General features: G+C 39.7%; 1 protein-coding gene, 1 non-coding gene and 1 pseudogene across 2 annotated transcripts; 2 read left to right on the top strand and 1 right to left on the bottom strand.

Moving 5' to 3' along the window:
* Positions 1–541: 541 nt before the first annotated feature.
* On the top strand, positions 542–624 carry trnal-uag (transfer RNA leucine (anticodon UAG)). Its single transcript has one exon. It is a non-coding gene; the product is annotated as a tRNA-Leu (tRNA).
* Positions 625–28,315: 27,691 nt separating this feature from the next.
* Positions 28,316–64,988, top strand: LOC148811299 (uncharacterized). The gene is made up of 5 exons (XM_088908784.1): positions 28,316–28,932; positions 58,961–59,459; positions 62,295–62,379; positions 63,150–63,182; positions 64,836–64,988. The coding sequence occupies exons 1-5, from the start codon at positions 28,443–28,445 to the stop codon at positions 64,986–64,988; spliced, it is 1,260 nt and encodes a 419-aa protein (XP_088764910.1). The 5' UTR covers positions 28,316–28,442.
* Positions 56,647–57,490, bottom strand: LOC148811300 (general transcription factor II-I repeat domain-containing protein 2B-like; annotated as a pseudogene).
* Positions 64,989–72,089: the final 7,101 nt, after the last annotated feature.

Genomic DNA, 72,089 nt, shown 5'->3' with positions numbered 1-72,089 from the left:
TTACTCAACTCCGATAAAACTGAGGAGCTGTTGATTGGAGGCAACAATACTGATAGGACTACTATAACTTCAGCACTTAACTCAGAGGATTTAAACATTTGCCTCAAAGAGTCAGCACGTAACCTAGGCGTCATATTAGACACAAGGCTCTTAACAACTTGCATTGTTAAGTGCCTTTAGACAACCTTGTTGTGAAAGGCGCTATATAGAAATACATTGAATTGAATTGACAATGTAAAATGTTGTGTGTGTTGTTTGTTAAATAAGACTGTCTTTATTTATCATTATGCCTCAGATGAAGACCAGATCATATTTTAAGAGCCATTCATGTAGAAATCCAGATCATTCCAAAGGGTTCACAAACTTTTTCTCGCAAGCTTGCAACATTCACTCCACAAAGAAAACGGGTCATGAAAGCCGACAGATTTTTCAAAGATTTCAGTACTGATGTCACTCCATGTAACTTTAATGACAGTGCGATGATCAAGGAATGCAGTGGTATCGCGGTGGCTCAGGGGACCGGTTGGGGCTGGCAGCACACGTCAGCATGGCCGAGTGGTCTAAGGCACTGCATTTAGGTCGCAGTCTCCCCTAGAGGCGTGGGTTCAAATCCCACTCCTGACAAAGGGCTCAATTGGTCTTCCTTTCTTTGAGCTTTTTCGAAACAAATCAACACTAATCAAACAGACTGGCAGGTTTTCGACAAGCATCGAGGAGTGGACAGGATGCCCCTTTGGAATAGGGCTCAGAAAATGACGGAGAAGGGAAATTCCGTAAGATCCCACACATTGGAATCTGATTGGACAAAAGCTACGTCGTCTCCCGCGTGACAGGCGGGGATACTCACCACTATACTAACATGGAGCACTGGTGTGCCGCGTGGATGTATTTCCTCTTACGGCCACTACTGTTTTCGGGTTTCGGCTTTTATTTGCATTCCTTCCAGAGGAGCGCGTAAAAATGAGTGTTTATCTGTGCCATCCTCACTCCTCCTCTGCTCCTCCTCGTGCACTAGGAAGACCTATGGAGTCGGTTCTTTCAGCTTTATGAATTGGGTTTTCAAAGGCTGGGAGTAGGGCACAAGAGATGCGAACGCGTAGAGTCATTATCTGCTTCCAGGTGCGAAATTTTAATGTCAAGATCTTTTACCGCTTGGGATAGCTCTCTAATGGCTTTCCCTTGCTCTGCTACCATTTTCAGGACATCCTCCAGCATGACTGACTTTGTTTCCTCAGCGTTAACCAAAGTACATTGTGCCCCCTCTGCAAACTTATCAAGCCGCTTGCTTGTAGTTTTAGAGGCCTTTACATTCACCGAGCTCTCCTCCATACTCCACATATATGCTTCCTCACGCACTTCTATCAGGGTACATTCTGGTTTGTCCCTCACATATTTCCGGAGCTCCCTCCTACAGATGCAGCCATTCAAAATGCGCGGGCGATACCGCATTATTTTGCGGTACGCTGTACGCAGTCTACCGCAAGCTACCGGTAAATACCGCGAGTTACTGTAAATTCTCCTATAATACGACAAGCAAAATAATAGTATCCGGAATTTCCGCAAGGTGGAGCTAATAAAGCTCAACCTCTCATGTTTGAGCTGTGGCCATCAAAGTCTTTAACGAAGATATTACTAATAGTATTAATAATGAATGACCTTGGACAAGCTGTAAGTGTAAACTCAAAGTATTGCCCTGGTCAACATTCTTTTTTTCATTGACCGTCTTTGTAAAAGTAACACCACAGCATTTCGCAATCACGCATTTGTTTCCAATCATGCAAAGTACAGTCATTTTTGAGAATCGATTCACCATGCCTTTCACATGCTCATAAAAGAGATTGATTTAGGAACATAAACATATTACCGTATGAAAACTGTACTGTATACAGTATGTATATGTATATTTAATGTCTTAACTGTGCCCGTTTAAGTATTGAATATTCATATCTAATTTTACCACTGAAGGGAAATCTTAGTAGCTGAGCATAAAAAGAATAGGAGCATACTGCAACGCGTGTGAAGGCCATAAACGATATTAATTTTGGAACATAAACATAGAGTATATGGCTGGTCTCGGTACTTTAAAGAAAACATACACGAAACATGGTTTCATTATGACCAGAATCGGTCTTGAGATATTTTTAACTTGATTTACAGTATTTGAGAGGTATGTCTTAACACCGATACTACAGTGCTTAAGTACTGCTCACGTATATGTTTCTAGGTTTATATTGTAACGCTTACGGCCGACAGGCACTGTGTAAGAGCCGGCGTACCAGAGCAGGTGACGTCACCGCCCTTCCCTGTGATAGCAGGACCACAGCTACTGGGCTGTAGAGAGATTTCTCTTTAGCTCACGGGGCTAGGTCGCTGCAGAAAGACGCGGAAGTCCCGGGTTCGAGCCCGGGACAGTGTGGGGCCGACCTGATGCGGCAAGGGCGCCCGCCTGAGCCCCCGTTGCGTTACATTGGTGTCAGAAGCTGGGTGGGATAGCCCTTCGCCGGGGATGGCGATTTAAGCGGGGGAGAGTGTAACGCTTACGGCCGACAGGCACTGTGTTAGAGCTGGCGTACCAGAGCAGGTGATGTCACCGCCCTTCCCTGTGATCGCAAGACCACAGCTACTGGGCTGTAGAGAGATCTCTCTTTAGCTCACGGGGCTAGGTCGCTGCAGAGAGACGCGGACAGTGTGGGGCCGACCTGATGCGGCAAGGGCGCCCCCCTGAGCCCCCGTTGCGTTACAATATTATGCATTTCATACGGTCAAATTACTTTTGAGCAACTAATAAGAAGCGCGAAACGGTATGTGTTTTAGTTTCGTTTTGTGCTGGGACCCGTGGATTGATTAGAGATATCAAGTACATACAAGTCATTTTTTAAATGTTGTAGTTCGTCTTGAAAAAATGTTACGAGTACATCATCTATCAACAATTACACAGGTTCTGTTTCCATATTGCGGATTTTGGTTACGTAATATTATTTTCTAGATTTCACGTTGTGAATATATGATTTGGGCAAACAGAGCCGCAAAGAAGTACATTATGGGTTGTTGTTGTTTTTTTTGCAGTTTTATCTAGAACAAGCGATGCTTAAACCTTTGTCTGATTCTTGTGAAACTATCCACACGACAGTTACAGTACCTAGGAGTTGACTTCAGTGATGTTACTGATGGGATGTTTCTAAAAATCCATCCTCTGTAAAACGTCTTCTCTAGTTGTCCTGCATATGTATTCGCTAATGAAGCTGTGTGTTCTGAGCCTGGATCTCTACATTTCTGTATGAACCAGCTTAGAGGGCTAAAGACAGCTTGTGTTTAAATTGAGTGTAAGGCAATTTATGCTTCTAAAGTCATGGTCAGCATTTATTATTATACTGTGCTGTAAACTTGTTCTGTGCCAAGTCACATTATTTTATAGCGTTTTTATAGCGTTATCAAATCCGGTGGCGCTGTGTGTTAGTTTCCTGACTCCTGTAGTGTTTCATAGCCGTTCAGGGATGCCAAATATGTAATCATAGTGGCTCTCTGAAGGCACCAGTTCTGTAGGGTTTGGGCATTTACTGAGACAATTATCAATTGTAGCAGTAAATCACAAAGTTGATTCTTTTGATGGCTTTAGAATCCAACCATGCGACATAACTCAAACAACGCACACACACAGGTACTAATACACGAGGATACATTTATTAATACATAGAATATGCATGTAAACCTAACAGATCTTATCGAGAGGGTTATCAGAATACAAAGGTATATATTCAATCAGTTACAAAGAGTTACATATATCAAGAGGACATACGTTCAGTATATCATTCATTAAGACCGTTTCATAAATGAACTTGGTTATAACTTCTACATTAGATACTCAAAACAAGTACATAACTCTTTGCGATGTCCTGCACTGGCAGGCGGGTGACTTGACCATCCAGCTCCAGTCTGGCTGAACCACTGTTGGTCAGAGACTGACAGACTGAGCTGGTGGCTGTAAGAAAACCGGCTCGGCTTTCATTCCCTGTCCCTTCTGGGGGACTGGGTGTGTTGGCAACCCTGCCGCTGAGGCAGGAACAATCAGGTCAGTCTCACTCACTACCTGGTAGTTGTGAGAAATAATGTTACCTGACTGCAGGTTCCCTGGGTCACAGCAGAGGGAATCGGCATCTGGGATCAGGTGTGTCCACAGCGCAGTAGTCTCAGCGTCCAGCTGGACCTCCTGTCTAACCTGTGAATGTTGCACCAGGGGCACCTGGCGGTGGCCCTGCGACAGCTGCTCAAGCAGATCCTCACTGATAGAGGACCTCTCAGGGCTAAGGGCGAGGGCTACATCACCAACCTGCTCTCCTGCCTTCTGGATCCCTTCCACCACTGCGGGGTGGTGGTCCTGACCCCTCTTGGGTGCCAGGGTGCACAGGGAAAGCTCTTTTTCATCGCCAGGTGGGGAGATCTGCTCCTCTTTAGGGATGTAAAAGGGGTGTGCTTTACCTGGTGGATCAGGCGGCTGCTTGGAGCACCGCTCCTGTGGCATGGAGGCTGTTGTGACCTCAGCCGGGACACGACTTCCCTGTATATCCGGGGAACAAGAAAATATTTTTATTTCTTGTCCAGAGGGAACAGAAGGAATCTCCACATAGGCTTCTGTGTTCGGTGGGCACTGTGTGAGCACAGTCTGCCTCTTGGCCCCCCTTTCCTTCTGTACAGAAGGCTTAGGAGCCTTGACCTGTTTCCACACTTTGCCTTTCTGGTGATCCACCAAAGGTTCCACTCTGAGTCGCATACCCTTTTCTTTTTCTACCCGTTTGAGCTTGCCGTGTGACATCAAACACCTTTCAACCTCAGTGTCAATCAGTGTCTCACTGGGTAAGACATCTCCCATGGCAGCCTTGAGGTAAAAGCTTCCTGCTTTTCCTCTGTGTTTTACTGCCTGCTCTGTGACTTCAGGGGTGGAGTCAGCACTCGCTTGGGAGTGGCTGACCTCATCCAGGCAGGAACCCTTCCGCTCAATCAGATAGACTGAGGGAGGGAGAGGGGGCGGGTCTCCGCCTCCTCCAGTGGAGAGTATCAGCTCATTCACGCTTCCGGCAGCCTTGGGGAGCGGTTGTCCCTGTCCTAATAAAACTTGTTCAAGCCTGGCCAGGCGGGCGGCTACTGAATCCTTTTGTTCAGCTTTATCTAGCCCTTTCCCTCCCCCGGTGTTCTCATGGCACTTAGGACGCTGGGTGCGGTCCTGTGTGCCTGCTTTGGAACGGGGCTTAGCCAGCTCAGGAGCCTGTGCTCCTTCGAGCAGGAGGGAGTTAACCCTGCTGGCTCTGACGGCGAACACAGTCGCTTTAACAGCTTTTTGCTCAGAGCGACTTTGGACATCATACTCCCAGGCTTTCTGCACGAATCTCTTAATATCACTCATTTTCATGGTCTGTGCATCTGTATGCATTAAGATCATCTTTCTGACTGATGGGTGGAGATTCGCAATGAATAAACCCTTGAAATGTATGTTCTCTTCGCAACCCTCATCATTTCGCCCTGCAAAATAAGTTCGTCTAAGTCTCTCGTAATATTCGCGAGGGGACTCTGCTCTCTCGTGCTTAATGTTAAGGGCGGCGGCTATCGCGGCAGTCGGGTCAATAAACGCACTGTATTCTTCGATAAGTGCTTGACACAGCTCCTCAAAATCATTACAGACTTCTTTCATCTGCCTAGCCATCCACTCATGTACAGCTCTGCTGGTAGTTTTCCTAACCAGAAACACTTTCTCCTGTTCTGTGGCGTTTGGCAGGTACTGCAGGTTATACCTGAGGTCTTGAATATAACTCTCGATATTATTCTCTGACACTGCGGGGTCAAATCTCTCTATGTCCTTCGCTAGCTCTCTCAGAGAATGGAGATTTATTCTTCTAGCTTCTCCGCTGACGGAGATATGGAAGAGATCGTGGTCAGACTTGTCGCTGCTAGAGAGAGTGCTTAATAGCGACTCGAATTCAGACCTTTTAGCAACCATCGTTAAACTTAAAGAGTATTACTTTTAAGCACGAAATCACAGTTTTACCACAGAAAACCACAAGATCAAGTATGCAATCAACCCTGTAGATCGCAAAAGATCACAAAACACTCAAGCACTGCTTAAAGAGCAAGGGGAACTTTTTTTTTCTTTCGGCTTTCAGCACACTGTATTATCGTGTATGAAACCCGCGGCGTTTTATATGAATTATTCCGCTTGGTTGATTCATTTCAGTCTTGCCACGCCGGTCCAGGGACGCCATAAATGTAGTGTTTCATAGCCGTTCAGGGACGCCAAATATGTAATCATAGTGGCTCTCTGAAGGCACCAGTTCTGTAGGGTTTGGGCATTTACTGAGACAATTATCAATTGTAGCAGTAAATCACAAAGTTGATTCTTTTGATGGCTTTAGAATCCAACCATGCGACATAACTCAAACAACGCACACACACAGGTACTAATACACGAGGATACATTTATTAATACATAGAATATGCATGTAAACCTAACAGATCTTATCGAGAGGGTTATCAGAATACAAAGGTATATATTCAATCAGTTACAAAGAGTTACATATATCAAGAGGACATACGTTCAGTATATCATTCATTAAGACCGTTTCATAAATGAACTTGGTTATAACTTCTACATTAGATACTCAAAACAAGTACATAACTCTTAGGAATTAAATTGATATCAACTGGTTGGGATAACAATTGAATTCTCGAGCTGTAATGCAAGTTGAATACTCATCCAATTTCTGGGGATTCAGATCTCCTGCGGGCACAAAGAAACAGTTGCAGGCTGTTGCTGTCCAATCCGCGCTCTCTGGCTGTGTGCCAGGCTGTGCTGTGCGGCTTGCGACGGTGCGCTGCTGATGCTCACTGTCCGGCTAGTTAGTGTTGGCTTTAACTAGCAAAGTTTGTGCACAGGAGAAAAGATGACTGTGGATCCCAGCAAGTCAGGAAGAGGACCGGTTCGTTCCTGATGAAGAGCTAGTTCTGAATAGTGATTCAGCTGTCCACAGTTCTGACCTGTTCACGAGGCCTGCTGCTGGTTACTCTCTGGCAACCTCCACTCTAGACTCTTAGAACAAAGGAAAGTTCTGGCACTCGGACACACTGGCTGTTCCGTGGTTGTCCGGGCTGAGTCTTGGGATGGTCAGGAGGCGCGCTGCGAGAATGTCCTGCCCTTGGGAGCCTTCTGCTCCTGGGCCGTCCTGCCCTGGAATTCTCCTTTGAATTCCCTTTAGAACAGTCCACAGAATCCTCTCCAGAATCTTACTGAATCTCTCAGGCTCTCTGTGTTGCCTGTTTTTACCTGGAGGAACTTCAGCTCATTCATTGGCTGAAAGTTCCATGGGCATCAGAGTCCCACGTGGGTTACTCGGCCCTACCAGTCCCTGATTGGTTGACCACGGTGAGATATGAGTCACTTACTCCTGACACTTAGGAATGCAGTCCAGATGTCCAACTGGCACTCCCTAGACAGATAGGCGCCAATGGATGACCATTGATCATGATAGCCAGACTTAGCTAAGTGCATCCCCCTTTGGGAGCTGTCCTAGGACCTTACAGATGCAGCCATTCAAAGTGCGCGGCACAGACACCGCGGTACAGATACCGCAGGTATGATGACACGGGATACCGCGGTGCGTGATTGGTTGACCGACCGGGGCACTCGTGGTCCGTTGGTCTGTCGTAGAAAGACTTACTGTAAACGTCTTTACTGTACCCGTTGTAGATATTGAATTTTACCACTGAAGGGAAATCTGAGTAGCTGAGCATAAAAAGAATAGGAGCATACTGTAACGCGTGTGAAGGCCATAAACGATATTAATTTTGGAACGTAAACATACAGTATATAGCTGGTCTTGGTACTTTAAAGAAAAAAATACACACCGGTATTCCATTTCTCCCTAAACATTGTAAGCTTCGAAGTCTTTAACTAACGTGATACCGGAGTCAACAAGCATACTTTTAGAATTTGATTAAAAGGGAATATAATATGGAATCGCGTATCTAAAGAATTTAATAACGGTATGATTATATCCGTGTACTGCGGCAGGGCTGTGTAGGGCTGTTTCGCCTGCCTGATCATGTGAGCTCTCTTGTAGCCTATTGGTCTAGGTGCGTGACTACCAACTGGCAGGTTGTGTGTTTGAATCCAGCTGGTGCTAGACTTTTCTTATAACAAACATTTCTTCGAAAAAATAGGTAAGCGATATTATGGACAATCAGTTGACTTTTATATTTCAAAATATCGCAACATGATCGATATTTGCGATATTTTGAACATATCTTCCCTTCTGACAGCGGTTCCAGCTTCTATTGTGTGTGTGTGTGCAACAGTAAATTTTTATAGAGAAATGGAGGCTGGACAGTATGCGTTACAATATAAACATTTATATTGATTTAAATCGTGTTCTGATTTAAATCGCAAACGCGTGTTTAATTATGTGTTTTTAATCATAATCAGGCTAATGCATTTCTACATTTTCTGTATGAACCAGCTTAGAGGTTCATACAGAAAGAGAGCTTGTGTTTAAATTGAGTGTAAGGTAATTTATGCTTCTAAAGTCATGGTCAGTATTATTGTACTGTGCTGTACTGTGTCACATTATTTTATAGCGTTTTTATTGCGTTATTAAATCCGGTGGCGCTGTGTTAGTTTCCTGACTCACATTATTTAAACTACCACATTGATCATTCATCTCTAAATAAACTTTATTTTATATAGCGTTTTAAGCGATTAGGTAATTAGATTGCTCATAAACCTAATCGCTTTTTCTACATAAATTGCTTTCAGATTGCTCTCTGAAAATGCTTTTCCTTTATTTTTAAAGTAGGCTCAGATTTCAACTATAGATCGTATTATTATAAACTTTCTTGGAAAAATGTATTTTATGTAAACCATGTTTGCTATTAATTCATTTAGGGCTAAAATACGTTCATTGTCTTCCAATCGAGTCGACATTGGAAGCCTGCCACACCCGGACTGTTAAACCAACGCATTAGCACGTCAAAGCCCATTGAGCCAGTATTGGCTTTAGTATCCCCCCCTTCTCCCCTCAATTCAATTCAATTCAAGGTGTTTTATTTGCATGACAGATGGGTACAAGCAGTGTTGGGTATGTATATTGTAACGCTTACGGCAGACAGGCACTGTGTAAGAGCCGGCGCACCAGAGCAGCGCACCGAGGGAGCGTCTGCATTTCTAACTTAGTTTTTAAAATTAGTCAAGCAATATGAAGCATCTCCTTTTACTTAGTGCCTGAGCATAAAAAGAATAGGAGCATACTGCAACGCGTGTGAAGGCCATAAACGATATTAATTTTGGAACATAAACATACAGTATATGGCTGGTCTTGGTACTTTAAAGAAAAAAATACACACCAGTATTCCATTTCTCCCTAAACATTTTAAGCATCGAAGTCTTTAACTAACACGATACCGGAGTCAACAAGCATACTTTTAGAATTTGATTAAAAGGGAATATAATATGGAATCGCGTATCTCAAGAAATTAATAACGATATAATTATATTCATGTTGCAAAAGAACTGCAACGGACATAAAAACTCCCTTGCTTTTAACAGAGCGTTCCATAATTTCTAACTACGAAAATGCCAGGTGAAAGGATTTGTAAACATATTTTGTTAAAGCAAGTCAGTTTTTTCCACAACACATAAAAGACATTTTTCCAAGAAAGTTTAGCCTTTGTCACTAATGAAACCACTAAATAAAGACATAAATATAGAAATCTTAAGATTTGTTCTATTTAATGTTGGTAGCAGGATGAACTGTCAGAGTGTATATTTTGTCGCAGAGTTGCTGCAAGATGTTAACAGTGAAAAAGGTATTTAGAAATGAGTTATTTCAAGATGAAAATTTTCAGAATAATTGCAAATCTAGCAGGATAGAGAAAGCACAGAAAACTGGCAGTTAGATTGATCAGATTAGTATGAAAAGTCATTTAGCAAAGGGAATGAGAAGAGTGACAAACTAGTATACTTTAGATCTTTTTTTCTAAACCAGGAACAATCTGATCATGTTTCCCTATAACAATAATAAAAAACTTTATTTGATATATCACCATTAAAGGTGGCATCTCAAAGCAATACAGTAGATGTAAAAACAGATAAAAGGACCACAGATTACAAAGTAAATGCATATAAGAAAGACAAGCAGTTAGAGGTGCTACCAAAATTAGAAAATGAAGCAGATACAGACACTAAGTCTTCTGAAAAGAAAGGTTCTGAGGTTAGATTTAAACTGGCCTTGGTGTGTGTGTGTTTGTGTCTGTCTGTCCTGTGATGGACTGGCGCTATGTCCAGGGAGTTACATTTTCTCTGTTCTGACCTGGAGTTACAGAGAAATTTAAATTCTAATAAGAGATATGTAATGAGGAAAGTCATACTAATCACTCATACAGTACCAGGATTTGCAATTACAATACAAATACTTTCTTTCTGTATGTGTTTATTTTGCAGTTTGAGTCTATGGCATTCCTTTGGGGGTCTATACTCCAAGGCATGACTTTTTTATGTATAAACATCAGTATTTACTGCTATTAATTACTGTACGATTTATAGTTGAAATCTGAGCCTAGATATAAAGTTAGATATAAAGTTAAAATCTCGACAAAGCAATGTAGGAAATACAGAGAAAATAAATCCTTTCTGACGTCTAAAATCAGTTTCGATCAAGGTCTCTAAAACGAACAAGAAAAAGAAGATTTTCGGAGGGCAATTACGCTGTGTTTATATAGAATAAGTGATTTATGAGCAATCTAATTTCTTGTTCGTTTAAAACAGTGAAATGTCAGCTGTAAAAGATCGCACCAGAAACAGCACTCTCTCTGCCTGTCATAGACGTTCAGGAAAGGCTGAATGAAGTCATGTCAAGTACAATAATTCGGAGATCAATAATAACAGTTGTAGGACAGTATATAAGGAGGATAAGGATTTTGAAGTTGACTCGAAATCTGATAGGTAACCAGTGCAAGGACTTGAAAACAGGTGTAATGCATCCCTGATAGGATTCTTGCTGTCATATTCTGAACATATTGAAGATTGCTCAGTGTGGATTTAATTTCCTCAGTGAACAGGATGTGCATTTATTAATTCTAGAAAAAAACTAGATTTCTCTAGTTCTTAGTTTCTCTAGTTCCCTTTAAAATAAACTATTATTCCACAATGCAGAGTATTACATGGCCAGTATTTACACATGATATTTGTGATTTAAAGAAATTAACACAAGCAGCTTTTGGAGATTTAAGTGTTGGCTGAGTTATTGCAGGATAAAAGACTAGAGATGTTGGCAAGAAGAAGATAGTTTGGGGAAAGCTGAGGAATACACTTATAACAAGAACACTTCCTAATGGGGTTAGGCATACTTTTGATGAAGATGATGAAGTTAACAGACTATATGTTTACATAGATACTGAAATAAGGATTGTATTTTAGATTATGTGTAGTTGCTGGCATTGAACTGTGTGTTGGATGCACATGAATTGAAGGAATGGGCAAACATAGCTGATGCGGATCCACAGAGCCAGCATATTAAGATGTTTATAATTAGAGGCAAGTTGTTTAAATAACTAGGTATGGATACTGATGTGCAAGAGAGGTGGAAAGGCTGTTTCCTTAAGCCAGCAGTATAAAATATTTTATTCTCAGTGAGATGCTGCCATTTCATAGTGGGTTTCTAACACTGTGTATAGTTCCATCCACACAGTGCCTTTACTTCCATTTCTAATCTCTTTATCCAGTACAGAGGATTTGGAGCCTATCCCAGTAAGCAACGGACACAAGGCAGAATACACCCTGGACATAGCGCCAGTCCATCACAGGACAGACAGACACAAACACACACACACCAGGGCCAGTTTTCCCATAAACCAATTAACTTACCAGTATGTTTTGGAGTGCGAGAGGGAGTCATATCACACATATGCAGAAAAACCATGTAACCCAGAGAGAACATGTAAACCCCACACACACAGGATGGCAGGAATTGAACCTAGGACCCCAGTGCTGCAAGATAGCAATGCTAACCACTTTGCCACCATTATAAATGGATGGATAGCTTAGTTATCTTTCTAGTTCACAGGTTTGCATGCATAATTTAATTTTGAAAGCCACTGAGACATCAGGTACTACTGTTGTATTTATGAAAAAGAAACAAAACAAAAAACATACTAACAACTGTGCCATCCTACTCCTTAGCTAATACATTTTATTATTCATAAACAGTTAACATTGTTAGCAAAATATTTTGAATTATATTTAACCCTATTTTTTCTTTAGTTTTGTATTTAACTTATTATATGATAGTCAGACTTAATGTATATTTGAACAATGAAAATATATTTTTACAAGATTTTACATTAAGCACTTAAAATTAATATGGTTAATAATAGTAAACTGTAACATGCTGTAACAAGATCGGTTAAACTGCGAAGAAAATGCTTTCAGAGAAAATGTTTCAGGTGTGAAGAACATAGATCTCCAATGCAATTTCAACCAAACCTGTTCCCACACACCCTGCCCCCACTACCATTAGAATATACACAAAGCACTCAAATCTTTCGAGCTAATGATCAGGTGACCCGAGAGAGAGCGAGAGAAACACCAAGGGGTGCGGAACCAGGGAACTATTTACATGGAAAACGGGCGATCTCCCCAGACTGTCCGCCCGTTTCACTGTTACCTGGATACCTCTTTATTTAGAACTCACAAACACTGATTTTTAGTTTAGAGGGATTCAAGTAGGGTTTTAGATGAAAGGCAGCGACCTTAATCAAGCCCAAATCACAATTGAACCCATTCAGAGCCTACATTACATTTTAGCGTTTCATTCTGAGCAGAAGACCCTCACACCTGAAGAAGGGGGAGGTGTTTTTCGCTGGAAATCTCGCCTGCTTCTACTTTACAACCGGAGTGCTGGCTGTGACGAGTTAAACCGGTTTTACAAGTTTCAATCACAGACCATGTGACATGGGAGTCAGGAAACTCCACCGGATTTGATAACGCTATAAAAACGCTATAAAATAATGTGACTTGGCACAGAACAAGTTTACAGCACAGTACAATAATAAATGCTGACCATGACTTTAGAAGCATAAATTGCCTTACACTCAATTTAAACACAAGCTGTCTTTAGCCCTCTAAGCTGGTTCATACAGAAATGTAGAGATCCAGGCTCAGAACACACAGCTTCATTAGCGAATACATATGCAGGACAACTAGAGAAGACGTTTTACAGAGGATGGATTTTTAGAAACATCCCATCAGTGACATCACTGAAGTCAACTCCTAGGTACTGTAACTGTCGTGTGGATAGTTTTACAAGAATCAGACAAAGGTTTAAGCATCGCTTGTTCTAGATAAAACTGCAAAAAAAAAAACAACAACCCATAATGTACTTCTTTGCGGCTCTGTTTGCCCAAATCATATATTCACAACGTGAAATCTAGAAAATAATATTACGTAACCAAAATCCGCAATATGGAAACAGAACCTGTGTAATTGTTGATAGATGATGTACTCGTAACATTTTTTCAAGACGAACTACAACCTTTAAAAAATGACTTGTATGTACTTGATATCTCTAATCAATCCACGGGTCCCAGCACAAAACGAAAGTAAAACGCATACCGTTTCGCGCTTCTTATTAGTTGCTCAAAAGTAATTTGACCGTATGAAATGCATAATATAAACCTAGAAACATATACGTGAGCAGTACTTAAGCACTGTAGTATCGGTGTTAAGACATACCTCTCAAATACTGTAAATCAAGTTAAAAATATCTCAAGACCGATTCTGGTCATAATGAAACCATGTTTCGTGTATGTTTTCTTTAAAGTACCGAGACCAGCCATATACTGTATGTTTATGTTCCAAAATTGATATCGTTTATGGCCTTCACACGCGTTGCAGTATGCTCCTTTTCTTTTTATGCTCAGCTACTAAGATTTCCCTTCAGTGGTAAAATTAGATATGAATATTCAATACTTAAACGGGCACACTTAAGACATTAAATATACATATACATACTGTATACAGTACAGTTTGCATACGGTAATATGTTTATGTTCCTAAATCAATCTCTTTTATGAGCATGTGAAAGGCATGGTGAATCACTGTACTTTGCATGATTGGAAACAAATGCGTGATTGCGAAATGCTGTGGTGTTACTTTTACAAAGACGGTCAATGAAAAAAAGAATGTTGACCAGGACAATACTTTGAGTTTACACTTACAGCTTGTCCAAGGTCATTCATTATTAATACTATTAGTAATATCTTCGTTAAAGACTTTGATGGCCACAGCTCAAACATGAGAGGTTGAGCTTTATTAGCTCCACCTTGCGGAAATTCCGGATACTATTATTTTGCTTGTCTTATTATAGGAGAATTTACGGTAACTCGCGGTATTTACCGGTAGCTTGCGGTAGACTGCGTACAGCGTACCGCAAAATAATGCGGTATCGCCCGCGCATTTTGAATGGCTGCATCTGTAAATCACCCTGCACTAATGGTCTCTCTGTGGCTGCATCACAGAGATGAACAGAGAAATGGGGCCTCATTTGGGAAGCTCAGAAACACTTAATTCTGCCTTATTTTTAAGCCTCGCCGCTACACTCCCATGTCACATGGTCTGTGATTGAAACCTGTAATACTGGTTTAATTCGTCACAGCCAGCACTCTGGTTGTAAAGTAGAAGCAGGCGAGATTTCCAGCGAAAAACACCTCCCCCTTCTTCAGGTGTGAGGGTCTTCTGCTCAGAATGAAACGCTAAAATGTAATGTAGGCTCTGAATGGGTTCAATTATGATTTGGGCTTGATTAAGGTCGCTGCCTTTCATCTAAAACCCTACTTGAATCCTTCTAAACTAAAAATCAGTGTTAGTGAGTTCTAAATAAAGAGGTATCCAGGTACCTCTGACTATCATATAATAAGTTAAATACAAAACTAAAGAAAAAATAGGGTTAAATATAATTAAAAATATTTTGCTAACAATGTTAACTGTTTATGAATAATAAAATGCATTAACTAAGGAGTAGGATGGCACAGTTGTTAGTGTTTTTTGTTTTGTTTCTTTTTCATAAATACAACAGTAGTACCTGATGTCTCAGTGGCTTTCAAAATTAAATTATGCATGCAAACCTGTGAACTAGAAAGATAACTAAGATATCCATCCATTTATAATGGTGGCAAAGTGGTTAGCATTGCTATCTTGCAGCACTGGGGTCCTAGGTTCAATTCCTGCCATCCTGTGTGTGTGGGGTTTACATGTTCTCTCTGGGTTACATGGTTTTTCTCCATATGTGTGATATGACTCCCTCTCGCACTCCAAAACATACTGGTAAGTTAATTGGTTTATGGGAAAACTGGCCCTGGTGTGTGTGTGTTTGTGTCTGTCTGTCCTGTGATGGACTGGCGCTATGTCCAGGGTGTATTCTGCCTTGTGTCCGTTGCTTACTGGGATAGGCTCCAAATCCTCTGTACTGGATAAAGAGATTAGAAATGGAAGTAAAGGCACTGTGTGGATGGAACTATACACAGTGTTAGAAACCCACTATGAAATGGCAGCATCTCACTGAGAATAAAATATTTTATACTGCTGGCTTAAGGAAACAGCCTTTCCACCTCTCTTGCACATCAGTATCCATACCTAGTTATTTAAACAAATTGCCTCTAATTATAAACATCTTAATATGCTGGCTCTGTGGATCCGCATCAGCTATGTTTGCCCATTCCTTCAATTCATGTGCATCCAACACACAGTTCAATGCCAGCAACTACACATAATCTAAAATACAATCCTTATTTCAGTATCTATGTAAACATATAGTCTGTTAACTTCATCATCTTCATCAAAAGTATGCCTAACCCCATTAGGAAGTGTTCTTGTTATAAGTGTATTCCTCAGCTTTCCCCAAATTATCTTCTTCTTGCCAACATCTCTAGTCTTTTATCCTGCAATAACTCAGCCAACACTTAAATCTCCAAAAGCTGCTTGTGTTAATTTCTTTAAATCACAAATATCATGTGTAAATACTGGCCATGTAATACTCTGCATTGTGGAATAATAGTTTATTTTAAAGGGAACTAGAGAAACTAAGAACTAGAGAAATCAAGAAAGGCTTTTTTTCTAGAATTAATAAATGCACATCCTGTTCACTGGGGAAATTAAATCCACACTGAGCAATCTTCAATATGTTCAGAATATGACAGCAAGAATCCTATCAGGGATGCATTACACCTGTTTTCAAGTCCTTGCACTGGTTACCTATCAGATTTCGAGTCAACTTCAAAATCCTTATCCTCCTTATATACTGTCCTACAACTGTTATTATTGATCTCCGAATTATTGTACTTGACATGACTTCATTCAGCCTTTCCTGAACGTCTATGACAGGCAGAGAGAGTGCTGTTTCTGGTGCGATCTTTTGCAGCTGACATTTCACTGTTTTAAACGAACAAGAAATTAGATTGCTCATAAATCACTTATTCTATATAAACACAGCGTATTTGCTCTCCGAAAATCTTCTTTTTCTTGTTCGTTTTAGAGACCTTGATCGAAACTGATTTTAGATGTCAGAAAGGATTTATTTTCTCTGTATTTCCTACATTGCTTTGTCGAGATTTTAACTTTATATCTAACTTTATATCTAGGCTCAGATTTCAACTATAAATCGTACAGTAATTAATAGCAGTAAATACTGATGTTTATACATAAAAAAGTCATGCCTTGGAGTATAGACCCCCAAAGGAATGCCATAGACTCAAACTGCAAAATAAACACATACAGAAAGAAAGTATTTGTATTGTAATTGCAAATCCTGGTACTGTATGAGTGATTGGTATGACTTTCCTCATTACATATCTCTTATTAGAATTTAAATTTCTCTGTAACTCCAGGTCAGAACAGAGAAAATGTAACTGCCTTAAGGAGTTTACGATTATGAAAAATAGAAGGATAAGCATGATACGTATGTCTTCTGTCATTTTCTAAGTCATGTTACTGAGCACCAAATCTTATTGAGAATATGAATCCATTTAAGGTTTATACCATTAAAGTAACGGTTTATTCCATGCTGAAAATGTTTGTACCAGACTTTTTTGAGGCCTGTTTAATTGTGTCTGAAGTCTGATGTTGTAAATTTTATTGTTAAAAAGATCCATGAAAATGTCACTACTAAAGTTAGCTGGTACTGTTGGTACTGTAAGTGGCAAGTAGAGCTCATATTTTAGATTTTGTGTAGTTGCTAGCGTTGAACTGTGTGTTGGATGCACATGAATTGAAGGAATGGGCAAACATAGCTGATGCAGATCCACAGAGCCAGCATATTAAGATGTTTATAATTAGAGGCAATTTGTATAAATAACTAGGTATGGATACTGATGTGCAAGAGAGGTGGAAAGGCTGTTTCCTTAAGCCAGCACTATAAAATGTTTTATTCTCAGTGAGATGCTGCCATTTCATAGTGGGTTTCTAACACTGTGTATAGTTCCATCCACACAGTGCCTTTACTTCCATCCATTTCTAATCTCTTTATCCAGTACAGAGGATTTGGAGCCTATCCCAGTAAGCGACAGACACAAGGCAGAATACACCCTGGACATAGCGCCAGTCCATCACAGGACAGACAGACACAAACACACACACACCAGGGCCAGTTTAAATCTAACCTCAGAACCTTTCTTTTCAGAAGACTTAGTGTCTGTATCTGCTTCATTTTCTAATTTTGGTAGCACCTCTAACTGCTTGTCTTTCTTATATGCATTTACTTTGTAATCTGTGGTCCTTTTATCTGTTTTTACATCTACTGTATTGCTTTGAGATGCCACCTTTAATGGTGATATATCAAATAAAGTTTTTTATTATTGTTATAGGGAAACATGATCAGATTTTCCCTGGTTCAGAAAAAAACATCTAAAGTATACTAGTTTGTCACTCTTCTCATTCCCTTTGCTAAATGACTTTTCATACTAATCTGATCAATCTAACTGCCAGTTTTCTGTGCTTTCTCTATCCCGCTAGATTTGCAATTATTCTGAAAATTTTCATCTTGAAATAACTCATTTCTAAATACCTTTTTCACTGTTAACATCTTGCAGCAACTCTGCGACAAAATATACACTCTGACAGTTCATCCTGCTACCAACATTAAATAAAACAAATCTTAAGATTTCTATATTTATGTCTTTATTTAGTGGTTTCATTAGTGACAAAGGCTAAACTTTCTTGGAAAAATGTCTTTTATGTGTTGCGGAAAAAACTGACTTGCTTTAACAAAATATGTTTACAAATCCTTTCACCTGGCATTTTCGTAGTTAGAAATTATGGAACGCTCTGTTAAAAGCAAGGGAGTTTTTATGTCCGTTGCAGTTCTTTTGCAACATGAATATAATTATATCGTTATTAATTTCTTGAGATACGCGATTCCATATTATATTCCCTTTTAATCAAATTCTAAAAGTATGCTTGTTGACTCCGGTATCGCGTTAGTTAAAGACTTCGATGCTTAAAATGTTTAGGGAGAAATGGAATACTGGTGTGTATGTTTTCTTTAAAGTACCGAGACCAGCCATATACTGTATGTTTAAGTTCCAAAATTAATATCGTTTATGGACTTCACACGCGTTGCAGTATGCTCCTATTCTTTTTATGCTCAGGCACTAAGTAAAAGGAGATGTTTCATATTGCTTGACTAATTTTAAAAACTAAGTTAGAAATGCAGACGCTCCCTCGTTGCGCTGCTCTGGTGGGCCGGCTCTTACACAGTGCCTGTCTGCCGTAAGCTTTACAATATACATACCCAACACTGCTTGTACCCATCTGTCATGGAAATAAAACACCTTGAATTGAATTGAATTGAGGGGAGAGGGGGGGAATACTAAAGCCAATACTGGCTCAATACCCTCGATGGGCTTTGACGTGCTAATGCGTTGGTTTAACAGTCCGGGTGTGGCAGGCTTCCAATGTCAACTCGACTCGATTGGAAGACAATGAACGTATTTTGTGATATTTAGAAATATAAATTTGTTTGGTGCGAGTGAGGTTTTATTTAATCTCTGACCAAGGGAAACGTTTCATTTTTTCAAAGAAATGTTTGTTAAAAAATAAAGTCATAGTTCTATGGGATTCAATCACAGACCATGTGACATGGGAGTCAGGAAACTAACACACAGCGCCACCGGATTTAATAACGCAATAAAAACGCTATAAAATAATGTGACTAGGCACAGAAAAAGTTTACAGCACAGTACAATAATAAATGCTGACCATGACTTTAGAAGCATAAATTACCTTACACTCAATTTAAACACAAGCTGTCTTTCTGTATGAACCTCTAAGCTGGTTCATACAGAAAATGTAGAAATGCATTAGCCTGATTATGATTAAAAAACACATAATTAAACACGCGTTTGCGATATAAATCAGAACAAGATTTAAATCAATATAAATGTTTATATTGTAACGCATACTGTCCAGCTTCCATTTCTCTATAAAAATTTACTCTGTTGCACACACACACACACTAGAAGCAGGAACCGCTGTCAGAAGGGAAGATATGTTCAAAATATCGCAAATATCGATCATGTTGCGATATTTTGAAATATAAAAGTCAATTGATTGTCCATAATATCGTTATTCTATTTTTTCGAAGAAATGTTTGTTAAAAGAAAAGTCCAGCACCAGCTGGATTCAAACACACAACCTTCTAGTTGGTAGTCACACACCTAGACCAGTAGGCTACAAGACAGCTCACATGAACAGGCAGGCGAAACAGCCCTACACAGCCCTGTCGCAGTACACGGATATAATCATACCATTATTAAATTCTTTAGATACGCGATTCCATATTATATTCCCTTTTAATCAAATTCTAAAAGTATGCTTGTTGACTCCGGTATCACGTTAGTTAAAGACTTCGAAGCTTAAAATGTTTAGGGAGAAATGGAATACTGGTGTGTATTTTTTTCTTTAAAGTACCAAGACCAGCTATATACTGTATGTTTATGTTCCAAAATTAATATCGTTTATGACCTTCAGATGCGTTATGCTCCTCTTCTTTTTATGCTCAGCTACTAAAATTTCCCTTTAGTGGTAAAATTCCATATAAATATTCAAAACTAAGCGGATTGAAATGTGCACAGTAAAGACATTGAATGATTAAATCTTTTCACCACCAACCAATGCACCACGAGTGCCCCTGTCGGTCATTTTGGCCAGCCAATCACTTACCGCGGTGCCCTACGGTGCCCTGCGGGTTGGTTACTGCACCGCGGGCTTTTACCGCTCATTTTGAATGGCTGCATCTGTAAGTACAGGATCTTTGACTCCCTCTATGAATTGATCTCTAAGCATCTCTCTGTCTTTGGCCACAACCCCCGGAGCTTGTTTCAAGATCAAACTCCAAGCTTGAGACAGAGCATGTGAAAAATCACGAATGCTCTCACTCTCCTTTTGCTTTCGGCCATAGAAATCATTCAGCAACTGAGAAGTACTGCGCTTATCTCCAAATGCATCTCTGAGATAGCCAAATATATCACTGATTTGATCCGTTTCATGTACACCACGCAGGCGAACCTCTTCTAAGGCTGGACTTCTCAGAAGAGACATAACAAAATCAAACTTATCAACAGGTGACTGGTTACGAACACGCAATACCCGCTCTACTTCGTCAATGAAGTCATCAACTGACCTGCCATCTTTTTCAGAATCACCACTAAATATAGAAATATAACGTTCCCTAGGGACATAGACATAAGATCGTGAGGATGCATTACTCCAAGAAGCAATATTGGCCATCACTTCTTCATGCTTCCTATTCAACTAACTAAGCTGAGTTTGCACATCTGTCTCATTCAAAGTTTCCTCCTCTGAGAGAGAACAGTCATCTGCTTTTCGTGACATTGTATAGTGCACTATTTGCCTGTAGAACTCAAACTCAGTGACTGGCTACAGAAAGTGATAAGTAAGTAAGTAATAAGTGCTTACACTTATATAGCACTTTCCTGGACACTCCACTCAAAGCACTTTACAGGTAATGGGGACTCCCCTACACCACCACCAATGTGCATGATCCACCTGGATGATGCAACGGCAGCCATACTGCGCCAGAACGCTCACCACACACCAGCTATCAGTGGGGAGGAGAGCAGAGTAGCACTAAAGTCTCTGCCAACGTGCGCTAGAACAGTCCAGGATGCTGGTTCTGCCGGTGATCCACTCCTGGGTCCCTGCTCCGGACGTCCAGGATGCTCACCTTGGTGTCCTTCCCACACCTCTCTGCGCAGACCGGACACCCACAGTGCAGCTCTTCACCACTACCGTATTTTTTAAAATTTTTTTTTTACTTGACCTTATACTGCATCCAAATGCTCAGAATACCCCACTCCTGGTACCAAGATTTGTAGCCTGGGAAAGAACACACCATACTACAATAAACTTAAATGGGGATTCTTTTTATTCTGGATCTGCATGAAATCATAAAAAATGAGTGGTTGTATTATTTTCTGTTACAGAACTTAGATTGGATGCAGTATAACCTTTAACCTGAAAGATTCACATAGATATACATGGAGATATACACACACCAGGATGCACAAAGTGCTACTAAAATAACAAAGACAAAGAAAAAAATACGGTAGTGGCAATTTCCCTAAGGAAAGAAATACTCCACATTAGTCTGAATGCCACATTCTTCATTGGTCCCATTACATCACAGAAATATAAAAACAAAACTACTCACTTTAATCTCGTCTAATCCAAGACGCACCGAATATCACAGTCTTCTTTTAACACACTCTGAACAAGTTAAACAGAATAAGGTCATTCTCAAAGAACAAAACAAATCATTTCCTCCACAAACAATGGTTAAAGAAATGCAAACTAACAAAAATGTATGACCATTTACCGTTACGGACATTATTCCCGCGAACCCACCCACACAGCACTGGAACCTCATGGGAGTCAGGATCACCTTATCCCTAAACTTCCACCAATTTTGTCTAACTAATATGTCACCCTCCCCTCATATATCAACAATATACATCTCTTTCAAGGATTTCCAAAGTTCATTTTTGATAGCTACACCATCAACTAAATTTTGAACATTTACCTCTGCATTCACATCACACATAGACACACACCACGCTCAACTTTACGATGTCCACTTCCACAATTACTAGCGCACTGACGTCACTCATACGTGCGTGTCTTAAAGCGACAGCTACCAATTTCAGTGTCAGATTTCAAATATCCACTCCGTAACCACCCGGTTACATATAATTGCATTAACTCAGACCACTGATTACAGTCAGGAAGAAAAAGAAAAAATGAATCTTTTGCAATTGCAATTAGATCAGATTTATGAAGAAAAAGCTAAAGGTGCATTTATACGATCAAGAAGAAAGGAAGAAGGGGAAAAAATACTAAATATTTCTATAATTTAGAAAAAAGAAGTTTAGAATATAAATTGATTGACAAGTTAAAAATTAATGTCAGTATTACAGATAATTTCAAAGATATAGCTTTATATGTTACTGATTTTTATAAAACATTATATTCAGCAAGACAGAACAAGTCGGAAATGGTTGCTTTCCTGCATTCCATAAGGAGAGATGCTAGATTTACAGATGAGGAATTCCGTATACAGTGTGATCAACAAATTGCTAAGAATGAAATAAAGATAAATATTGATCAATTAAAAGACAATTAAGCTCCTGGGAATGACGGTTTATGTAGTGAATTCTATACTTTTTTTCAAGATTCATTAATTGATTTTTTATTTGGCGTTTTTGAAGAAGTTATACAAAAAAAAAGAAATGCCACCCTCTCTGAAACAGGAATTGATCTCTCTTATTCCCAAACCTGACAAGGATAAGTTAATATTAGAAAATTGGAGGCCTATAACTTTGTTGAATAATGATGCAAAATTATTAGCTTTGATATTTGCAAATAGATTAAAGAAAGGTTTGAATCAAATTATTGATGAGACACAATCTGGTTTTATGAAAGGCAGGCATATTTGTATAATTATAATTATATATTAATTCTGGATCTGATAGATGTCACGATCGCAACCCCTCCTCTTAAGGGCACTCTAGCCCTTCCTTGTTAGTTTCATCTCCCACACCTGTTCCCTATTCCAGCCCCTTTTCAAAGCCAGACGCTGACGCTAATCTGGGCTCTGCATTGGTTCCCGCATCATGCGAGCACGGGACCTGGATGCGCCTGGCCCCGTTATGGTTTTAGTTTCTGTTTCTGTTCCCGTTTCCCCTGCCAGTCCCGACCCGGTTCTAGTTTTTTAATCGTCTGTCACGGATGGATCGCCTGGCCTTGGACTTTTTGCGCTGTTTTGGATTTTCCGTTTGCCTCGGCCACACCTCCCCCAACCACCAGCACTCCATGGACAGGCCCCCTGTTTTCATCCCCGTATCCTGCATGCTTTTTTCCTCATGTTTTCTCACTCAACCCTGGATCGTGTCGTCTGCATAGGGTCCAGAAAGAACTCCCCCTGACAATAGATTATAGTGATCTTATAGAAGATGATAATTATATTTTATTTGTGGACTTTTATAAAGCTTTTGATACAGTAGAACATACATTTATTTTTAAGTGTTCAGAATTTTTTGGTTTTGGTTAATATTTTCAGAATGTTGTTAAGACTCTTTATAATGGGTGTAATAGCTCAGTCAGATTGCATAATGGGACATCTCTGAGATTTGAAATTGGCAGAGGTATTAGGCAGGGATGTCCAATATCTCCTTTTCTTTTTTTATTAGTAGCTCAGACTTTGGCTCTTCATATTAAAAATAGCATTATGGAAGGCATTAGTATCTTGGAAAGAGAAATTAAGATTTGTCAACGAGTGGACAATACTACTATTTTTCTTAAGAATAGTAAAGAGGTCTCTAAAGCAATTGAGGTTTTAAATGTGTTTTCATCAGTCTCAGGATTGTTTTTGAATATTAACAAGTGTGAACTGTTTTCTCTTAAGGATTCTAATTTAGATGCAATAGTGAATATACCTGTGAAGAAAGTGGTTCGTTATCTGGGTATTATAGTCTGTAAAGACCAAGATGAAAGATGTCAATTGAACTTTACACCTATTTTAGATAAAACTAAAAAAAGATTCCAGTCTTGGTTAATGAGGAACCTATCGTTGGCAGGTGGGGTTCTACTGTCGAAAGCAGAGGGTATCTCTCGCTTTGTGTATGCTTCGCTTTCACTGAATGTTCCTTCACATCTTATTGATGAGTTTGACAAACTATTATATAACTTTATTAATATAATTTAATTTAACTTAATTTCTCTTTCTGCCAATTTCTGCAATTTCCCTCACGGGATCAATAAAGTATCTATCTATCTTTATTTGGAAGAATAAACCTCATTATATTAGAAAACACCTTCTGAGTAAACCAAAAAATCAAGGTGGCATGAATGTTATAGACTTTTATATGTCAAATATAACATTTAAAATTAATTGGATTAGGAAATATATTAATAATAAATATAATATTTGGAATTTTATTCCAAACATAATTTTTCAGGATGTTGGGGATCTTGACTTTTTGTAAAAATGTAACTTTGATATAAAAAAAATCCCAATTAAGTTATCTAATTTTCATAAGCAAGAATTATTATACTGGACTTTATTATACAAACACAATTTTTCACCACATACATATTATATTTGGAATAATAAAGACATTAAGTTTAAAAATACGTTTTTTTTACAGACTTGGTATAACAACAAAATTTATTTAGTGGCTCAACTGTTGAATGAAGACGGTAGATTGTTTACTTATCCTGAATTCCTAGAGAGATTTCAGCTCCCTGTCACCCCTAAGGAATATGCAATAGTTTTTGATGCCATTCCGGAAGGTGTAGTGAACTTGTTAAAAGCAAATCAAGGTGCTATTAGAACGGACTTCCTTTCTGGGCTTACAACTGATTTTTTCTTGGATGGCGTGGAAATAAAGGATAAGAAATGTAACAATACTCATATAAGGAACCTTCGTAAACCCCATCTTATCCCTCCTTGTTTATCTTTTTGGAATTCAATGTTTGAAAATATAAACTGGAAGTTAGTTTGGACAACTCCTGATAGATATTGTATAACAAATAAAGTTAAAGAGATATCGTTTAAAATTGTTCAAAAGTTTTATCCAGTTAAATTAATGCTCTATAAATTTAAGCATGAGCAGGATGATCTGTGTGTTTTTTGTCGGGCTGAAAGGGAAGCTTTGATGCATTTATTTGTTAGGTGTAGGTTTTTTTAAGTTGTTTTGGACAGACTTGCAGAGTTTAGTTTGCAGGCAGTTAAAGGTGTTTTTTTAGATTTAAGGATTTTGATATTTTATTGTACTGTTTCATAGAAAATTTGGAAAAATAGCATTTATTTATAGTAAAATTATTAGTCATTCTGGGTAAATTTCACATTCATAAATCAAAATGGTCTAATAATACTCCCCTTTTTAGTACTTTTGAGGTGGAGCTGAAACACTATTTAAAATCTATAAAACATTTGAGAAATAATAAAGCAAGGAAAACATATGATATATGTAAAAAATACAATTTGATCACATAATTTACTTCATTACCTCTGGCGGTTAAATGTTTTTTTCTGTTTGTGTCTTTTCTCTTGTACCTGTTTCTGATCCTCTGGTTGTATTTGTATTTGTAAATTCTTTATACTTTTAATTAAAAAAAAGATTCGCACTTCCTGAGTAGGTGGCGCTATCAGGTCAGTGAGGTTTATATCCGGCTGCAGAAACTTCAATTCAATTCAAGATGTCCGATGAGTACAATCTTTTTAAAAAAAAATATGCTTAACAGAATAACAAAAATTACAGCACAAACAAGACTACATATAACAATTCAAGACAAAAAGATCCTCAGGGGTACATATTACTACATAAATTATGAAAAAGAAATTAAATAAGAATAATGTCCACATGGCTTTCCTATTTTTGCACTTCTGCAAATACCCCCTTACATCCATTTTAAAATGCTCAAACAAAGGGTTCTTCCCAGACCACTCCAATTTATGAATAATGTGTGCCATTATAAAAATTAAATTTATTACAAACAAAATTTTAATATTGTTTTCGATGGGGCTGAAATAGAAGAAATGGACAAGAAACTGGAGCTGTCAGGTCAGTGCAGTGACTTGTATGAAGTTAGTGTGTATGTGTTTAAAAACAGTGTATTTAACTTCCTTACTGGTGAGTAGTGCATAAATAGAGTGAAGTGGAAAAGACTTGTGTGATGTAGCAACAGGATTCTTTACTGGAAACTGAACTAATGTCCGTTTATGGTGCTGAAAACATCTGTAACACAGTAATGGCTGAAAACACGTCGTTTAAATTGCCTTAATATCGTTCAGTAACTCGAATAAAAATGATGAACTACTGTGTTTACACCCTCACTATAGAAAACTTTGGGATCTCGCTTGTTTAATGTTTTTTTTTATCGTTGGAACATCTTCCTTATTTTTAAGATCATCTCGGCCAAACGTGTTTCCAGCGCTTTAGGTTTAGGGTAAATTCAGATTTAACAAAATGTTCTCGACTGACCATCGCAGATTTGCTTCATACTTTCAAAAAAATAATGTCATTGTACCCAATAAATCGTGTGCAGACATTTAGTCTTGCATCTTCAATAGTTTCTGAGATATAGAGGCTTTAAAACGGGGGGCATGGCCCCAGTTTGTGTTAAAAAAGTGCAAAGTTCCATAAATCATTACTTTTGAACTACTGATGCGGAATGCATGAAATTTTCAGGAATTGTTCTTTGGTGTAAATGTGTTTTCGATGGGGCTGAAACTTAACATAACATCTTTTTCATCAAAGCAAATATCAATATTGTTTTTTTTTAATATAAGTCTGCAGCTTAGTCCAGAAAATTTTTACCCTGGGACCAAAACAGATGCTGAATAGTTTCAGGGCTACTGTCACAAAAGACACATTTATCATCTATATTAATTTTAAATCGCTGGGTAACAAGAGTCTTAACTGGGTAAATTTGATTAATTATTTTGTATGAAACCTCCTTAACCTTATTGGTTATACAATATTTATTGGGAATCATCCAAAAAATGTTTTCAATCAATGCGTTTTCCAAATGAGGAATTCCAATATATTGTAACCGCAAGTAAATTATCATTTTTCAACAGGGATCTAAAAAATTGGTTATTACATCCACAACTCAGAATATCCTTTCCTTGTAGTCTAATGTGAGCTGTAAATTCTTCCAACGTTTCTAAAGGACTACTATTACAACTCCCTAAAAGGGTTAATAATTCCCCAGAAATCACGTTAATTACAGTGAAATACTGATCAAAATTAATAGAAATATTGTATATATTAACAAACCAGGCGTAACTATATATTTCACCATCAGCATTAATTGTTTAATCCAAATTATACCATTCTTGACCCAATTTAAAAAAAAAAGGTTTTATTTCTAATTTTTATATGTCTGTAAATCTATGAGGGGAAAAGTTATGTTTACACATAAGTGACCACGTTAGAAGTACTTGTTTATGAAAACTAGCAAGTTTCAAGGGGATTTTTCCAACGTCAAAGTTACAGTTTAGTAAAAACTCTATACCCCCTACTTCTTGAAATATCAAATTGGGGATTATATGCCATATACTTTGCTTATTTTTTAAATAGTTTTGTATCCATTTAATCTTAAAAATAGCATTAGATGTCCTAAAATCTAAAGCATTTAAGCCCCCTTCTGCCTGTGGACGACAAATAATCTCTTTTTTAAGATAATGGGGTTTATTCCTCCAGATAAATTTGAAAAGTTTAAAGTCAATTTTCCTAATAATTGAAGGTGGTACATCCAGAACCAGTGAAGCATAAACTAATCTAGATAAACCCTCAGATTTAGACAAAAGTATTCGACCATTTAAAGAAAGGTCTCTTAACAACCATAAGTCAATTTTTTTCTCAAATGAATGCATAATTGGAGAAAAGTTTAGATCATTTCTAGTTTTTGGATTTTTGGAAATCTTAATACCTAGATATTTAACTACATCTTTTACAGAAATATTACATATGGATAAAACGTCACAGTTCCCAAGAGCCATCAGTTCACATTTTTTTAAAATTTAGAGAAAGACCAGAAACATAGGAAAAAACCTTTATACACTTAATTGCCTTCTCAATCTCTGCATGATTTCTTAAAAATAGCGTTGTGTCATCAGCTAATTGAATCAGAAACTTCTCTTTCTCAGCTCCAGTTTCAGCAGCGCCCCTGAATGACGTCATCATGCTGCGCGGCTGTGCAGACATTTCACCTTGTGGTGTCGATTGAATCAGCTAGTTTAGATGATATAATTAAGAAGAAAGTTATTCTGTTTAAAATATCTTTTCCGTTCGCGAATACACTACCTGATGACGTCTTGTCGACTGTGCTCATGCTTGAACAGATCACAGGACTTGCGCAGAATAAAATAAAAAAGAAGGCAATTGTGTTTAAACTCCGCAAATCGGCCTTTTTTTCTGACCGACTCCGAAGAAGGATGGCGCGGTGCATGTTAAATCTGCAAACCGAGCTCCACTCTTTCATGGAGGTTTTGCTTAAATCGATCGTGTATGAAGTGTCAGAAATTTTCCGAAACAGGATGTTTGACTCTGAGATCGAGTTTGAAGAAAAACTCCACAGCATTTCCCGGATCCTGGTGAGATGGACTGTGTCTAAAATCACACAGTGTGTGGAGGACAGTTTCGGGAGTGAAATGGCGCAGCTGAAGAAGGAAAACGAGAGCCTGAAGTGGAGATTGCAGTTGTGGGAGAAGGAGTCGGGAGCAAGAGGAGATCAGGCGCAGACAGATCATGTTGGACACACGCTTCCCTATGAAGTCACTGCAGAAATAGAAGAAATGGACAAGAAACTGGAGCTGTCAGGTCAGTGCAGTGACTTGTATGAAGTTAGTGTGTATGTGTTTAAAAACAGTGTATTTAACTTCCTTACTGGTGAGTAGTGCATAAATAGAGTGAAGTGGAAAAGACTTGTGTGATGTAGCAACATGATTCTTTACTGGAAACTGAACTAATTTCCGTTATGGTGCTGAAAACATCTGTAACACAGTAACGGCTGAAAACACGTCGTTTAAATTGCCTTAATATCGTTCAGTAACTCGAATAAAAACGATGAACTACTGTGTTTACACCCTCACTATAGAAAACTTTGGGATCTCGCTTGTTTAATGTTTTTTTTTATCGTTGGAACATCTTCCTTATTTTTAAGATCATCTCGGCCAAACGTGTTTCCAGCGCTTTAGGTTTAGGGTACATTCAGATTTAAGAAAATGTTCTCGACTGACCATCGCAGATTTGCTTCATACTTTCAAAAAAATAATGTCATTGTACCCAATAAATCGTGTGTTGACGTTTAGTCTTGTATCTTCAATAGTTTCTGAGATATAGAGGCTTTAAAACGGGGGGCGTGGCCCCAGTTTGTGTTAAAAAAGTGCAAAGTTCCATAAATCATTACTTTTGAACTACTGATGCGGAATGCATGAAATGTACAGGAATTGTTCTTTGGTGTAAATGTGTCTTAAATATAAAGCATAAGATCCACAGTTGCATGTTTGCCAATTTATGGCTTGCTGAAAATCGTATAAAAAAAAGTTTTTCTTTTGTGCATTGGAGCAACTTTGGCCCTCTGTATTTCCACGTTGCAGCACATCAGATCTTTCAAATTGTGGTATTTATTACTCATTTTATAGTACTCTTTTGGCAACTAGGTATTTGTCTAAAAGTAATCAAACTTAAAAATGAAAATAAATGTGATTTTTTCCACCATGTATCATGTACCATGTAAATATAGACGACTCATCTGTGTTCATTATAATTTAACCCGAGCCTTGTTTTTTTTTCCTACTTTAGTCTAAGGGAGTTTTTCCTTGCCACTGTCGCCTTAGGCTTGCTCACTGGGGGCTCAGGCCTGGAACTCTGTAAAGCTGCTTTGTGACAATGTCCATTGTAAAAAGCACTATACAAATAAAACTGAATTGAATTGGAAAAAAAATAATGCTTATGTATGACAAAGTCTACCATAAAAAGAATTAACCAAAGAAAATAGTATGTTTCAATTAATAAATGTACCAAATATGAAGTTGGTATCTTGAACCAAACTATAATTATTTAGGTATCAAATACACCATGTTTTACTACAGATGGAAATGTAAAAGACAGAGGCACACTAATTATAATACAATCATACAGTGTTATCAGATAACTAATATGTATTTTATGTCTAAATAGTCCATTGATCTTTATTCTAGGTAATTCTACCTTACCCAGTTCTACCATTTAAACAAACTACAGTGTCAGAACAACCCAAACCTTAAAGAAATAGTGTCTACTTGAAACATTTGAACAACTCATCGATTTGCTTTTCCACATTAGATGGAAGTTTATACTGTCTGGCAGCTGATGTAAGTGAGGCATCAATAATCTTCATGATATGCGCCAGAGGGACCCAACAGATATCTCCTCTCCTGGGCCAATTGTAAGTCTTAGAGGCACCATGAGGATGTGCAGCAGCTGACATCAGCCACCATATCTGGCTGGCAAGTATAAGCACACAGCTATGTGCTTCTAAAGGACAGTGATAAAAAATAATTTATGAATTTACAGGTTTCATGGATTATTGGGAGCATCTATGTATATTACATGCCTTAAAACAGCATTTCTGTCTGTAGTAAAACATAGTGTGTTTGATACCTTAAAAAATACAGTTTGGTTCGAGATACCAAGTTCATATTTGGTACATTTGCAAATTACCACATGCTCTCGCTATAATTGTTTCTATGGCAGACCTTGTCAGACATGAGCAATAGGCAATTGAAATATAGGCGCAGCATGATTTTTTTTCATTTTTAAGGTGTCATAAATCAGAATGTTTGATTTATTTAGACAAATACCTAGTTGCCAAAAATATGAGTAATACATACCGAAATTTGAAAGATCCGATGTGCTTCAATGTGGAGATACAGAGGGCCAAATTTGCTCCAATGCACGAAAAAAAAAAAGATTTTCAACAACCCATAAATTGGCAGACATGCAACTGTGGATCATTTGTTTTAGTAAAGACACCTTACACCAATGAACAATCCCTGAAAATTTCATGCATTTAACATCAATAGTTCTAAAGCAGAGGTTCCCAACCTATTACAGCTCGCGGCCCACATGACAGACCATAAAAATTTCCATGGCCCATAGAAGGACCAGGCCGTCCTCACCGTCTGAAATGGGCTTGTGCTATACCTCAGCAGTAGCCTAATCAACAAGCTCCATGAAATTGGCCCCCCTACAGACAGCACAAACGATGAAACCTACCTCATTCGTTAGTGCTATGTTTGTGCCGTTGAAAGTAGCGCTCGTGCTGCTTTTGTTTCCGAGATATAGCACCTTGTTTTTTCGGGGTCGTGACGTCACTCAGTCCCCCATCAACATTGTAGAGAAGCCACTTTTGTTAGTGCTACATTTGTGCCAGATTGTACCGTTGAAAGTAACTTCCCAGCTTCTTTCTTTCCCGAGATATAGCGCCTTCATTTTGGGGGGTGTGATGTCACTGAGCCCCCCTACAACGTCGTAGGGGACCCGGATCGGTCTCAGTAGCGTTTGTGCTGCTTTCGTTCTTGAGCTATATACCCTTATCAGAATAGTTGTGGATGTAGCCTTAAAAGGCGAACATTAGCAAACAACTGCATGTTCTTAGAAATAGACTTTAGCACGTCTCAATATTTCGTAGCTGTGTCCTTTTTTAAAAAATCTGAAGAAGTAATCGGTTTCTCATTGTGTCGTTTTTAAATTAATATGTGAATCAACGGCCGTTTAAAGATGCGACCCAGCACAAACACTACTTTCAACAGCACAAACGTAGCACTAACGAACCAACTTTACGGACCTTCATCGACACATGTAACATGGTGGACCTTAGATACGTTTTGAACAAATTCAGCTTGCTAAACAAGTTATCAGCACCGGCGATGGCTATTTGGAATTGTTAAAAACATTTGACATGCTATCACTGTGTTTGGAAATGGATTTCCTATTTTTGTTGACCCAGTACTGCAGAACTTGAGACGGAGTGTTGACTTACCAGCAGCCATATCACCCTGCAACTCACAACTGGCAACCCACTGAAGCTAAGCAAGTGTGAGCCTGGTCAGTCCCAGGATCGGAGACCTCCTGGGAAAAACTAAGGTTGCTGCTGGAAGAGGTGTTAGTGGGGCCAGCAGGTGGCTCACCCTGTGGTCCGCGTGGGTCCTAATAGTGACAGGGACACTATACTGTAAACAGGCGGCGTCCTTTGGATGAGACGTAAACCCGAGGTCCTGACTCTTTGTGGTCATTAAAAATCCCAGGGCGTTTCTCGAAAAGAGTAGGGGTGTAACCCCGGCGTCCTGGCCAAATTTCCCATTGGCTCTTGCCAATCATGGGCTCCTAATAATCCCCCTCTATGAATTGGCTACATTACTCTGCTCTCCTCCCCACTGATAGCTGATGTGGGGTGAGCGTTCTGGCGCACTATGGCTGCCGTCGCATCATCCAGGTGGATGCTGCACATTGGTGGAGGGGAGTCCCCATTACCTGTAAAGCACTTTGAGTGGAGTGTCCAGAAAAGCGCTATATAAGTGTAAGCAATTATTATTATTATTATTATTCATTGGGGAGCAGATGAGACAGAAACTTTAATTCAGTTGCCAAATCTCTGCCATGCCTACTACAGAACAAGGCAAGTTCGTTACAGGCTTCAGTTGAATTATCTCTAGTCTTTTTGATGTCAAACAAAATGCCAAAAAGACGCCTGGATTCGCTCAAGAAAGAAAACCGGTCTTCTGTCTCACTGGTGGCAGTGTCCAGTAAGCAATTGAAAAAGTTCACTTTAAACTTCTCCTCTCTAATTTTCTTTTCTGTTCTTTGCGTTTTTCACTACCCAACATACATTTCTGGATCTCTTTCATGTTGCACACTAACGAACACAGCTTAGCTAAATGTAGCTTATGTGGTGCTCAGTCTTGCAGGGGACCAGATTGGGTTATTCAGTTCTACATATTTTGGAATGAAGGCGTCAATGACCAACTGCAAATCATCCGCACCGCCATGTTTTCCAATAGACCATTGTGTTTGATTTGAAAACATGCCGGATTAATATTGCTATGGGATAATACCGCGGCCCCCGCCCCAGACATACGAACTCTTGTTCGTTTTATTTTACTCCTGGCCTTTTCCAAAAAAAAGCTGTCATTTTAATGACGTTGGCAACTGACCCCCCCTTAGATCTGGGCCTGGGTGCAGTTGCACCCATTGCACCCCCCCGTAGCGCCCTGATTACAGCAATCGTTTGACAGCCCCCCTGCAGTACATGGGGCCGCGGCCCACAGGTTGAAAACCACTGGTAATGACTTATGGAACTTTGCACTTTATCCCCAAACCTCAAAAACCCAAATATACACTTTTCTTCTACACCTCAAACCACAGGGATGAAGATATAAGCCTAAAATCGTACACACTATTTATCGGGCACTGTGACATTATTTCCTGAAAGTATGAAGCAAATCTGAGATGGTCAGTCGGGAGGCCTCTGGTGATTTCACATGGATAAGATAAGATCAGATCACTTTATTGGCCATATACAATTTCTTGTATTAGGAATTTGTCTTGTCATATACCCCAACTTGCTCTCCATGAGACACACACACAGGGAGAAAAGCTTGGGGTCAGAACACAGGGTCAGCCATTTATACAGCACCCCTGGAGCAGTTGGGGTTAAGGGCCTTGCTCAGGGGCCCAACAGAATAGGGTTCCTCTGCTGGCCACAGCATATGAACCAGCAACCTTCCAGCTACAGGCGCAGATCCTGAGCCACAGTGCTACCACCCTTTTGGATTAACCCAAAAGCAAAGAAATTCTTGAAATAAACGTGAAATGGTAAACAGGATAATGTCAAGCCGTCGACAGATATTTGCTTTCTAATGTTTTCAGGCGCTCAGTTGTCTGAGGTGCAGGATCAAGTGAATATCGGGGTGTCTCTAGTGCTCTGTACTGGTCTGTCTAGGAAAATAATGTCATGGTGCCCAATAAATAGTGTGTAAAATGTTAGGCTTGTATCTTCATCAATGTGGTTTGAGGTGTAGAAGAAAAGTGTATATTTGGGTGTTTGAGGTTTGGGGATTCTGCTGTATTCATTGATCCTGGAGGAGAGGGAGTGTCTCTCTTTCTCTTAGTGTATTTGTGCTGCAGTCTCTGTCCAATGTTGTCTGCTCTACAAATACTGAAGTATCCAGTGTTCCCTTTCTGACCTCTTTGGATTAAGAACCAAGCAATGTGTATTAGCCTTCTGGAGAGACAGTCATTTTTGCTCAGTTGAAATCACTGCTTCATTGTACCAGCTCTTGGGGGAGCCAGAGCCTATCCCAGCTTGCAAGGGGATCAGTGTGGTATACAGCCTGGACAGGACATAACCCTCATATACATAGGCAGTTGGTATAGTCAGGGGAACTTGAGTTTTTTGTTCTGAGACACAGAAAACAGTCATAATTCAGGCACACTGGTTTAAACAAATATTTATTAACAATGAAAATACAGATGCAGCCATTCAAAGTGCGCGGCACAGACACGTACCACGGGTAATTGGCTACGTCATTGCGTGTCATACCGCGGTATGTGATTGGTTGACCGACAGGGGCACTCATGGTGCGTTGGTCAGTCGTAGAAAGATTTAAATGTCTTTACTGTGCCCGTTTAAGTATTGAATATTTATATGGAATTTTACCACTGAAGGGAAATCTTAGTAGCTGAGCATAAAAAGAATAGGAGCATAACGCGTGTGAAGGCCATAAACGATATTAATTTTGGAACATAAACATACAGTATTACAGTATATGGCTGGTCTCGGTACTTTAAAGAAAAAATACACACCAGTATTCCATTTCTCCCTAAACATTTTAAGCATCGAAGTCTTTAACTAACATGTGAAATAACGTGTATAAAAAGTGGTAGTTTTAAGCTTTTCTGCAAATACGCTCGATACCAGAGTCAACAAGCATACTTTTAGAATTTGATTAATAGGGAATATAATATGGAATCGCATATCTAAAGAAATTAATAACGATATAATTATATTCATGTTCTACAACACAATAGTACACGCTGTACGATGTCTGTTGATACTGTTTGTGTAGGGCTCTTTCACCACTTCTTGTGACCTTGCGGGTGGTACTGTGGTCTAGGTGCCTGACTTGTAAACCACAGGTTGGGTGTTCAAATCCAGCTGGCGCCACAACTTTTCTTTTAACAAACATTTCTTTAAAAAAATAAAATAGCAATGTTATGGACAATTAATTGATTTTTTATATTTCTAAATATCACAACGTGTTCGAATTTAAGTCATTTTTTAATAACAATAAATAGTTGTAAATTGTAAATACGACGTTTACATTGCCGTTATTAATTTTTCACTTGAGTGTATGGAGGATTGTCAGCTGTCACTGAGAGCAGACCCCCCCTCTTAGGCTGCGCAAACGATCTTTTAGATTTTTATAGAGAAATGGAGGCTGTACAGTATGCGTTACAATATAAACATTTACTGTCCAACTTTAAATCAGCAATTGATTTAAAGACGATCTGTCAAAGTGCAATGAAACCTATTACTTGATTCTTATGGACGCCTGGTCCCACCAGGGATTAAAAAAAACCTTGCAATCGCGTATCTAAAGAAACAACAGTATAACTATGTTCATGCACAAACAGTAGCATGTTACATTATTAGTTTGGGGGTCTCCTCTTGCCACAAAGCTCTAAATTGCATTTTGAGTGCGGTTTTTGACTTTTTTTAAATTACAACCCATAAATAAAGCTGATACTGGTTAGACTTTTAATTATTTTAAACTGTATTACAGCAGCACAATGCACAATGCAACGTAAATCCCTACCTTTGTCTTCTGCGTAATAATGTTCACCTCTCTGTCCAGCAAATTAACAATAGCAATAATAATGAACTTTATTGTACATAGCGCCTTTAAAGGTGGCTCCTCAAAGCGCTTTACAGAATAAAAACAATAACAACAATACTGTTAGGCTGGGCAAACGATTTTTAATTTAAAAAAAAAAAGAAATAAAAAATGAGATATAATGTGTTCTGGCTTAGACATTGCACGACTTTAAAACCTATAAAAACAGATTTCGAGAGTTAATAACCACTTTTTATGCGCAAAAAACGGGTGATCTTTTGCAGCTGTTTCACTGTTTTAAACGAATAAGAAATTAGATTGCTCATAAATCTAATCACTTATTCTACATAAACACAGCAATATTGCTCTCTGAAAATGCTCTTTTTCTTGTTCGTTTTGGAGACCTTGATCGAAACTGATTTGAGATGTCAGAACGGATTTATTTTCTGTGTATTTCTGTGTGCGCATTTCCTATATTGCTTCGTTTGTCGAGATTTTAACTTTATATTTAGGCTATATTTCATTATTTATATTATATTTATATATTATATTATTTCAACTATAAATCGTACACTAAGTACTAGCAGTAAATACTGATGTTTTGCTCCCTCTTACCACAAACATATATATGTATTATAGCTGGAATTAACTTTTTTTCGTACGTGTCTCTACCTACTGCGACTCAAACACGGAATGCTTAAAGATGGCAACAAGTCAGGCACCCAGAGGTGGGGGGTGCGTCTTTCCGCCTCCATAACTAATATGCCAAATAGGAGTGGCCCAGTGCGGTTTTCATCACTCTCTGCGGGAGTGCTGGCTGTGACGAAGGGGGCGAGTCTTCCAGCGATTGCAGATCAGATCAGATTCCCTTCCCCCCACAGAAAGACAGACAAATGTTTTCACTGCTTATTTAGTCGCTATTCACCGCTCGGCGAGCAGCTCCAATTTCAGGTGTAAGCGATAAAAATACTGTATATTTAGCTGAAAAGCTGTACAATGCAAGAATTTCGTTACCCTAGGAGGTTTCGTGAAAAAGCTACAGGCGTGCAATCGTTTTTATTTTTAAATACATTTTAGCAAAGTCATGTACCATAAAAGTATGGTAATTAAAAACCATTAATACTTTCGCTTGGGTTTAAATAAAGTCGGTGTTTTCTCTTTTGGCTAGACTTGACTATTTAGCCATGAGATATACAATAGATTGTCATTAAACAACCTTATGTTTATTAATCTTCCTTGTTATGCACAGTGGGAATGATAATGTAATGATAATTAATTTAATCACAGAGTGCTCATAAGCTGATACCCTGGATTCTCTCCAGACACAGCTGTATGAGCTCCACCAGTCAGGACAGGAGGCTCTACTGTACACAGAGAGGGGCGGGAGGGGAGAACAAGCCGATACCTTGGCTGATACCCTGGCCTGTGTCTCCAGACACAGCTGGATGAGCTCCACCAGTCAGGACAGGCAAATAAGATACACTCTACAGACATTCACAACAGCGACATATCATAAAACATTTGCACATATTGTTAAATTATTACTTGTTTTTCAGGAAGTTAGAAAACACTTGAATTACTTATCCAGTCTCTCGAAATAAAATTATTTTTCAAGCAATGTAACTAACGTAGGGCAATATGTTTTTTTTTAATCTAACATTGACAGCCACATCTTAAATCTTGTCAGTCAGCTCTTTTTTCTCTATTTGAATTGTGGTGATTCAAATAACTTGGGATAACAAGTGGTCTCAAAGTCACAGAGCTCACAGAGCTTCAACAACAGATGACAACTTTCTTAGTCCTTCCTTAGTCTTCCTAAAATTGTTAGATGGGGTGGGGGGCACTCGGGAATGTGAGTTATGCGAGTTAGATTATGAATGAATAAAAACATTTTATTAAAAACACGTTTGCATTTGTTTGGGAGCTATATTATGTATTTTTCATATATAAGATATAATTATGTGTTCCTGCTTACACATTGCACGACTTTAAAAGCTATAAAAACAGGTTTCGATTTGTGTCTTTTTCACATTATCTGGCGAGCCTTGTTTTGTCAAAGAACCAGAGATCAAACCAGAGATCTCGCTTTCAAAGGACAGCACAGACTTTCAAAAGGCCGCAAATGTATTAGCAAGGGTTAATTGCACTATGGACCGCACAAAGAAATGTAAAATAGTCTTCTTTAGGTGTGAGGGCAGGAGTGGATCGCAGCAGGCATACACAGCAAATAACAAGAAAACAAAGAACAGGGCAGGTGAGACGAGTATCCAAACAGTGAGTGATCAGAAAAAGGAAACAATTGTTACGCCCGGCTTTTCGACGCAATTTTTTTTTAACTTCCTAAATGTTATGGAGGCGGAAAGACGCACCCCCCACCTCTGGGTGCCTGACTTGTTGCCATCTTTAAGCATTCCGTGTTTGAGTCGCAGTAGGTAGAGACACGTACGGAAAAAAGTTAATTCCAGCTATAATACATATATATGTTTGTGGTAAGAGGGAGCAAAACATCAGTATTTACTGCTAGTAATTAGTGTATGATTTATAGTTGAAATCCTGAGCCTAAATATAAAGTTAAAATCTCGACAAACGAAGCAATGTAGGAAATGCGCACACAGAAATACACAGAAAATAAATCCGTTCTGACATCTCAAATCAGTTTCGATCAAGGTCTCCAAAACAAACAAGAAAAAGAGCATTTTCAGAGAGCAATTACGCTGTGTTTATGTAGAATAAGTGATTAGATTTATGAGCAATCTAATTTCTTATTCGTTTAAAACAGTGAAACAGCTGCAAAAGATCACCCGTTTTTCGCGCATAAAAAGTGGTTATTAACTCTCGAAATCTGTTTTTATAGGTTTTAAAGTCGTGCAATGTCTAAGCCAGAACACATTATATCTCATTTTTTATTTCTTTTTTTTTTTAAATTAAAAATCGTTTGCCCAGCCTAACAGTATTGTTGTTATTGTTTTTATTCTGTAAAGCGCTTTGAGGAGCCACCTTTAAAGGCGCTATGTACAATAAAGTTCATTATTATTACTATTGTTAATTTGCTGGACAGAGAGGTGAACATTATTACGCAGAAGACAAAGGTAGGGATTTACGTTGCATTGTGCATTGTGCTGCTGTAATACAGTTTAAAATAATTAAAAGTCTAACCAGTATCGGCTTTATTTATGGGTTGTAATTTAAAAAAAGTCAAAAACCGCACTCAAACTGCAATTTAGAGCTTTGTGGCAAGAGGAGACCCCCAAACTAATAATGTAACATGCTACTGTTTGTGCATGAACATAGTTATACTGTTGTTTATTTAGATACGCGATTGCATGTTTTTTTTTAATCCCTGGCGGGACCGGGCGTCCATAAGAATCAAGTAATAGGTTTCATTGCGCTTTGACAGATCGTCTTTAAATCAATTGCTGATTTAAAGTTTGACAGTAAATGTTTATATTGTAACGCATACTGTACAGCCTCCATTTCTCTATAAAAATCTAAAAGATCGTTTGCGTAGCCTAAGAGGGGGGGGTCTGCTCTCAGTGACAGCTGACAGTCCTCCATATACTCAAGTGAAAAATTAATAACACCAATGTAAATGTCGTATTTACAATTTACAACTATTCATTGTTATTAAAAATGACTTAAATTCGAACATGTTGTGATATTTAGAAATATAAAAAATCAATTAATTGTCCATAACATTTCTATTTTAATTTTTAAAGAAATGTTTGTTAAAAGAAAAGTTGTGGCGCTAGCTGGATTTGAACACCCAACCTGTGGTTTACAAGTCAGGCACCTAGACCACAGTACCACCCGCAAGGTCACATGAGGAGTGATGAAACAGCCCCAGTTTTAACAGAGAGTTTAAACACAAACAGTATCAACAGACATTGTACAGCGTGTTCTATTGTGTTGTAGAACATGAATATAATTATATCGTTATTAATTTCTTTAGATATCAAATTCTAAAAGTATGCTTGTTGACTCCGGTATCGAGCGTATTCACAGAAAAGCTTAAAACTACCACTTTTTATACACGTTATTTCACATGTTAGTTAAAGACTTCGGTACTTAAAATGTTTAGGGAGAAATGGAATACTGGTGTGTATTTTTTCTTTAAAGTACCGAGACCAGCGATATACAGTTTACATACTGTAATACTGTATGTTTATGTTCCAAAATTAATATCGTGTATGGCCTTCACACGCGTTACAGTATGCTCCTATTCTTTTTATGCTCAGCTACTATGATTTCCCTTCAGTGGTAAAATTCCATATAAATATTCAATACTTAAACGGGCACAGTAAAGACATTAAATATACATATACATACTGTATACAGTACAGTTTTGCATACAGTTATATGTTTATGTTCCTAAATCAATATCTTTTATGAGAATGTGAAAGGCATGGTGAATCGGAGATTCTCAAAAATTACTGTACTTTGCATGATTGGAAACAAATGCGTGATTGGATCAACAAAATGCTGTGGTGTTACTTTTACAAAGACGGTCAATGAAAAAAAGAATGTGGACCAGGGCAATACTTTGAGTTTACAGCTTGTCCAAGGTCATTCATTATAAATACTGCTAGTAATATCTTTGGTAAAGACTTTCATGGCGACAGCTCAAACATGAGAGGTTGAGCTTTATTAGCTCCACCTTGTGGAAATTCCGGATACTATTATTTTACCTGCGTTATCATGCGGTATCATGCGGTTCTATGCGAGAATAAACGGTATTAATACCGTAACTTGCGGTATACCACGTGAAGCGCACTGCAAAATAATGCGGTATCGCCTTGTAGTGGCAATGCTTGTTAATAAGACAGAATTAAGTGTTGCTGTGCTTTCCCAAATGAGGCCCCATCTCTCTCTTCATCTCTGTGGTGCAGCCACAGAGAAACTATTCATGCAGGCTGATTTAAAGATGTTTTCTTTTGATAAGGGACAGCTCCCAAATGGGGATGCACTTAGCTAAGCCTGGCTATCATGATCAATGGTCATCCATTGGCGCCTTAAAGTCTGCAAGATTCCAAGGGAGAGCCTCATCCAAGTGGTTTACAACCCCAAGGTCAGAGGGCATGGTTACTCATCATCAGCCAATCAGGAACTGGTAGGGCCAAGTAACCCACATGGGTCTCTGATGCCCATGAGACTTTCAGCCAATGAACGAGCTGAAGTTCCTCCAGGTAAAAACAGGCAACACAGAGCTCCAAGATTTAAAAAGAACTATTCTAGAGGCAATTCTAAAGGGAATTCTAAGGAGAATTCCAGGGGTGCGAGACAGTTCCAGGGCAGGACAGCCCAGGAGCAGAAAGGCTCCCAAGGGCAGGACATTCTCACAGTGCGCTTCCTGACCATCCTGAGACTCAGCCCGGACAACCACGGAATGGCCAGTGTGTCCGAGTGCCAGAACTTTCCTTTTTTCTAAGAGTCGAGAGCGGAGGTTGCCAGAGAGTAACCAGAGGATACACCCGAGGTTAGCATCAGCAGCAAGCCTCGTGAACAGGTTGGAACTGTGGACAGCTGAATCGGTATTCAGAACTGGCGCTTCATCAGGAACGAACCGGTCCTCTTCCTGACCTGCTGGGACCCACAGTCATCTTTTCTCCTGTGCACAAACTTTGCTAGTTAAAGCCAACACTAACTAGCCGGTCAATGAGCATCAGCAGCGCACCGTCGCAAGCCGCACAGCACAGCCTGGCACGGAGCCAGAGAGCCCGCAGGAGATCTGAATCCCCAGAGATTGGATGAGTATTCAACTTCACTGCATTACTGCTCGAGAATTCAATTGTTATCCCAACCAGTTGATATCAATTTAATTCCTAAGAGTTATGTACTTGTTTGAGTATCTAAGGTAGAAGTTGTAACCAAGTTCAATTACGAAACGGTCTAAATGAATGATATACCGAACGTATGTCCTCTTGATATGTGTAACTCTTCGTAACTGACTGAATATATACCTTTTGTATTCTGATAACCCTCACGATAAGATCTGTTAGGTTTATATGCATATTTTATGTATTAATAAATGTATTCTTGTGTATTAGTACCTGTGTGTGTGCGTTGTTTGAGTTATATCGCATGGTTGGATTCTAAAGCCATTAAGAGAATCATTTTGTGATTTACGGCTACAATTAATAATTGTCCCCGTAAATGCCCAAATCCTACAGAACTGGTGCCTCGTGAGAGCACACTACAGCCTGCTTGTTTTGAATGGCTGCATCTGTACACACACTAAACTACACACACACAGTAAACTTACAACATGCAAGTTAGGCAATTTACCAATAAGGCATCCCAGATGCCTACCTCCAAATCACCCAGAAAAACATGACTGCTGCTAAGTATTCAACTCTTAAATAGCTCCTACAAAAGCCAAAAGAAGAGATCAGCTCACTTCATAACTAAAATCAACGCTACCTGCTGTTAAATATCTCTTCCTCTGTTAATCTGATTATATCAAATTAATGGGAACCTATCTCTTCATTCTCAAAATGCCCCCACTAATAAGGAGATGCCATTTTTAACCAAGGGATTCTTTACACGGGCAATCAGGTATCTCTGTGTTGTAACAGAAAGAATAAGGTTCTGGATCCCGAGATGAAGTTAAACAGATGAGTTTATTGCATGCATGGAACAATAAAGCCGAAGTCTTGTTTCCCGCAAGAAACAACAAAACCGAAATATTGTTCCAAGTGCTTGTACAAACTTTAGGTTTATATATCCTTTCCTCTCTGCTTCTGACGTCACTGTTATTATGGTAAAGGGGGGAGGTCACGTGTTTGGCCAGTTTACAGCTTTTTGGCCAAATGGTCAGGGATTAAGTCCCCAGGGGGTTCCCTAGCTCTCCTAGCTCGCATCAGTTAACCCCCTTTCCTGCCATAAACTCCTGTTGCTTAGAAGTCTAAGTCTAAGTCTGCTAGAAGTCCTTCATGCAGAAAGGACTTAAAGTTAACATCTTGTATCTTTCTTCATCTGAAACTACAGAATAACAGACTCTCTTAACAGGGTTTCAGATATTGAGCTCCAGTCTGCTCTTTCCTGGTGATCTGAAACAAGGAACTCCTGCTTTCATGTTCTCTTGTCTCTTCTGTTCTTCTCCTAGTTGTCATTTTCTTGTATGCTGTCTTTCTGGACTGCTGATTAACACTTAATTTACTCATTTACCCTTAATTTAATTAACTAAGGTAAACCAAACCATTGTATCTAAACCAAGGTGAACTTTACAATTGCTTGGATCTGAATCTGGGCCTTTCACATCCCAGCAAAGATCTCCTTTGCTCTGAAGCTTTAAATGTTGATAATAGCCAAGAGTTATCCGTCATATCTACATTCACTTCTTAATATTATTTTATAAAATTTGATAGTTTTGTATTTATCAGGGCTTGAAATTAATTCAAACTAAAATTATTGTCCTTTTCCTCAGTTTTTCTCTTCCTCATTCATGCTTTCTCTTCTCAATTCAACTTTATTTGTCATTATACTTAAACATAGTATGCATAGTATAGTGAAAAGTGTTTCTCATTAGTCTCTCAGGTGCAGTATATACATAGAACAGAAGGCAAGACAATAGACAGTAATACCATAAAAATAACAGTGTAAACAACAGTATGGTGCCAGTGCAAAATTGTCAGAAACTGTGCAAATACGCAAACAGAGAAAAGTATACAAACAGGACAAAATCAGTGCAAAAGTATTTGGCAAACAGTGCAAAAATAATATGGCGATTAATAAATAGTACAACTAGTACAGTTTTAAGTACAAAACTCCATCTGCCTCTGGTGTTCTCTGTCTAAACTATATAGTGCCTTCAGAAAGTTTTCACCCCCCATTGATTATGTCTTGTTCTGCTGTGTTGCAAAGTCAAATTATTTTTTTTTTATTTTTTTATTTTTAGAGAACAAAACAAAACCATTTTACATATGAACATCCATTATTCAGTCTTACATTGCAGGCACAAATTCCTGTTTGTTCCTCTAATTTTTTACAATTATATAACTTTTTAACAAAACTATATACATTCAAAAGAAGGAAGATGTATACATTTATGAATATGAAAAGGGAGTAGACTATATAAATGTATCTTATTAAATTTCAGTTATTCTGTATCTCAACAAAATCTGACCTTAAAGGTTTAATGTACTGAACCCATCTAGACCAATATTTGACAATTTTTTTTCATTTGTAATTTTAGTGAAAATGTTATTTTTTCCATTATATATATTTCTTTTATTAATTCAATCCAATCATTCATTGTTGGTAGATCTGTGAGAAGCCACTTTCTTGTTATAGCTTTCTTCCCTGCTGATATAAGGACTCCAAACAAATGTTCATATGTTCCACTCCAATCAAAATCCAGTTTACCAAAATATAAAGCCTCAAATGTAAAGGGTACATTCCTTTCAAATATAGTTTCCAGGGCCTCATGTAATTCCTTCCAGAAAAGCCTTATTTTAGGGTAGCTCCAGAATATATGCCAATGACTACCTTGGTTTCCGCACTGTCTCCAACACTTAGAGTTCCTCAGTATGGTGCGCCTTCTGACTCGGAGTAATTAAAAATCGAACAATGTTTTTCCAGCAAAACTCTCACCATAAATGCGAGTTAGTACATCTCCATTGAAATTCACAAATTTTAAGCCACTCTTCATTCGAAATTCTAACTTCACTTTCTTTCACCCATTTATCTTTTATATACTCTGTAGAATATGATTTCTTTTCCATAAAACTTTTATATAATCTAGATATAATACCTTTACCTAATTCTGATTTGTAGGCTTCTGTAACTATTTTCACTACTCCATCATTAACAATATCTAAATCTCCCCTTATAATCTCCTTATTAAAATAATGGCGCATTTGAAGATATCTATAAAAATCTGAATTCTCCAAATTATGTTTCTCCTTCAAATACTGAAAACTTTGTAGCTGATTCTTATCCATTATATTACAAAATGCAGTTATTCCTTTTGTAATCCAAAATTAAAATCTATTATCCAACTTATTTGGTTTAAACTCCGTATCATAGGCGCACCATCTGAGTATCTTTACTGCCTCACCTAAATTATACTCTTTTGTGATCATATTCCATGTCCTTAATTGAAACTTTATCCATGGATTGAATATTTTTTCAGTGATTTTGTCTAAATTTCTATTACCTAATAATGCCTGAATTGGGGGGCTATTTACAAGGGACAATTCAATATATTTCCATCTGGCTTGATATTCTGGATTACAGGGATTAATGAGAGGTTTAACCTGAGATGCATAATAATAATCTTTTAAATTTGGTAAAGCCATACCCCCTTTATCTTTTGAAAGTTGCAATGTTTTGAATCTAATTCTTGGTTTTCTCCCCTGCCAAATAAACCTAGAAATCATCTTATCCCATTCCGAAAATTGTTTTGCAGAGACTTCTACAGGGAGAGCTTGTAATAGAAAGAGTAACTGAGGCAGTAGATTCATTTTTACAGATTCAATTCTAGAACTGAAACTCATAAAGGGGATTAGGCTCCATTTCGATATATCTGCTTTAATTTTAGTTATAAGGGGTCCATAATTAATTGTTGCTAATACCGAAATATCTTTTGGTAAATAGACTCCTAAATATCTCATTGAACTTTGGTCCCACTTAAGGTGGTATTTAATCAGGAGGGTTGTAATTAAAAGTTAGAATTTGTGTTTTTTGAACATTTAACTTATAGCCTGCCAGCAAGCCAAAGCTATCTAAGAGTTTCATTACTTCTAGAAATTAACTAGTGGGATCCTCCAGATATAATAAAACGTCATCTGCGTACAGTGCTATCTTGTGCTCATTACCTTGTATAGAAATACCTTTTATTTTGTTAGTTTGTCTTATCCAATGGGCTAGTGGCTCTATATATAGAGCAAAAAGCAATGGAGATAAAGGGCAGCCTTGTCTAGTCCCTCGTTCTAAAGTTATTCTATCAGATAAATAACCATTTATCTTAATTCGTGCTGTTGGTCTATCATATAAAGTTTGAATACCTTTAATAATATTTTCACAAAACCCAAACCTACCTAAAACCCTATAGAGGTATTTCCAACTTACAGAGTCAAAAGCTTTCTCAGCATCTAGGCTTATCAAAGAAGGTTCTTAATTATGTTGCTGAATATGGTTCATGATATGCAATGTGCGTCGAATGTTATCATGGGTTTGTCTATTTTGAATAAACCCTGTTTGATCATAGTATATCAAATAAGGGAGAATCTTTTCAATTCTTTTAGCCAGTATTGCTGTATAAATTTTATAATCCACATGAAGGACTTAGATTGGTCTGAACGATCCACAATCTAATCTATCTTTCCCCTCCTTAGGGATAACTGAGATGATAGCCTCTCTCCATGATGGGGGCATTTTCCCATCAATTAATGCCGAATTACAAGCAGAAAGAAGATTTGGTATTAATTCTGCTCGGAAGGTTTTATACCATTCTGAATTAAAACCATCAGTTCCAGGTGATTTATTAGCTCTGAGGCTCGTAATCACTGAATTCAATTCTTCTAGTGTTATAGTCGTTTTTAATATATTATTTTGATCTTCCGTAAGAGTTGGTAAACTGAGAGATTCCAGAAAAGTATCCATCTTTTCTTCACTTTCTGAATTGTGTTGTGTATATAATTTTCTGTAATAATTTGTAAAAGTGTTTTGAATTTCTTCCCATTTATATAATACAGCATTACAGTTCTGGTCCCTTATTTTATATATTGTATTATCGGTCTGTTGTTTTTTTAATTTTCTTGCCAGCAGCTTTAGTGATTTTGACCCTGATTCATAATATTTTTGTCTAGTACATATATATATATTCACTTTTCTGTTTATATAAGACATCTATTTTGTTTCTAAGCTTCTTTATTTCTTGCATGATTTTTGAATCCTGTTTTTCTTGATGTTTTTTCTCCACCTCTTTTAACTTTATATTCAGATTAGATAATTGTAGTTGTTTTACCTTCTTCTTATGACTGCTCAGAGCAATACTTTTCCCCCTTATAACTGCCTTTAATGTATCCCATATCATCTCTAGTCTCACTTCCCCATTATCATTCTCCTCCAAAAATAATTTTATTTCTTATTTTATCTGTTCTTTACATTGTGGATCGTTCAACAGACTTGAGTTCATCCTCCATGTTGTATCTCCCCGATTATTACTTAATCGTATGGACAATGACATAGGAGCATGGTCTGAAAAATCAATTCTACCAATATCACAATCTTGGATCCTATGTCTATCTCTCTTGTGTATAAAAAAATAATCAATCCTTGAATATACCAAATGAGGGAAGGAATAGTGAGTGTAATCCCGCCCACTTGGATAGAAATCTCTCCAAAGATCTATTATTCCCATTTCCCCCATCAGTACATTAATCTTTTTATACAGTGACTTATCTCTCCGAGAAGATATATTTGTAGAATCAAGCCTGGGGTTAAGACGCACATTCCAATCACCTCCACAAATCAGTATCCCTTGTGCATTAACCATCAAATCGACCATTTTTTTATAAAAATTAAAATCACTACCAGGTGGAGCATATACATTAAGTAATGTTAGTAATTCCCCTTCAATTTTTCCCAATACTAATACATATCTCCCCTCCTTATCTTTAACTTCTGTAAGCAACTCAAATTGAATCTTTTGAGATATCAGTATAGCCACTCCTCTCCTATGGCCAGATTTATATGAGGAGAAATAGATTTTTGAGAAACCCATTCTCCTTAATTTCTCATGTTCCAATACACTCAAATGTGTTTCTTGTAAAAAAGCAATATGAGCCCCTTCTTTCTTTATTTTAGACAAAATCTTACTTCTCTTAATAGGGTTAAGGACTCCATTAACATTAAATGTAACTATTTTAAGGTCTTGCTTGGACATATTTTATGTAAATGGTAAAACTTTCAAAATCTCTCCCATACAACATATGTTTCATATTGTTAAACATCCTCTTCCTATCATTTTTTTCTAATAATGCACCACAATCAAAAAACACAATAAACAAAAACATTAACCAAACAATCTTAAACAAAACTGTATCCATCTCTGTCTCTTTCACAGTACTTTCTTCCAACTGTGGGGTTCTTTTCAAACGAACCGTATGTGGGCCTCTCTCCTTTTTTTCTTAAACAAAAAAAAAGGGGAAAGTCCATTAGGGAAATCCTCCTTCTCCTCTGGAGGAGGGCCCTTAAGCAGGCGGCGCGGTGGCAAATTCAAACTTATATTATAAAGAGAAAAAAAAAGGAGTGTAACCAGAAAAATAAAAAGTCACTCTGGTCGTAATCACCAAGTATCTGTCCCAACATTTACAAATTCTCTTAAAACATTGCAGGAAACTTATTAAAAAAAACCCTTAACTATGAAATCACGACCAACTTTTAACAACTCACTGTATCCAATTTCTTTAATCTTGCGAGGGGGGTCTTCTCCTGAAACTCTGTAATTTCTCCTGATATTGCTGTTTCGAGGACTGCTCTTTCCCAGGACCACCCCGTCTTCCAGCCTTCTGCCAAGTAAACAGTCGCTCGATTTCTTCTTCCAGTGTAGGCGCTGTTTGTATAACTTGTACTTTAAGACCCTGCTCTGCCATGTCCTTTGTGGCTTCTGCTGCCGAATGGTATAGGCAGGTGCCGTCTTCGTAAAACACCCGCAACCTCGCTGGAAATGGAGTCTGAAATTTTATTTTCTGCGATTTCAGCACCTTTTTTACTTCAGAATATTCCATACGTTTTTTTAGTACTGTCGGGGGGTAATCATGATCCACATAAAATCGTTTGTTATTGTGGAAGAGTTCTTTCTTTTGCCAAGCTTTACACAACACTTCCTCTTTCATCTTGTAGCTTAAAAACTTGGCGACAATGGAGCGCGGTTTGGCGTCAGGGCCTTTAGGTCTCGGCGCTAACGCTCTATGCACCCTTTCAATTCCCAGTTCCACGTCCTTCGGTAAATCAAGTTCCCCCCTTAGCAGATTTTCAAGGAAGGTGACCATGCAGCGACCCTCCGATTCTTCGGGGATTCCGTAAATCCGAATGTTTTCTCTGCGCGATCTTCCTTCCTGGTCTGTTAATTTAGTTTCTAAAGTAATTTGTCGTTGCAAGAGTTTCTTTATCGCAGTTTCTGTTGTTAAGACCCTTGTTTCCACTTCTTCGATCCGTCCCTCTGCTTTATCCAGTCTCTTATTAACCTTGCTCAGCTCCTGTTTAATATCCATAAGCTGCTCTTTATTATCCCGTCTGAAGTCTCTAAGTTCGTATAATATTTTCTGAAGACTGGCATCTGCGCTATCTTGTTCAGAGTCCGTTGAGCTACTTCAACTATGGTATGAAGTTGCAATTTCAACATTTTCCACGGTCGTTAGTTTTCTCCTGCTTCTCCTGACAGCCCCTTCAGCCATAGTTATTATTTTTTCAAACGTAATGTAGAAAAAAAACACTTTTTCAGGGCTTTATTACAAAGTTGCCGGGCGATCCGTATTATGCTGCCTTTCCCGTCCGCATTCTAACCGGAAGTCCTGCAAAGTCAAATTAAAGCACATTTAAATGGGATTTTTTCCCCTCCTGTAGAAGTAATTCTCTATAATGTTAAAATGAAATAAAGTATTTTGTTGTCTTCACAATTATATGAAAAATAAAAATCTGGAAATTACTTAATTGATAAGTATTCACCCCCTTTGCTTTCACAACCTAAATTGGGTGAGGTATTGAATTATCTTAAGAAATCACACTAAATACGTTAACAAGGTACACCCTGTGTTCATTTTGAATCCACCTGTGTTCAATTGCTTGATTGTACAATGAATATCACTGACTTTGTGAGGTCTCACAACTCAAACAGCAGATCAGATCAGTCCTGCTGTCATGAAGACCAAGGAGCTGCCTGTGAAATTTTGATAAGAAGTTGTTAGGAGGAAAAAGGCTGGAGAAGGTTATAAAAAGATTGGCAAAGCTTTGAACCTTTCTAGGAGCACCGTGAAGTCCATTGTAACAAAAAACTTGGCACAACCCAGACACTACGAAGATCAGGCCATCCTACCTTATTGAGAAACTGGACAAGAATTGCCAGAGAAGTGACCAAGAGGCCAGCTACAACACTGACAGAGTTGCAGAGCTCTTTGGCTGAAATGTCCAGACATCAACAATCTCTTCGACACTTCACAGATTTGGCATCTTTGGGAGAGTGGCTAGAAGGAAGCCACTTCTGAGAAAGGGCAACATTAAGTCACGCCTAGAGTTTGCTAGAAGGCATGTGACAAAACCTGAAACCTTTTGGAAGAACATTTTGTGTTCTGATGAGACTAAAGTTGAGCTCTTTGGCCTAAAAGCAAAGCGCTATGTTTGGCGCAAACCAAATACAGCCCAACACCCAGGTAACACCCATCCCTACCTTCAAGCATGGTGGTGGCAGCATCATGCTCTGGGGTTGCTTTTCAGCAGGAGGATCTGGAAAGCTTGTTGCCATCAAGGGCAACATGGATGGAGCCAAATACAAGCAAATCCTTGAGGAGAACCTGTTTCAGTCAGCCAGAGATCTACGTTTAGGGCAAAGATTCATTTTCCAGCAGGACAATGACCCAAAGCACAGGACCAACACTATCAAGGAATATAAAGAAGGTTAGTATTCTGTAATGGCCCAGCCAGACTGTGAACTTGAATCCAATTGAAAATGTGTGGTATGACCTGAAAATTGCTGTCCACTGACGCAATTAGAGAAACTTTGCATTGAAGAAAGGGCAATAATTCCACAATCTAAATGTGCAAAGCTCATACAGACATACCCAAAAAGACTCACGGCTGTAATTGCTGCTAAAGGACTATGTACAAAATATTGCCTTGGGGGGCTGAATACTTTTGTAAATGAGAAATGTAAGTCTTTCATTCTGGAGAAACTAATGTTCTTGAAAAAAAAAGTTTTGATTCATAAATGTGTTGAATTTATTGTGTTATTGAAGGGAGCAAAAATGATTTAAATGTGTTAAATTCTGGAGGTTTAACAGGGAAAAAATGAGAAAAAATTCAAGGGGGTGAATACTTACTGAAGGCACTGTACTTTATTGTTCTTCTCCTCAATCTCTCTCCCCGCTGTCTCCCTCGGTTTTTCCCTGTTCTCTCTCTCCTGCTCTGCTTTTCTTTCCACTTTATAACTGCCCTGTTGAAATTAAACTGTCCTCAAGGAGGCCCAAGCTCTGAAATGAGCATCAGATTTGTGATGTTTGTGTTATTCAGTGAATTTCTGAATTTTGTTCTATTCTATTTTGTGCACTGAATCCACTTGCAACTGGTATAACTCCCATGGCTATTTGAAATAGCTTCTCCATTTCAGTGAACACACCAGTCTCTGTAAACTATTAAAAAGGAAAATGAAGCATATGTATCATTGGACACGATACCTTGCTTCTTTGTGAACTCTGACCTAGCTTCCTCTGTACTTACAGTAGACGAGAAGTGTTTCAAGTTTCTCTTAATTAATAATTAATAATTGCTTACACTTATATGCACTTTTCTGGACACTCCACTCAAAGCCCCACAGGTAATGGGGACTCCCCTCCACCACCACCAATGTGCAGCATCCACCTGGATGATGCGATGACAGCCATAGTGCACCAGAACGCTCACCCCACATCAGCTATCAGGGAGGAGGAGAGCAGAGTAATGTCGCCAATTCAAGATGGGGATTATTAGGTGGCCATCATTGGTAAGGGCCCATGCGAAATTTGGCCAGGACGCTGGGGTTACACCCCTAATCTTTTTGAGAAACACCCTGGGATTTTTAACGACCACAGAGAGTCAGGACGTCGGTTTTACGTCTCAGCCGAAGGACGGCGCCTGTTTAGAGTATAGTGTCCCCGTCACCATACTGGAACATTAGGACCCACATGGACCGCAGGGTGAGCGCCCCCTACTGACCCCACTAACACCTCTTCCAGCAGCAACCTTAGTTTTTCCCAGGAGGTCTCCCATCCAGGTACTGACCAGGCTCATACCTGCTTAGCTTAAGTGGGTTGCCAGTTGTGAATTGCGGAGTGATATGGCTGCTGGCGTGATGGATCTTGGACCATAAAGGCTCTCTTGGCCATAAAGGCTGAAATCTCCAGTAGACTGGCACCCCATGTATCTGCTTTTCATGTTCTAAAAAGGTAGGCTTCTGTGTATGGCAGTCACACAGTTTGTCTCTTTTAAAATTGTTACCCTCAAGAGAGCTGAAAAAGTCCTGCTCTGAAGGACCAGGATGGACTAATATCTCTCTCAGTGCCTTTTTAGTACTCTGAACCATAGGGTGGACTATGGAGAAGTCCAAGTCTTCCCTTGGAAAATGCTTAGAGAGAAGGGACTATATGCACCAGTACATCTTTCATCCAGTGATAGAGGGCCACAAAATTGAATTGTCTGACAGCAATAAGACCTTTGGCTTTATCAGAGTCCTGCATGCTGGAGGCAGCCATGTGTTCTAGCACATTTCTCAGGGCTTTTAGTGATCTGCAAACAACTGACACTGCACTCTGAATTCTCAACCACCTCACTGTACGTGGCTGAGTAAACGTCAGAGTTGGCTTCTTGAGTTGTTTCTGCAACTCATGAAGCTTGTTGCTTCTTATAGCGGAGTTGCTAAATTTAAACAAAAAAAGTGCCCTCACGTCTTGCTGGAACCTTTTCACTTGTTGCACAGCTGCATCACTTGGAGCAAGGGCAAGCTGGTGAGCTCTGTAGGGCAATCCGGTTAATTCTGAATTGAATTCTTCCTGCAGTTTTTGAACAACTCCTTGGTGGCTTCCTGTCATAACAGCATCTCCATCTGTGCATACTGCAACACGTTTGCTTCCATTTATATATATTTTTTCGCTCATTATGTTGCTTTATATCTTGAAAAATGTTTTTTTCCCTTCCATTTGAAATTTCTGAGTTTCTAAAAAACTTTGTTTTCACCTTGTTTCCGTGTATGTACCTTACAGAAGTATTAAGCCGCTTACTGTGCTTACAGTTGTGAGAAAAAGATTGTGAACCATTTGGAATTATCTGGATTTCTGCATGAATGGCTCCTAAAATGTGATCTGATCTTCATCTAAGTCATTAATAAAGTCTTATTTCACAAAAACACACACTTGACTTAGATGAAGATCAGATCACGTTTTAGGAGCTATTCATGCAGAAATCCATATAATTCCTAAGGGTTCACAAACGTTTTTCTCACGACTGTATATCAGTGGACCCATACAATATTAAGGAAAACACACGACTTGTACCCACAGTGGCATCTAACTCTTCTAAGAGTGTGCTTGCTAAGAGATAGCGTGATGCATTTCTGACAAACCTTTGTCATTCCGTAGTTTGATCCGTCAATCTTAAGACACTTCAAAGAAGAACATTCCATTTCTTTCATGAATCTCACGAGTTCCATGAAATTTGAATTGGCTAACTCGTTTTTTGCAACAAATTACGCCACTTTAAGTAGCCTTTTTACCTCTTCCTTGCCATACAATTGTGCGGCTTCGATTGCGCCAGCCATAACATTCTTAGACGATTCTGCTTCACGTTTTCTTTTGAGTGCTGCATTATGAGCAACTGCGTTTGAGTATCTAATTTATATAAACGTTTTGTAACATTGGCTAGCAAACCTCACACTACTAAACATGTCGCAAACTGAGCAGCTCATTTCTCCGTCTTTCATTTCAAGGCCACAGGTATATTTTCAGCCAACGTGCCTGAATCATATCTTTGCACGCTTTTTCCTCGCTGTTTCTTTTGTAAATCTCCTCATACCCGTCATTACATTTTTCAGCGTCTGCTGTTTTTTCTGTGGGGACTCGCCTTATTCAGACTTAAGACTTTCTTTTCAGTTCCATTGTTGATCGAGTTTATTAGCCAGATGTTGAAGTTTTCTACATTGAACAAATGTTAACCAATTCAAAATCAATTTTCTATCCCTATTTGTCCGCCTATAAGCAATGCGAGATGTGCAACACGACTCCACAAAGAGTGACGTCACTAAAGCGTGTAATAGTGCTGTGCAACATGCTTTGAAAACTCAATCTGGCAGAGAATACGTGTGGATTGATTTAGGCTAATTCTGCTTGGGAGATGGCTTGCCAATAGATGCATGTGGGAAATCCCTGCATTCTAAATGCTGGATTTGCGGGAATAACTGAAATTGTGCCGCATACCTGCAATCCCACGCCGAAATTCAAACCCTGATTTATTGTTATGTTTAAGTCTGCTGTTGTTATTGAGCGTCTTGCACGATGTTAGTGTTGTCTTTCCTTTTTGCGAGTAAATTCAAAGCAACCTTCCCCCCCCTTATCATATCAAGCAACGGCTCAGTGGATAATCCTCTCTGGACTCATTTTCTCCCACAAGTTATCTCTGTGCCTTTTTACTGTTTTTCCCTTCTTTGGTTTATTTTTTGAATTGCCAGCTCGCCTCTTTCTGTTTTGACTCGGAGGTTCTCTGTAATTAAAAAGTTCTGTATCAGACAGCGAAGGAACAAATAATAGGTTTATTCCAGGCTGAAAAGAGAAGAAAGGAAACACAACGTTTCGGCTTTGGAGCCTTCTTCGGGTATGAGAAAGACAGGGCAGACAGCAAAGATTATATAGCATAGGAGAGCAAAAACCGGGAGAGTGGCGGAGGTTGGAGAAGGGGAGAGTTAGATTGGCCACTCAGGTGGTGCGAAGTTGAGAGAGGTGTAGAGAGGTGTAAAGTCAAAACCTATAAATGAATAGAGAGGATTAGAAGTAAGCAAATCTGTCGCTGAGAGAAGGGGAAGGTGTGAACCAAGTTTCAGGATAATTGTAGTTTCTGAAGTCTTTCTGCTATAGGAGTTAAGAAATCCTTCTTTGAGAACACAGATGGAGAGATCAGTGTGGTCATGGCCATCAGAGGTGAAATGAGAAACTTTGGGCTTGGAGAAATCTTTCATCTTCACAGCCCTAACATGAAGCGGTCTCCAAGTCTCCTTCCTTTTTCCCCAATGTAGATGGCTGTAGATGCATTTTCTGCAAGAGATACAGTAAATAAGGTTGCTGGGGCTACAAGATGTCATCTGAGTGATCCGGAAATTGTCCTGAGGGGACTTGAATGAGTGCGGTGTTCGATATGTTCTTGCAGGTGTCTCCCTTTCACCTGCCTGGTTCATCCCTCTCCCTCTCTGAATTCACCATCTAAGTCTAAGGCATTCACTGCTGCTAGAGTTCAACCTTAAACAGCACGCTGAGGACTGTGCTTGACCAATCATCATGCTGTTTTCACATTCTAGCTTTACCCACAAAGGTTAATGTACGTGAAGAAAAGTTGTTAAACCTGTGTGTAATTTTTCTGTTACTTGTTTGCAGTATTAATTTAGTCAGCATTATTTATTTTGTATGATTTAGTCATAGTTTTGTTACTGATTATTGATAATAAATCTTATATAGGGACATTGTATGAATCTTTCTTAATAGTAAGATCTGTTTTGGCACTGTTAATGCTTCTGTACTTTTCTAGAGGTTTTTGTTGAAGTTATGTTTTCAAAGCAACTTTTTAAAACGTTTCAGAGCAACATCAATTTTATTTAGGCAACTTATTTAGGAGTTCAGAGTTCAGTTTATTGTCATATGCACAAGTGCAATGAAATGCTTAGTTTCATTTTCTTTAACTAAAATAAAAAATGGGTTGCTGAGGTTGTCCAGGTGTCTGTGTCGGAGAAGCCTCTTTATTACATATGCATATGGGAGAACGGCTTGCAACCACCGAACTCGAAAATCAGTAACTAAAGATGGTCTTTTATACCATGGAACAAACAAGCTAAAGTGACACTCCCCCTAATAGTTAGTAATACAGAAGTATGTCTATATATGGATATACATAACATAAAGTTCATGCAAAGATTAGTGAAGCAAACTGTTTAGCGCACCGCCCATATAACTGTGTCTCAGTGAGCTTACCTAGTGATGCATGACAAACTGCTCAAATGTAAAAATAGCATAATTTCCCTGTATAAATGTGTGAGCGAAACGTTTATAATAAACATGCAGAATAAGCATCTTATATCTTAGATCATGTCTCTTGGCTTTAACAAGTTGCGCATTTACATTCTGGGCGTGAAGCCAACTTCAAGCAACAAGACTGCATTGTTTGCAAAAATACAGAAATAATATAATTGTCTCACTCATCCCTTCACTGACAATCATTTCTTTATAATTTTTGTTGACTAAATTAACACTGCTAGTTTGTCTATGTGTACTATAAAAAGATAAAGTGAATATTGGGGTGTTTTAGTATTCTGTAGTGGTCTGTCTAGATTGGGGGTGGGCAACTTTTTTGGCACAATGGCTATATTAAATTTTGAAACTGTATAGTGGGCCGCTTCAGGCTGCTGTTACAGATAGCCTATGCCCTATGTAAGTTTAAAATCCAACAGAGGCTTATGAGTTCAATGTTAACGATAACCTGAGAGAAATACACTCACCCAAAAGGCTTCTTGATTAATGAGAGCTGTGCAGCTGATCACCTCTTTTTGTGTATCCCTTGATAGATGTGTTGTGGAAATCCGTAATACACAGCTCAAGTGGTGGTCACTCAGCTGTGATTTGTGACGTGATTTGTTGATGTTCATCAAGCTGAATGTTTGCTCACATACGTCAGTAGATCTGAATTACACCAGTATCTTTTGTGCTGCTTGTCAAATATGGGGAAATTTAGCCTCGTTCAGTGATGCATAGAAATCATTCAGCTTTACAGAATCAAACTTTTCCTTCAGAGTTATGTCACACTGCAGATCGATCAATTCCAGCAGCAATTCTTGTGCTGCCATCTCATAGTTCAGAGTCAGAGGACATGACACCAACGTTAGAGACCTCTCAATTTCATCAAAGTCAGCAAATTGATGGGAAAATTCTCCATGCAAGTCTGTGAGGGACTTGTTGTGCCTTAGTTCTTGAGCGTGTGACACGTCTAGTGTCCTAAGAGTGGGGAAATGTGTGAATGAGTGGCTGATCATCTGTTTTGAGAACAAGGTGAGCTTAGCTCTGCATGCATTCACATTCGAGTGCAGTTCTGGAAGAAATACACTTTTTCCTTGCAGTTTCATGTTAAGCTCGTTCAAGTGAGCGAAAATGTCCAGAGTGACCGTAAAGTCGCAGAGCCAGTCTGAATCTCAGAACTCAGGGAAATTCGTGGCTTTCCCCAGGTTATCCAAAAAGGAGTCAGTCTCCCCTCTCAGCTCCCACACTCGCTTGAATACTTTTCCCAAGCTGAGCCAACGAACACGTGAATAATAGAGTAAGTCATGGTCATCTGAGCCAATATCTTCAAGAAACTGAATGAACTGACGATGATTAAGTTCCGTCGCGCGTATGTTTCACAAGTTTCACAACAGCTTTCACAACATGATTGAGGCCCAGCACGTTTTTGCACAGGGTTTCCTGATGAATGATGCAGTGAAGAAATATTACCTCCGCCTTAGGGTCATTTTCTTTCAGTTTGTCCTGTATTCTCTTCAGTTGTCCAGCATTTTTCCCAGTTAGATTCGGAGATCATTCTGTGGTCACATTTACTAATTTGCTCCACAGTAGCTTCATTTGGTCAATACAATGTGACTCCTTGTCATACAAGTCCGAGCCCTTTGTTGTTCCTTTAATAATCTCCATTGATAAAAGCTCCTCCGTAATTTCAAAACTGTCATTAATTCCCCTGACAAAAATTAGAAGCTGTGCAGTGTCCTTTATATCAGTACTTTCAGCCAATGCAATTGAATAACTTGAAGTTCTCCATCTTCTTGTTCACAAGCCAAGTCTTCACCAATTACCTCGACCCGACGGGTTCTGCGTGATAAACTTATTTTCTCAAATTTGCTCTGCTTTCTGGACAAAGAATATCTGCGGTTTCTATCATACACTCCTTCAAAAAAAACCCTTCAGAGAATAGCTTGCTTTGTTTAGCAATGTTATATGCGAGCAGGTGGTGTGCCTTTGTGCTGGCCTCTTGGATGGTAGAAGGGTGGGAAAAACATTATGCTGAGCCTGTAAACTAGGGGCTAGTTTGGAAGCTCTATTACCCCACTCCTCCCATGACAGATTGCTAGCATAGTTAGCATCTGTGGTAGAAAAATGCCAACTGAGATTGTATTCGTTGAACACTGTAACACTTTCCTTACAATTAAACATATAGCCTTTGTTCCAACCTCTGTGAAAAGGTATTTTGCAGTCCATTCTTTGTTGAACACTCTGCATTCACTGTCACCTTTCTGCTTCTTCACTCCGCTCATTTCGACACAGGATTGCAGTATGATGCACCCACTTGTTGAGAGGGTCTCTTTGAAATTTGTATTCTTTTTTCTTGCAGAGGATGCAATATTTTACAAGGTGGACATTTAGAACAAGGGCTACTATTTAATTCTATATCATTTTATAGGGATGCGTGCTAGGAACCTAAGTAACCAGTTATATCAAAAGAAGTTATCTTGAGTGAATAGGGAGGTAGGAGGTTGTGCGTGATTTTGGAACTGCTAATCTTGTAAGCACAGAAACGTTTGATAGATAACAGAAAAATATTTAAGGACTGTTCTGGCTGAATTACTTGGAGAAAAATACACCAAGCATCTCTGTGTTTTTCCCCCCATGCGCTTGAAATAAAAATGTATTTTAACTTCTGAGATGGACTCCTGACTGTCTTTAAAGGGGAATTAGGGAAACATTTCTCAAACACACTGATTCTCCAGCAAATCAAATTGGTATTGCTTTCATGCGCCATCTAACGTCAAAAATAATGAAATGTAAGAAAAAATAGCCCCAAACAAGGTGGAAAATGGTGAATATTGACTAATTTATTTTTTACCTCAAGGGATGGTTAAAACTAACCTCAAGGGCCCAGGGGTGGTCTAGATGCTAAAAATCCCTGTATCTTAAAGTTTGTTTTCTTGTTTCTCCATGGTGTTATTTTTAAATTCTACTCTCAGCCCATGTTAAAGGTTTTGTTCTCTTGTCCTGTGTTTGCAGGGCCAGAGGCCAGTGCTCTCTCTCATGCTGGGGAAAGGGCCCCTCTTGAACAGCAGCACAGTGAGGAGGAGTGGGGCTCCAGTCTGATGCAGGAGACAGAGCCCACTGCTGCAGAAGAGAAAGAAAAACTCAGTGAACAGCACACAGAGAGCAGACAGAGTGTTGTGGATCTGGACTGTGTGCCCATGATAAAGACAGAGCCTGAGAGTGAGACATCTGGTTTCCTAGTATCTGATGATTTTACAGAGAAGATTAATAATCTGGACATGAACAATATTAAAGAAGGTTGTAATGAACTGGACTGTGGCTCTGTACAAAACCACAAAGAACACCTAGATAAGTTTAATCTTAGAAAGCAGGACGTAGAGCCCCAGTTGATTGAACCTGCAGAGCAGCAGATGAATGTACCTGGTGAAGAGAACAGCACTGAGTTACAGCACCCAAAGGAGAGTCAGTACAGGAAGGAACAACAGCAGCTCCTACAGGGCTTCATAATAAGGTCTTGTGCTGTTAAAGTGGAGCGCCTGTCATTGCATAAGGGGTTTAAACAAATGAATGTTCCTTTAGTATCTATGGACTTTACAGAGAAGTGTAATAATTTAGACACTAATAATATTGCAGAGCATTTCAATGAAGTGGCATTGGTATCTGTACAAGGGCACAAGGAAGAGGAACAGAAGGAATTGAATTTTTTCAGTCTAAGGGAGCAGGAAATTGGGTCCCAGCTGCCACAGCCTGCAGAGCAGCAGACTGATGTACCTGGTGAAGAGTACAGGACTGAGTTACAGCACACAGAGGAGAGTCAGTACAGAGAGGAAGGGGAGAAACAGCAGGGAGGCCCACAAGACTTGATGAGTCCTTCTTCTGCAATAATGCAGAGATTGTCAGTGCAGCGGTGGATTGATCATTCAAGCAACTTAAAATATCACCAGCTCACTGCAGGTCAGAAGATCAGGAGGACTCATCCTAAACCTTGTTCAGATGAGGTGAAGAAAATGTCAGTACAGCACAGACAACAGCAATGTTTTCAGCAATCAGGTAAAGTAAAAAGTCACCAGCACACTCTCATAGAGCACAGAGCATTCAGATGCAATCAATGTGGGAGGAATTTTAGTTGCTTAGACAATTGTGGGAACTGTTGGAAGAGTTTTAGTGACTCAAGTACCTTAAGATTCCACCAGTGCATTCACATGGGAGAGACATCATTCACCTGCCATCAGTGTGGGAAGAGCTTTAGTCAGGCAGGCAGTGTAAAAAAACACCAGTTAATTCACACAGGAGAGAAACTATTCAGCTGCAGTCAGTGTGGGAAGAGTTTTAATCGGCAAAGTCATTTAAAAACGCACCAGTTTATTCACACTGGAGAGAAACCATTCAGCTGCAGTCAGTGTGGGAAGAGTTTTAGTCAGCAAAGCCATTTAAAAATGCACCAGCGCACTCACACAGGAGAGAGACCATTCAGCTGCAGTCAGTGTGGGAAGAGTTTTAGTGACTCAAGTACCTTAAGAGCCCACCAGCGCATTCACACAGGAGAGAGACCATTCAGCTGCAGTCAGTGTGGGAAGAGTTTTAGTCGGCATAGCCATTTAAAAACTCACCAGTTTATTCACACAGGAGAGAAACCATTCAGCTGCATTCAGTGTGGGAAGAGTTTTAGTCGGCAAAGCTATTTAAGAATGCACCAGCGCACTCACACAGGAGATAGACCATTCAGTTGCCATCAGTGTGGGAAGAGTTTTAATGACTCGCGTACCTTAAAAGCCCACCAGCGCATTCACACAGGAGAGAGACCATTCAGCTGCAGTCAGTGTGAGAAGAGTTTTACTGACTCATGATCCTTAAGAGCCCACCAGTGTATTCACACCGGAGAGAAACCATTCAGCTGCAGTCAGTGTGGAAAGACTTTTAATCGGCAAAGCCATTTAAAAAGACATCATCTTATTCACACAAGAGACAAAAACATGATTAAATGTTACACAGAAGTTTAGAGTTGTAAAATGATTTATTCATTTTAAAAATTCAAATCTTCTTGTTTTTTTCTAAACTATTATACCTTGGGTAGATTATGGAATAAAGAAGTCTTTAACCTCATAGCAGAACTCACCAGTGTCTGTACAGGTTTTAAATTTACAATGCCCTCAAGTTAAACATGCATCATCATAAACAAAACATTTAAAAAAAATACAAATGATACGCTCATGCAAGTGATCTCCAACATTCTCTAAATCCAGTCAATAAATAATTTGATTTATCAAAATAAATTGAGTTTTTGAAACTATTGTATTTTATATGAAATTGTTTACCCTTTTGCTTAAAAACATTATCAACAAGAGTTTCAGTCTTTAAACCTGAGTATTTTCACAACAGAAATGCAGTTCACCCCTGCTTGGAGTAAAATAATGTGAAACATTGATGTATTTGTATTTGCAGTGTGTTTTTACTTTAGAATTTCTTATTTAATTTAATCTTATTTTCCTGCTGTTGTACAGTGTTGTGTGTGACAGGAGAAGCTGAATGGTGGCTCTTCCACCTGTTACCTTTTATTTCAAATTATTAAAGTTGAAAATTAACATCCTTCTAACGACTTCAATATACTGCAGCTTTTGGGCTGCACTGCTCATTAATAAGACAGAAGTGTTGCTGTGCTTTCCTAAATGAGGTCCCCATCCTTCTTCCTCTGCACCACAGAGTAGCTATTCAGATAGTTTCTGATTTAAAGTGTTTTCTTTCCAATAAGCAGCAGCTCCCAAATGGGGATGCGCCCAGCTATGCCTGGCTATCATGATCAATGGCCATTGTTACTCTTCTCTCACCTTGCTCAACCAGTCAGGGACCTGTGGGGCACGTGGGTCTCAAATGCCTGCCAAACTTTCAATCAGTCATCACCTGTCTTTGTTCTAGCTAAAGGAGACTGCAGAGCTGATAACTTTGCTTCTCAGGCCATTCTCGCTCACCTTAGAGACAATCACGTGATGGCCAGTGTTGTCTGTATTGGGACTGGAACCTCATTTCAGCAAAGCATCCGCCAGGGGAAAACCAGTATGTTAGGAATTCTTGCCCGAATCACTAGCAGCCAACGTGGACGCTTAGCTTGATCACCGAAGTATACGTTTGGACTCTTGTCGACAATCTGAATAAGTTTTTATTCAGCGGTAGCGCTACACCAGAAGCAAGCCATGTTTCTTCCACCCTAACAAGTGACTTGCTCGGACCCGCAGTTATGCTCTCTGCATAGAGACTTCTTACTAGTCAGCCGGACTACTAGTAGCTCCCTGGGAAGGCAACGACTGTCACACGCGTTGTGGCCTCTCTCTCTCCTTCCTTCTTTCTGCAGCTCGGAACTGCACCAGGACTGGTTGGCCGGGAGCCAGAGGATGCCGACAGGACACTGCAACAGAGCCTGCCAGCTGGTCTTTTGTGTCTGTGCCCTGGGAAATACAAATCCATATTTGGATAAGTAAACCCAATATTCCGCATTGCCGATCGAGAATTCAATTGTTATCTCAATAAGGGTTGATAGCAGTTTAATTCGTGTTGAGTTACACATTTACTTATGAGTAATTAATGTAGAATTCATATTCATGAGACTGATGAACAAAACACTATTGCTGAATTTCGTTATAGTATAGCTGTATACTGAATGCATATTCTGTGTTTTGTATCTCTTCGTGATCATATATATCTTGTATCTTGGCAACCCTCACAGTACGATCTGCCATCTGTATCCAGGCAGGCTGTTACATGTTTTTATATGCACAATTTTATGTATTAATAAATGTATTCCGTGAATTTGAATCTGTGTGTTTGCGTTGCAGATTGTTCTGACGATTGATCCTCTAATAGCCATAAAAGAATCATCTCGTGGTTTGTTTACTGCTACAATTAATAAATTGTCCCAGTAAATTAACAAAACTTATTTATTGGTGCCTGTGTGAGGATCCATCAGATTGAAATGAGAATCAATCAAGTGGAATAATTGTGCTGGGAAAAAAAGGTTCCCCCTGCTCTTTAACGTATAGTGCGGTGTGCTTGCTCTTGAAACTGTGCAGTGTGTGCTGCTTTGTGATCCATCTGTTCGGTTGTTTTGTATTCGATACTGTGGTATTTTGTGGTGATAGAACTGTGGTATTGTGGTTGAACCTAATACGCTCAAAGGTGTCACGAACAGTTCTTTCCGGGTCCTATGCAGACGACACGAGCAGACGACTTCGGAATTGTGAAGGTACACTGGGGAAAAGGTCATGCAGGAGAGGGTCTGGAGACAGGGGGCGTGTTCAAGGTGAGCAGGTGTCCTGGGGAAGTGAGGCCGGGGCGAACAAACAAAGACAAAGTCCAAACAGAGAATCCAAAACAGAAGAGTTGAGTCCAAAACCAGGAGATCAATCCAGGGAATAAAAGCATGAACCGGGTCGGGACCGGCGGGGTGGGGAATCAGGAACAGAAGGTTAAAATCATAACGGAGCCAGATGCAGCAGGACCCCGGGTTCTCACAAAATGGCATTCAATGAGGAACCTCGGGTGACGTCTGCGTCTGGCTTTTAAGGCGGAATGGAAATAGGGAACAGGTGCAGGTAATGGGAGAAAACAAGGAAGGACTTGAGCGCCCTTAACAGGAGGGGTTTGCGATCGTGACAAAAGGTTTGTCCTGAGTAGAAGTGATGGGTGCTAAAAAGCTTAAAAAGGAACTAGATGCTGCCCTGCGGGAAGCAAAACAAATCAGGCAGAGCCAATGTGCATCACCGCAAAGTAGCCCTCAGTAGCACTCAGTCAGCCTGGAGCTAAAGGTTTCGCCTGAGAGAGAGTTTTTCCGGCCAGGTTCTATACCAGAGTCAGCGTGGGGTAGATTGCCGAGCCCCGAACAATATACTAGGGCAATTCAATCCAGGCATAGACCCTCCGGCCCCGATCTCAGCCATCTCCCCATCAGCGGAGAAGCTGGGAAAATTAACCTCCACCTGCTGAGACAGCTAGCGAAAGATACAGAGAGATTTGACCCAACAGCATCAGAGAATAATGTTGAGACCTATATAGATGAGCTGAAACATACACTGCATTTTTATGCCAGAAGCCACAGAACAGGAGAAAGTTATGTTGGTAAGAAAAACTATCAGCCAAACGGTACACGAGTGGATGACTAGGCAGGGACCAGAGGTCTGTAATAGCTTTGTAGGGCTGTGACATTTGGCGTATGTGGACTCGATCTCTGCTGTGGCTGCTGCTCAGCACGATAAGCACGAGAAAGCTGAGTCCCCTCTTGAATATTACGAGAGACTTAGACGCACTTCTTCGAAATTATGAGGGTTGTGAAGAGAAGGGTTTACTCATTGCAAATCTTTATCCGTCGGTCAGAAAAATGATCGTGATGCATTCTGATGCACAAATGATGAAAATAGCTGATATAAGGAAATTATATCCATGTATTTTGAATCCGTGTGCATGCGTTGCAGATTGTTCTAACGATTGATCCTCTAATAGCCATAAAAGAATCACCTTGTGGTTTACTGCTGCAATTAATAAATAGTCCCAGTAAATTCACAAAACTCCTACACACTGCATGTACTGTAACAGTGTGGAATTACTGGCTGCCTTTTCACAGGCCCACAAGAAATAAAGAATGGCAAGAATCTACGTGAGTGTAGAGAATTCTCCAAGAGAAAGAAAAGGGCTTCTGCAGCCTTTCAGCTGGTGCCGTAGTTCTCAGGGTGAACACAGGGAGATCACGTGAGAATGTAACATAGGACTTCTAATGAAGACCCCAGGTGGCGCTGATATACTCACACAGAACTAGCGCTTGCATGTCTTGTCTACCCCAAGATGCCCACACAGCCAGATGTGAATGAGCTAGCCAGAGTATGAGCTGACGGTCTCTTTTCAGTACCAGAAGTCAATCCTGATTTGGCCCTTTACATTGATAGAGGTGGTCGTTCTTGATGATGAAGGAATTAGGAAGCTTCTGGCAGCCTTTCACAGGTTGTCCAGTCAGTTCTACTCCCTGCGCTCTGGCATGGATGAGGGTTCTTCAGCTTGATCTCGGGGAATTAAATCTCTATTTCCCAGCTGTCTAGGGGGTCTGTGGAGAATGTAGCAGCCTCTGATCTCCTAGTTGTTCGGGAAGAAGGAGGAGAAGAGGGTTCAACAAGAGGATCGGTCTGGGTGGCGATCCCCTTTCCACCTCGTTTACCCAGTGCACAGACGGCTACCCATGTTTTTATCTTTTTTTTCTTCTCAGCCACCTCTCTTGTCTTTAGAGAGTTGTTGTGATTGAGGGCAGACTGAGGTGAAAAGCTCTTTAAATTGGGAAAATGTTCTCCGCAAAATAAGGTGATGTGGCTGCCCCGGTACTACAGCGGCCTGGATGTTGACTCTCTGAGATCGTAAGCGAAGCCTTAAGTGTGCTACGGGGTAACTCTTCTGCTCCCCATGGATACTGCCCACAGTGATCCGACGGTGTACCTCGATCTGGTTAGGTAAAATAATCTCGGAGGACACCAGACACAGAGCAATTCCCAATTCAAGTAGGGTTTGCATATTCAGAAAGACTGTTTCTACCAGAGGGGTCCGATCCATGAGCAGACAGCCTCCTAGGTGTTGGTTTATGGAGGCATGGATGATGTTACAGTCCATCTTCATGTCCACTGAGAGGCACTGGTCTGCTTCATGTCCCTCCGTGCCTGGCTTGGGAAAGAGATGGTCATCCTGGCCTTCAGGCAGACCCCACGGCAGCTCTTCGCTTCCACCCTTTTCTCTTCCTGGTGAGCTCTCGGACAGAAAGAGACCCCCCTCTTTGGCGATACTGCGGCAAGATGTCTCTCCGAAATTCCGGGGGTAGTTGCCTCAGGTACATATCCAAGACGATGCGCAAGTCTTATTCTTGGCGAGGGTGTCCGGTTCGAGCCACTTTTGGGCAAGGTAGATTAAGTCGACCATCTGAGAGTGGGTAGACACTTGGGGATCGTAGCACCACTCGTGGAACTGTTGGGCTCGGACGCCCTTCCCAAGCTAGAATCTCTGCCTTGAGAGTGTCATAATCAGAGGTGAAGGAGCTGTCCTGGTCGAAATACACCTTCTGAGCCTCGCCAAACAGGAAAGGGGCTACGATGCAGGCCCACAGGTTACGATCCCACTGGAGCCACTCTGCCATCCTCTCAAAGGCTCGTAGGTACGCTTCCACTGTCCTTCCCACTGTCCCACACGTTATAATTGTCCAAAACAATACAACAGTCATAATTCATTTTACTTCTTCTTAAGTTCATCCTAGTGTCAGTTATATTTTTTTACTTGAACTGTTCCACTACATTGACTATCTTGTTGTAAGGCTACCATTTAGTGTTTGTGTATGGAAGCTTTAGTTTCTCAATTTACATTTTACTTAATATTAATTATTAATAATTTAATTTACTTTTAAGGAATATTGTAACATACACACTGAAGTTTTAAAGCAAACAAGACTTACATATGGATGGCCCATCATTGCCTGTAATAAAAATAATAGAGTACATTATCTTCTTGATTATGCTACTGCAACATGTATAGGACATACTATATATACCAACTTGAAATTCATATGAAGGAAATGTATTTCATATACCCCAAAATGTTTTTGTTACTGAGATATCCAATAACTCTTCAGATATCCATTGAGGTACTCTGCACACTTTGAAAAACAACAATTATGAAAAGTGAAAATGTCAAAGGAAGAAAACCAAACTCTGCAGTATATGTGAGTATGGTAGTCACATATAATTAATACTGTTCCAAAAACAATCATCATTTACCCCTCTTAATTTGTTAATTTCACCTCTTTATGACTACTTGAATGGCTGATGGATGTTGTTTTTTCCTTTTACGGTATTTTGTACAATTTTGACTAATTTTTACCTGATTTTGTACAGACTTCCCATACTTGAACCTGTTGACTCCTGCATAACAGCAACCAAGGTATTTTCACAGCCCCTGTCTGCTCTGACAAGATGAGGGCAATCTGCAAGTACAAATGGCACTGTACTTCTCAATTTTTTTCTTCCACTACACACTTGTCCAGGAGAAACACTGTAATTCCAGTCCAGAAACAAGATTAGAAAAGTACTGATTAAAGAGTGCAATACACAATCCTCTCTACAGCAAAATACTAAAATTAAAAAAAAAATACTAAAAAAGCGACAAAGACTAGGTAAATACTCATAATGAAGACCAAGTACATAGATGTAACAAAGTGATAAATAAGTTGCTAATCAGAATTTTCCATTTTGAATCTTCTAGCTGAAAAAGTATTTAAGATTTACCCCTTTTTCACTGTCTGCCAATGTCTGCCTATGAAGTCTGGTTTATGATTTGATGTTCCTGTATGTAGCCATATAATTCATCTTGGAAACATAGAAGTGAATTTTGTATGATGCACTGTTTCATCAAACTTGGAAGATGTTCCATCAAAGGTTTATTAATATACATGTTTGTACAAAGGTTTATCTACATACCCATTGATGCAAAGATTTTTCCAGATGCTGTAAAATCTCAGTTGATAATTTCCTGTAACATACATGTACAGCAGCAGAAGAGTAATGGTTGTTAAGGAGCCAAAGACAGTAGGTAGATAGATAGATACTTTATTGATCCCGTGAGGGAAATTGCAGTGCAACAGCAGCTTAACACACACAACACAGCCACAGTGTAACGAATTATATAATAATAGTACAATACATACAATACAATACAAGAGTTACTCACAGTCCGGACGCACAAGAACAAACTAGAACAGAACAGTACACAGAAAATCGTATCACACTCATATCACACATATGAATATAAATATAGATGTAACTATAGATATAAATATAAATGTATTCCACAGGTCCCTGGCATATATTGCACAAAAAGTGGTTGTAAACGGGAAAAAGAAAAAGAAAAAGAAAGAGAACAGATGTAGCAGTAGATGTGTAGATGCGTTTAGTCCAGAAACAGGTCACTGTCGATGTTGCCTCTGCCAAGACGCAAGGTGGATGCATTGTACAGTCTTATGGCAGACGGCAAGAATGACCTCCTGTAGCACTCCCTGTCGCACCGTGGATGAATCAGTCTATTGCTGAACGTGCTCTTCATTCCTGCAAGCCTGTCAAAGAGGGGATGGGAGAAGTTGTCCATGATGGCCTCTAGTTTGGACATCATTCTCCTCTCAGCCACTACCTCCAAGGAGTCCAGGTCAAACCCAATGACAGAGCTTGCTCTCCTGATGAGCTTCTTCAGCCTTTTGGAATCTACTGCTCTAATCCCAGAGCCCCAGCACACCACTGCGTAGAAAATGGCACTCGCTACCACCGACTGATAGAACATGTGTAGCATCTTACTACACACATTGAAGGACCTGAGCCTCCTCAAGAAGTAGAGTCGGCTCTGTCCCTTCTTATAGATGGCCTCGATGTTCTTAGACCATTCCAGTCTATCGTCGATGTGCACTCCCAGGTACTTGTACGAGTCCACCATCTCCACGCCACTCCCATGGATGTAGACAGGAGTAGGTTTGACCTTTTTCCTCCTGAAATCTACCACCAGTTCCTTTGTCTTTGTCACATTCAGTTCCAAGTGGTTCACCCCACACCACTCCACAAAGCTGCTGACTAGTCCTCTGTACTCCTCCTCCTGCTCACCCTTGATACATCCCACAATTGCAGAGTCATCTGAGAACTTCTGCAGGTGGCATGACTTTGAGTTGTACTTAAAGTCCGAAGTATAGAGGGTGAAGAGGAATGGAGAAAGAACTGTCCCTTGAGGTGCCCCTGTGTTACTCACTACCTGTTCAGACACACAGTTCTGAAGTCTCACAGACTGTGGTCTGCCTGTCAGGTAGTCAGTGATCCACGAGGTCGTGGAGGCATCGACTTGCATCTCCTCCAGCTTCCTCCTTAGAAGTAAGGGCTGGATGGTATTGAAGGCACTGGAGAAGTCGAAAAACATGATCCTTACAGTGTTGCCAGCCCTGTCCAGGTGTGAGTAGGCCCTTTGCAGCATGTAGATGATCGCATCCTCCACACCAACACTGGGCTGGTAGGCAAACTGTAGGGTGTCCAGTGATGAGCTGACCAGGGGTCTCAGGTGGGATAAGACCAGCCTCTCCAGTGTCTTCATGATGTGAGAAGTCAGTGCAACTGGTCTGTAGTCGTTGAGGACAGAGGGGCGCCCTTTCTTTGGTACCGGGACCAGGCATGATGTCTTCCAGAGCACCGGGACTCTTTCCAAGCGCAGGCTCAGGTTGAACAGTCTCTGGAGCACTCCGCTCAGCTGATCAGCACAGGCCCTCAGAACTCTGGGGCAGATGTTATCTGGTCCTGTGGCCTTACCCTCGTGCAGCCTCTTCAGCTCCCTCTTCACCTGGTCAGCTGTGATGGTCAGCCTGGCCTGGGGGATGGTGCTCATAGTGCTTTCAGTGCTGCAGGTGTTAATGGCGGAGGTGTTGGAGAGTGGCAGCTGTGGGGGATGGGTGGGTGAGTAGCCGTCGGGGGTTGTGGCTGTAGGCGGCCATGTTTGTGGGGGGATGGAGGAGGTATTGGGCAGTCGCAGCTGTGAAGGGTTAGGGAGCGTGTGGCTGTGGGGGGATGGGTGTTGCGCCACAGAGGACCCAGAATCAAACCTGTTAAAGAACTGGTTCAACTCGTTGGCCATCTCCAGGTTCCCTTCTGTTGCACCCCCAGCCTGTTTGAAGCCAGTGATCTCTCTCATGCTGCTCCATACATCTCTCACCCTATTCCTTTGCAGCTTGTCCTCTATCTTCTTCCTGTATGCGTCCTTGCTCTCTCTTAACTTCTGCTTTAGCTCCCTCTGTACACGCTTGACCTCTTCCTTATCTCCCCTCCTAAAGGCTCTCTTCTTGTCATTCAGAAGAGCCTTCAGGTCGCTGGTGATCCAGGGTTTGTTATTGGAAAAGCAGTGTACGTATTTGGTGGGGATGGTGTTATCTACGCAGAAGTTAATATAGTCAGTGACACAGTCCACCATGCTGTCTATGTCGTCCCCATGTGGTTCGCACAGCACATCCCAGTCGGTGGCCTCCAAAGCACCACGTAGATCCTCCATAGCCTCCTGAGACCATCTCCTCACAGTCCTCATGGTCACAGGTTGGCGCTGGACAATAGGCGTGTACAGTGGTGTAAGCAAGACAAGGTTGTGATCTGATCTGCCAAGGGGGGGAAGGGCTGTGGAACTATATGCATCCTTAGCATTGGCATATAATAAGTCCAGTGTTTTGTTTTCTCTGGTCGGGCACTTAACAAACTGGTGGAAAGTAGGCAGAGTGGTGGAAATAGATACGTGGTTAAAGTCCCCTGAAATAGCTATAAAAGCGCTTGGGTGCTTTGTTTGTAGCCTGGCTGTGACTGTGTTTATGACGTCACACGCTACCTCTGCATTTGCCGTAGGTGGAATGTAAACAACAACAAAGATGGCGCATGTAAACTCCCGCGGCAGATAGTACGGACGCAGTCCTACGGCTACCAGTTCGATGTCCGGGTTGCAGACGCGCTCCTTAACATGAGTATGTCCAGGATTACACCATCTGTTGTTTACAAGCACCGCGAGCCCCCCTCCTTTCCTCTTACCGCTCTCGGTGTTTCTGTCCGCCCGCACCGTCTGAAAGCCGCCGATGGTAACGTTCGAGTCCGGAATAAGTTCCTGCAGCCACGTCTCGGTGAAACACATGATACTGCATTCACGATACTCCCTCTGGCTTCTCACCAATGCTCCCAGTTCGTCCATCTTGTTCACTAAGGACCTCACATTTCCCATGATGATCGAAGGAAGGTAGGGTTTAAATCTCCTTCTCTTCGCCTTTCGCGTCGCACCAGCCCTACAGCCTCGGCTTCTCCTCCTCAGCTCCTCCGGCACCGATGGCTTCTCTCCAGTGAGTAGAGCCGGACGCGCTAGCGCGATCAGCTGGTCCCGCGTGTAGACAATGCTTCTGTGGCTATCAGCATTGCAACTCGATAGCCACAGAGGTCCAAGTATCAGAAAAAACAAGAAAAAGTTTCTCAGCTTCCTAGTATCCATCATGTTGTGATCGCAAATCTAGTTGCCGGCAAAGGTATGAAGAAAAAACACTAACACACTAGCATTAACTAACTGAAAGAAACAAAAAGACAACAAAAAGACACAGAGCTGCTGTAGCAGGCTGCCACTAACACGGCGCCATCTTGGACTAGTATTTTCGACTAGTAAGACTAGTATTTTCGAGAAAACGATAAGTTTTTTTTAAAACGAAGTTTTAAAAAAAAACAAAATGCTTGCCATCTATGTGCCAGACATGATTTGGTCCCTTTGTGGAATATTGGCACCTTGAAATTTGATTACGTCTGAGAACACCACTGCTGTCCAGCTCCCTCGTTACCTCGTGCACAGCGTTCCTGCTCATAAGGGTCAAACAGGGTTGATTTCAGGTATTTCTCAATACTATAATCGGTAATTAGTCAAATTACTTAAAGGTTTTAACTTCGTGACCAGATTTTGATAGCAGTGCTTTAGAAACAAAAAGAGACCTATAGCATGGTCGAATCCCTTGTACATCCCTGACACGTTTATGCATCACTCTGATTCCTTTCACTGGAGACCAATTCTGAAGCTCATTCTGAAACAAATATCACAGCCAATTTAATTTCCAATAGCAATATTTAACACAGAGTGTTCCTCAAATACTATACCTTAACAGCTGCATAAATGGCCTCAAGAGGGAGGTCTTCTTCGCTTTAATCCCAATTTCTGCAAAATCCTCCTTAGTCGATGATCTCTAAAAAAATGCATTGTGTTATTGTGCAACCTGAAGAGAGTTCAAATGTAAATGATTAAGTCCATCTTGCCATACTGCACTGAAGATATATATATACAAGGATAGAAGACCTCATTTTCAAACACAATTAAAGGGGTTCATTAATATAGTAGTTTAAGCATATACAAATGAACTCTGTAAAATGTAACTGCCTAAAAGCAAAAATATTTTAAGTAATGTTAGAAATTGGTATTTCAAATAACGGAACAAAAGAAAATAAATTATACTTATATTTACAATATTAGTTTTTTCACCAAGCACTTCTATTACTTTAAGCATTTATTTCTGAGTGTAACCCTGCTCAAACAAGGTTTTAATGAGTCG

Source organism: Atractosteus spatula, assembly GCF_055471065.1.
Source record: "Atractosteus spatula isolate fAtrSpa1 chromosome 16 unlocalized genomic scaffold, fAtrSpa1.hap1 SUPER_16_unloc_1, whole genome shotgun sequence".
In the NCBI taxonomy this organism is placed as follows: Eukaryota; Metazoa; Chordata; class Actinopteri; order Semionotiformes; family Lepisosteidae; genus Atractosteus; species Atractosteus spatula.
This window is presented reverse-complemented; position numbering and strand designations above follow the sequence as displayed.

Coding starts and splice junctions, on each gene's coding strand:
- LOC148811299 (XM_088908784.1), top strand. CDS start 28,443: ATGCTTGAACAGATCACAGGACTTGCGCAGAATAAAATAAAAAAGAAG. Junction 59,460..62,294: donor CTACAGGGCTTCATAATAAG/GTCTTGTGCTGT, acceptor TTCTTTCTGCAG/CTCGGAACTGCACCAGGACT. Junction 62,380..63,149: donor CCTGCCAGCTGGTCTTTTGT/GTCTGTGCCCTG, acceptor GGTCCTATGCAG/ACGACACGAGCAGACGACTT.